The 71,459-nt window shown below is 38.2% G+C and overlaps 6 protein-coding genes, 1 non-coding gene and 2 pseudogenes across 8 annotated transcripts in view; 6 read left to right on the top strand and 3 right to left on the bottom strand.

The window, feature by feature from the left end:
• Positions 1-3,526: 3,526 nt before the first annotated feature.
• Positions 3,527-6,955, top strand: LOC143851228 (exocyst complex component EXO70A1-like). The gene has a single exon (XM_077360578.1). It carries the CDS (start codon positions 4,380-4,382, stop codon positions 6,399-6,401), a length of 2,022 nt encoding a protein of 673 aa, XP_077216693.1. The 5' UTR covers positions 3,527-4,379; the 3' UTR covers positions 6,402-6,955.
• Positions 6,956-14,868: 7,913 nt separating this feature from the next.
• Positions 14,869-16,203, top strand: LOC143851458 (uncharacterized). The gene is made up of 2 exons (XM_077360908.1): positions 14,869-15,487; positions 15,744-16,203. Exons 1-2 carry the CDS (start codon positions 15,120-15,122, stop codon positions 16,087-16,089), a joined length of 714 nt encoding a protein of 237 aa, XP_077217023.1. The 5' UTR covers positions 14,869-15,119; the 3' UTR covers positions 16,090-16,203.
• A 5,726-nt stretch (positions 16,204-21,929) lies between these two features.
• TRNAL-AAG (transfer RNA leucine (anticodon AAG)) lies at positions 21,930-22,010 on the top strand. The gene has a single exon. It is a non-coding gene; the product is annotated as a tRNA-Leu (tRNA).
• A 124-nt stretch (positions 22,011-22,134) lies between these two features.
• On the top strand, positions 22,135-28,764 carry LOC143849569 (prefoldin subunit 1-like; annotated as a pseudogene). Its single transcript, XR_013235720.1, has 6 exons — positions 22,135-22,302; positions 26,345-26,451; positions 27,589-27,647; positions 27,834-27,853; positions 27,977-28,061; positions 28,424-28,764. The product of XR_013235720.1 is annotated as a prefoldin subunit 1-like (transcript).
• Positions 28,765-29,961: 1,197 nt separating this feature from the next.
• On the top strand, positions 29,962-33,930 carry EIR1 (Auxin efflux carrier family protein). Its single transcript, XM_077360431.1, has 6 exons — positions 29,962-31,186; positions 32,055-32,358; positions 32,675-32,760; positions 32,988-33,145; positions 33,506-33,582; positions 33,666-33,930. Exons 1-6 carry the CDS (start codon positions 29,962-29,964, stop codon positions 33,730-33,732), a joined length of 1,917 nt encoding a protein of 638 aa, XP_077216546.1. The 3' UTR covers positions 33,733-33,930.
• Positions 33,931-42,218: 8,288 nt separating this feature from the next.
• On the bottom strand, positions 42,219-50,538 carry LOC143849571 (nucleotide-sugar uncharacterized transporter 2-like; annotated as a pseudogene).
• Positions 50,539-52,726: 2,188 nt separating this feature from the next.
• On the top strand, positions 52,727-53,608 carry LOC143849874 (uncharacterized). The gene has a single exon (XM_077359152.1). The coding sequence runs from the start codon at positions 52,815-52,817 to the stop codon at positions 53,340-53,342; it is 528 nt and encodes a 175-aa protein (XP_077215267.1). The 5' UTR covers positions 52,727-52,814; the 3' UTR covers positions 53,343-53,608.
• An 8,522-nt stretch (positions 53,609-62,130) lies between these two features.
• LOC143849873 (plant intracellular Ras-group-related LRR protein 6-like) lies at positions 62,131-65,347 on the bottom strand. The gene is made up of 3 exons (XM_077359151.1): positions 65,126-65,347; positions 64,311-64,480; positions 62,131-62,982 (listed from the first exon to the last, which is right to left on the bottom strand). The coding sequence occupies exons 1-3, from the start codon at positions 65,285-65,287 to the stop codon at positions 62,307-62,309; spliced, it is 1,008 nt and encodes a 335-aa protein (XP_077215266.1). The 5' UTR covers positions 65,288-65,347; the 3' UTR covers positions 62,131-62,306.
• Positions 65,348-67,916: 2,569 nt separating this feature from the next.
• LOC143851706 (uncharacterized) overlaps positions 67,917-71,459 on the bottom strand; it is a 7,605-nt gene continuing 4,062 nt past the window's right edge. The window contains exons 3-5 of the mRNA XM_077361191.1: positions 70,730-70,999; positions 69,040-69,195; positions 67,917-68,427 (exon numbers count right to left, since the gene is read on the bottom strand). Coding sequence (XP_077217306.1) covers positions 68,308-68,427; positions 69,040-69,195; positions 70,730-70,999 — 546 coding nt within the window. The 3' untranslated portion in view covers positions 67,917-68,307. The remainder of the gene's footprint in view (positions 68,428-69,039; positions 69,196-70,729; positions 71,000-71,459) is intronic.

Genomic DNA, 71,459 nt, shown 5'->3' on the forward strand with positions numbered 1-71,459 from the left:
CATGTGTTTTGGGAGCTCAAGGTCACCATAAGGATGGTGCGCTCAAGCTCACCATCCTTTTCCTCATATATTATTTCTTTATAGCTATGAAAGGATCTTATAGATGAAAGTTTCTCTATAGCGATTGAATACCTTATAAATATAATCTTTTATATGTAAATATTCTACACCGACATCAAAATATCCTAAAAGTAAGAAAACTTAGCTATATAAAAAAAGAGAAATGATTTCAACACAAACATGTTTTGATACATGTCGCTCATGTTTCTTGTCTTTTATATTTAAAGAGCTGTAAAAGGGTTTTTACGGTCCCCAAAAAGCACTAATGTGACAGTTAAATGCTAAAAGACAAGATACATGAGGGCATGTATCGAAACATAGTTGTGCTGAAATCATTTCCCTAAAATAAATGAAAAACTAACTATTTCTTGGCCAAACACATGCAAAAAAATAACGAGACAAATAACTCTAACCGCTATGCATGTCACATGTACATAAAACAAACTTGTGGGCAACCACATGTCTAGCCCCTTGTAGTTAGTGAGACCATATTGGATGATTCTAGAACCCCGATGAAGTAAGGTGTCTTTAGATTCACATCTTAACAATGTCGCACCCAAGGTTGATTATTTAGATCTTATTTTAAAAATGATCATATGGATGGCAAGCTCATAAATTTGGCCTTTAATTTGAAGCTACGTAATTGATCCTTATTACATCTAAGATTCTTATACTTTAACCATATTTGTAAATGGGGCATTAACACCTTTCGGGAAGCAGTTAATTATATTATTTATTATGGCCAATATTTGTAAGAGGATAGAGTTGCTGCGCTCAAGCTTAGCTGCGCTCGAGCACAGAAACAGGGTGGGGCCACATTTTGGGTGGGATCCAAAGTATTCATTTGATGGGCCCTTTCATGGGTAGGGTGTCCACTAAGAATCAGCTCCAATGGATCACCTTAGGGTGTCCATTTGTGAGGCAAAAAATGGACAGATACCACAAATCTGTCCATTTTTTGCTCCACAAATGGACATACATTGATGATCCAATGGAGCTGATTTTTGGTAGGCCTCCCATCCATGATGGGGCCTTCCAAATGAATGGTTAGGATCAGCCCCCAATGTCCCCACCCCATGTTTCTGCGCTTGAGCGCAGCAAATCTTTTCTCTATTTGTAAATAATGACATTTAACTTCCAAACTATTTTCATGTAAGATTATATGCAAATAATTTTTAGAGGTATCCAAAGAGGCCCTTAAGCTATTGATTCGCACAGTCTCTATTTTTACACTTAGTCATTAAGATGAATTTGTTGGCATTTTTAGTGTGGCCCACATTGGTGGGACCCACTTTAAGTGAAAAACGTTGGCTTTTCTATTCTACGTTGTGTTCCATTCGCAAAGGGAGTTTTAGTGATAAATCCCGAGTGTTTTGAAACTCTAAAACACATGAGTGTTATAGGTGTGGAAGGACACAAACTCTTGTGATCCAAAATTTACATATATGTGTTGCGTTTGATGGGAACAATACACATACGTATAGCTAAAGTTCCATTTAAAGAAAGGTTCATAATCTGAGAGGAAAGTGTGCCTGCGATTCCATCGATCGAGCCTTAAGGTTTTCTTAAGATTAGAAAATCTCTCTTCTCTTGTTCGTGCGCAGCGGAGATCGTGTTCGTGTTAGAGGTTTGCCAAAGGGATTTGTGATCCTCGATTCTAATCGCCATGGCAGAAGGTATGTTCCGCATTAACTTCAAATTTAATTAAGGTTACATAATTATGTCCATGAATGAAATTTGATTTTTTTTTTCTATTAATAACGAGTGTGAACTTTACATTTTCTTGTACGCTTTCTCTAGTCGATCATTCTATTTAGATGCCGATTGATGGAAATCAATTCAAAAAATTGTGGACTACATTGGGCTTAAATATTTTAAGTTAAAAGTGACAATTCTGCCAAATTTTAGATAAAAATCGAAATTAATAGGTATATATAAAAAAAAAAAAAAACACTGATTAAAATACTTCATTTAACTCTAAATGCTAAAAGAATACTATGCTAGAAAAGAATGATCCGAAAATCCTCTAAATCTGTTGAGAATAGAATTTACCAAAAATAGAAAAATAAAGTAGAAAATGAGATACTTATGAGGCTTTTCTGTGATGATTTGGCTGTTGATCTAACATAGCTGTGAAACAACCAGTTACTCCAAAATCTTAAGCTGTTGGAGAAGGCGTTATTTAATCTTTTACACTTTAACACCACTCCTCACGTGTGGCCCCTCTTTCTAGGGTTTGGCCTACATGTGGCCCCTCTTTTGGGTTTGCCCATTGCATGTGGATTTTTGCCATCCGGGAGGTTTGAACCAAGGCATTTGCTTTTGATACCATGTGAAACAACCAGTTACTCCAAAAGCTTAAGCTGTTGGAGAAGGCATTATTTAATCTTTTATACTCAGACAATAGCAAATCGAAATGATGTGAAATTACCCGAGCCGATTCTAACTGTATATCATAAGTTCCTCCCATTCTAACGGTCGGATCAAAAGCTATGCTCTTCTTCTTCTAAACTTCTTGTTTTTAGGCTCATAAGCTAAAATCTTCTCGTAGAATGGCACATACTGCCCTATTTATTTTTAAAGTGAGAGACATTCATGTTTTCCTCACAACTTTCTTATGTTCAAATATTCTTGTTCGCATCTGTGCCTGTGTTTAATTTGTTAAAACCAAGAGGCCGGTGAGTCAAATGACCATGTTGCCCGTTGTGATATTAGAGTCAGACGTGGATGGGTCAACCCCACTCCTCAAAGATGTAGGCAACAAGTTCTTCTGACTAAGACTCTGTTTGTTTTGGATTTTTAGAATTAATTTCGAATCAATTCTCAAAATTCAATATGAATAAAGTTTTACCCAAGCAAGACCTTTAATTTATGATTAATATCCCTCTATATTAACTATGATCACATCATTTCCATCTAAATTAGAGAAAGAAAACCTTATCTAAGAAAAGAATTTCCATGGGAAATGTTTTTCTTGCAATCCAAATAGGGGGTTCGATGGATCTGGGACTTAGCACTTGTCAACAGCATTTGGCCAAATTAATGGTTGTTGTTTGAATTTAAAGATCTGAACGGTAAACAAGCCTGAAGTAGGCCCCAGTAAGTATCTTTTAGGAATGAGAATAAAAGTGACTTTCTTTTTTACCATATGCCCATGATCAGTATGAACCAACGGTCTAATGGTCTTGTGTCAAAATAAAAAGGGTGCTGATAAATTCGCACCCCTTTAAACATCAAAACTCAAAAAGCGTTAAAATCTGCCACATAAATCACCTTGCAGGGAGTGCGAATTATCCTATAGCGGTGCGAATTTATCATGGAAATTATAATAAAAATTCCATCTTCCTACCACGTGAATCCTTAAGACTTAAGAAGGGCATCGTCGTTAATAAAACGAAAAGCAAGGCCATTTAGCAGACTCTGTCATTCAATTCCATTTTCCTCCCATTCCATGCCCTCTTTTTATATTGCAGTAAGAAGATGGTATCTGAATCAAGATTCAGAAAAACCCTTTAAGATATTGTTTTATCAAGTGATACGAAAACCCAACATGGGAAGAAAAATAAGAAAAAATAGATCTCTAAACTAAGTGGGTATACAAGTAATAGATTTCAAATAGATTTTTCATTACCTTTTTGCACTCTTTTCTTAGAGAGAGACGCGTTTACTGTCACGCACTTTGTAAAACTCGTCGGAAAAAGAACCGAGTTGGAAAGGCGGTTTTTGAGTTTCATTTTTTTAGGGTTTTGTTTTTTTCTTTATCTTTTCCCAAAACCCTCTTAAAAGCAAGCAAAAAATAAAAGGACCAAGAAGCGATTCAGATCCACAGTCGATTCAAACCCCCACATTTTTCTAAGTGAGTTAAGTTACTCATCTTTTTCCCCTTCTTCTTTTATTCCTTTTCTTGAATTTTAGTTGCTGGTGGTTGTAGATTTCTAGATTTTCCTTTCTGCTGTTGGTTGAAATCTATTGAATTTCTTCTCTGATTTGGTGGAGTTTGGTTGAGAAAATGCAAACCCATATCTCAATTAGTCCTGGATAAAAACATTTTTGCTGAACTCATGAGAAAGGGTTTAGAAGAACCAGTCATGAAAATCGCCATCTTGAATTCTTAGTTTCTTGTAGGTTTCAGTATTTTAAGAGCAAAAAGGCTGAATTTGTGTTCCTAGTTTCTTGGGTTAGGGTTAGGGTTTCTTTCTGGGTCTAGGGTTAGGGTAGTTTCTCAGGGGTTTCTGTATTTTAAGTGCTTAAAGACTGAATTTGTGTTCATAGTTTCTTGGGTTAGGGTTTATTTCTGGAGCTAGGGTTTGGGTTTTGGGATGGCAGGCATTGAAAACCTTGTAGCTGCTAGGAAGTCACTGAAAGTAAGCTTAGACAAATCTAGGGCTCTCACTTTCGCATTAGAGAAAGCCGGCCCTAGGTTAGAAGAGATTCACCAGAGGTTACCATATTTGGAAGCTGCAGTTCGTCCCATTCGGGCCCAAAAAGAGGCTCTGGTGGCGGTCGGCGGCCACATTGACCGAGCCGTCGGCCCCGCCGCTGCCGTCCTTAAGGTCTTCGATGCTGTCCACGGCCTTGAAAAATCTCTTCTCTCTGACCCACGGACCGACCTCGGGAGTTACCTAAAAGTCCTCAAGCAACTCGAAGAGGCGTTGAGATTTCTATCGGATAATTGCGGGCTTGCGATTCAGTGGTTGGAGGATATTGTCGAGTACTTGGAAGAGAATTCTGTTGCTGATGATAGGTACCTTTCGAATTTGAAGAAATCGCTTAAGAGTCTTAGGGAATTGCAGTTGGATGAGGAACGAGCCCGTCTAGATGGTGGGCTGCTTGAGGTTGCATTAGATAAATTAGAAGGGGAGTTACGTCGGCTTTTGACAGAGAACAGTGTTCCTCTACCCATGTCCTCATCAACCCTCGAAGAACAGCCCTGCATTGCCCCATCGCCATTGCCGGTATCTGTCATACAGAAAATTCACTTGATTCTCGAGAGATTAACAGCCAATGACCGCCTTGAGAGGTGCATCTCGATCTATGTTGAGGCCCGTAGCTCCAATGTTAAGGCCAGCTTGTTGGGGCTAGAGCTGGACTACCTTGAGATCTCAATTTCGGAATTCAATGATGTGCAGAGCATTGAGGGGCATATAGGACAGTGGGGTAAGCACTTAGAATTTGCGGTGAAGCATCTGTTTGAAGCAGAGTACAAGCTCTGCAGCGATGTCTTTGAGAAAATTGGGCCTGATGTCTCGATGGGTTGCTTTGCAAAGTTAGCTTCCCAAGCCGGGATTATCACTTTCCTTCAGTTCGGAATGATGGTTACAGAGAGTAAGAAGGACCCTATCAAACTTTTGAAATTATTGGATATTTTTGCTTCTTTGAACAAGCTAAGGTTAGACTTCAACCGCCTCTTTGGTGGGAGTGCCTGCCTTGAAATCCAAAACATGACAAGGGATCTCATTAAGGCTGTTATTGAAGGTTCTTGTGAGATATTTTGGGAGCTTTTGGTGCAAGTCGAATTACAGAGGCAGATGCCACCTCCTACCAATGGCAGTGTCCCAAGACTGGTAAGTTTTATTACTGACTACTGTAATCGATTGCTTGGGGATGATTATAGGCCAATCCTGACACAGGTTCTGGTCATCCATCGGAGCTGGAGGCAAGAGAAATTCCAAGAAAGGCTCCTTACTGATGCAATTTTGAATATAGTTAAGGCCCTCGAATTGAATTTAGAGACATGGTCCAAGACATATGAAGACACCACCCTGTCCTACATCTTTATGATGAACAACCACTGGCATTTTTATAAGCACTTGAAAGGAACAAAGCTCGGTGATCTTTTGGGTGATGCTTGGTTGCGAGAACACGAACAGTACAAGGAATATTATGCTACTATCTACTTGAGAGAGACTTGGGGGAAGCTTCCTACTCTGCTGAGCAGGGAAGGTCTTATTCTGTTCTCAGGTGGGAGAGCCACCGCTCGTGATTTGGTCAAGAAAAGGCTAAAAGCCTTCAATGAGGCATTTGATGACATGTTCAAAAAGCAGTCTAACTGGGTTGTGTCAGATAAAGACTTGAGGGAAAAGACATGCCAGCTGGCAGTGCAAGCGATCGTTCCGGTTTACAGGAGTTATATGCAGAATTATGGGCCGTTGGTGGAACAAGACGCGAGTGCCAGCAAATATGCAAAGTACACAGCACAGACCTTGGAGAAGATGCTCACCTCTTTGTTTCAGCAGAAGCTTGTGAAATATGCTAGCGCCAAAGCCAGACACTCGAATGGGAAACTCAACAGTGTAGATGTTGCAACCAACCAATTTTGCTCTGCACCAACTGTTATGTGATTTTTATGTATCAAAACAAAGTCTTTCCTGGTGAACTTGAAGGGGAATCAAGCATACATTCTGGTCTTTTTCTACATACACATGGGGTTGTAGTTGTTAGAATGAAATCAATCTGGAATGTTTGGATCCGCGTTCTTGGGCGCCTGGATTGCATGTATATATTGATACTTCTAAGAAGCTGGGCTGTTTGGTTTGTCTTGAAGTTAACTTGGGACTAACGAACAAGAGATAAAAGTATTCTGTGCATTATCCTCTTTGCTGTGAGGTGGGTTTCTTGACAATTGTAGTTTCTCAAAGAGTACTAAATGTGACACCAAAGTTGATATAGGTGTTGATTGGGACGGATCCTTGGCACACATTTCTGGTAGAATCTGTATTTCCCTTCTTTGATGCCATGTCTCAACTGTTATCCTATTTTCTTCATTTCTTACTTTCTACTCATTCATTTTAGGTGTTTAGGATGGTAGCAGTTAAAATTTATGTAAGATCTTTTAAGCATATGTAAAATTCGTTGTTTTCATCAGTATCAGTAGCTTCAACATCGATTTTTGTTATATTGTTCCTACTATCATTGAATATTTTAGAGCTGGTTTTGATGCATGTTTTGAACATACAGGATGACTTTCAGACTTTTGAATGCTCAATAGCCAACAAGTAGTATGATTAATGTTCATGAAATCTTTCCAATAGCCAACAAAATATTTCTATGTAGTATGATTAATTCAAGAAATCTTGTTATTAAATAATATCCTCATTTTTTACACAAGGAGTACCTCACTTCATGCTTTCAATTTGCTCCTATTTTGAGTTGTATATTCCCATTGTATTCAATTTTGCAAAACTGGCTTTTCTATGGTTGTGCTGTTTTAACTGAAGCATCCACAATCTTGACATTTATCATCTTTCTCTAAGGGGATGTTTGGATACACGGCTTTTTGAATCTTGGATTTCACAATGGATGCAGTGTAAAATTCTGGATTTTACAATGGAAGTAGGAGGCAGATGTGGGGGAAATAGGTTGCAGATGGTAGGAGATCGCCCCTGTTTCCAGGTTTTAGAAATCTCAGGAAGGGGAGAGATTTCTAAAACCTGGATTTCTTACTTAAACCCTACATCTGCAACCTACTTCCCCCACATCTGCACCCTACTTACCATTGTAAAATCCAGAATTTACACTGCTTCCATTGTGAAATCCAAGATTCTAAAATCCGCGTATCCAAACGGATCCAAGATTCTAAGGGGCCGTTTGGATACGCGGATTTTAGAATCCAGGTTTTAGTTTGAAAACAGTGTAAATTAGGGCTCATGATCAAGCTGCTGTATGCTGTTCTGACAGCGTTTCTTGGATTTTAAGTGAGAGATCCTTGTTTTAGAAATCTCCCCTGCATCCTAAGATTTCTAAAACCTGGAAACATGGGAGGATCTGCTACTCTCCTGCTGTCGGAAAGAAGGGTGAGAAGTCAAAAACGACGGCTGGTCCGCTTCTTCTCTTGTCTCTTAGCTACAATTTTGAAGAAATCCCAGATTCTAAAATCCGCGTATCCAAACGGCCCCTAAATTCCTTGTAGCTCTAGCAAGCCTTGTGAATGGGGTATGGGTAGAAACTTTGTCCTTTTACCTTTTATTTCTCCTTGGTGAAATTGTTTCTCTACAGTCATTGCTCTTTTGCCACTTTATCATTCAAAATTGATACTCATGTCTTATATGGTTCCTGGTTGCAACTGCACTTTTGTGGAACCTCATGCTTAGGGCATGTTCGTCTTAAGTTTCTTTCTGTGTCATAATTTTCTCATAAGTTGGCAAGTGGGCTCCATAAGCCTGCCTTTCTTTCTTAGAGATTGTTATGTTAGCATGAGGTGAACTAAAATTCCTTTGCTGTAGTAATATGCTTCTCCAGTTCTGTAAGCAAGATAATTCACAGCCTATTATTGCATTTTTTTTCTCTCGTGGAATTGGTTACTAGTAAAATTATCGACTCATTGCCTGTCAACTACTGTCAACTCTCCCCTGTATCAGTGAAGACCTATGCCTTTCTGTCTGGCACAGATATGCTCAAATGTTTTACCTTGTAGGAATTGAGAATCTGAAAAATGATGCAGATGTGTTCTTATGATTGTTTCTCTAGGTCACAATTTCTCACCTTCTTACCCATCCCTTGCTAAGGTATGTTCTCAAAAGTCAAGACACCTACATTTGTTGAATCTAAATGCTAGTCCTTGGCCTTATCACTGATTCGGGCCACTTTTATCTCCTGTTTGATCTGGTATGTAGGTTTACTCTTATGAAAATTTGAACCAATTATATCTTCACAAGTTATCCAAGACTGGCTTTTTTTACAATAAACCAAAACTGTGGTTAGAAAGAACTGGTGCTTTCATTGTGATGATGTGCAACAATGATTACATTGTGAATTGTTAGTTCCTGTCATTGTTACTCTAAAGAAAGGTTTAAAAACTCGGCACTGGATATTAAGTTGGTTCAACCAAAAACTGAGTTGACTCATCATGTCTAGGATGACTACAAGTCGTAATCATTTTAGAAAAAAATACGGTAACTGGTATTGTAACTCATAAAATTAGGCACATCTGTTCATCTTTTAAGAGAGAAAAAAAATGCACGCATATTTGTAAGTGAGAACAAAAAACAGATGATAAAACAAGAATTTAACCCCCCAAAATTCAAACCAACACAAATGTAAGGAATTGTTACCATAAAACCCTCGACACATGCAGACATATATAGGAAACGGAGAAACAATTGCGAAGGTCCAACAGAAGAGAAAGTAGTGTTTCAAAATGCGGATGTGGGTCAAAATGCTGCCAACACAAATCATAATTGACTCAGCATGACGCGATCGAGTACTCGGTTGATGTGGTCATAACTCAGGGGAGTCAAAGGAGTTTTGATTGAAAACACGGAGTGGGCTAAGAATGTGCTCAAGGTTAAAGGTAGCCGACTCGGGGGAGTTCATGATGATGTGGGAAGTTTTGAAACTATGAGAGAAAATACAATTTTTTTTTTGAACGGTATCAGAAATTTATTAATTGGAATAATTGTGACGGAGGAAAAATACAATAATTTACTATAAATCCAAATTAGCCTCTTACATGCTTACTAATTGCATAAAAAGACACATTCAGTGGCATATTTATTTGAATGAGAAACAAATTGGCGAGGAAAGGGCTGACAACATGCTTCTCAACTCAACTCAACTTAACAAAGCCTTTGTCTAACATGCTTCTAAAGTAAAAATGAATGTCCCAAATCATTTGGTCTAGCTTTTGATTTGTTGAACGAGGTGCTTGTGCTTGTCTCTTGTCACCTCATCTTCATCTGGAATGCTAAAAATTTTAAATCCCTTTTCCGAACTTGAAATTGGTGCTGTTTGTGGAATGCTTGTTGGATTCCTTGTGATTTCAGCCAAAACTTGACCTCTGTCCCTCCACTTGGATTCTCATGAAATCTGTCACATTGAGGCACCATTTTGTGCAAGACTCCACCCATACCGCCAATAGGAGATGAATTCTCTAAAGGTGCTTGCTACGCACATGCTTGAGACAAGCTACAAGTAAAAGATGAATGCCTTAATTTATGTGAGGTTTTATTGACTTACTCTTTGCCATTTGAGATGCATGTCATGATCAAACTATATACTTCCCAAAGTTCAGGTTTGCCTTTTGACACAGTGAAAACTTTGTGTATAAATGGTGAGGTATAATGTCAATCTTCCACTCTGGTTAAATAAGTTTGGGTTCTTATTGGAAAAGAGATTTTAGATTGTGAGCCCTCGTTATGCAACGTAGCATTGATTTTCTGGCAGAGATGAACCATAGTCATCTTCTTTGTTTCGACCCAATAAGGCATTGCAGCTAAACAGTAATGCGGACTATTCGTAGAATGCCTGTAAACTCATATGCTGCACTTTTGTTAAATTTTTATGCTTGTGGGTAGCTTCCTGTACCACAGGGGTTGTGATTTTTCTTTCCTTTGGGACTTCTGTTATACTTTTGGCAATTGTATGATAATTTTTTACTTGACTATTTTGGTTTAGTACCATGCGATCTTGGCGGACGTTCATGATATTAGCATGATCTGAACCGTCCCTTTTGTAGTTCCTAGGAGGGAAGAAGCTTGGGATGTAAGATCGCCATCAAAAAGAAAAATGGGAAAGTAAAATTTTTTTTGTTGCTTTGAAAAGGTTTTTAAATCTTGCAAAAAAATCGTAGATAAGCCGTGCCCTGAAAATCTTATCCGTAGGATGATAAAAATCTATTGATTTCTGTAAGTTTTTATTTGATGCCGTCTATTTTTAACCACCACAAAATGGAGGGTCGGGTTCATTCTATGGAGAAGATACTAAAGGCACGGTCTATTTACGTCGTGGCCTAACAAATGAATGGTTTAGATCGCTTAATAATGTGGACCCCGGTTTATTATTTTTGCTACATCCATATAAAAACTCTTTATTTGGATAAGGTCTATATGAAGTTGGTGTATTTTTACGAGCCATTGATTGTATTTTTGTTTTGGCCCTCAAGTGGAGCAAAAATGCTATTCAGAACACCTTGATTTGATGATCTTAGTACCATGATCCTAAGAGATGATGCGAAGTGATCCAAAAAGTAAGGAAAAATAAAACTCAAGATTCTAATGAAGTGATGGGAGAAGAGAGAAGAAGAATGAAGTGATGGGAGAAGAGAGAAGAATGAGACCAACTGTCCGTTTTCTGATTTCTCGTCCTTTTTTTTGTCAGCAAGAGAGGAGGAGATCATCCCATGTTTTCAGGTTTTAGAAATCTCATGATTTGGGAGAGATTTCTAAAACCTGAATTTCTTATTAAAAATCCAAGATTCTAATGAAGTGTAGGCTTCCTTCTTCTCTCGTCTCCTAACTACGATTTTGAGGAAATCCAAGACTCTAAAATCCTCGTATCTAAACGGTGTCTTTAGGTTCTACCTACGAAAGGTAAACCAATAATTTGTGTGATAATTTAACTTAGCACATGGGATGTCCGTTTAGTATGGGACCAAGACAACATAGGGTCACCACATGGGGTTCTATAGGTTCAACGGCCTCAATTGCACACATGTCATATTGGGTTCTTCGAATTAATTGATTACAACAGCATTGCCTCTCTCCCTCTCTCTCGGTACATAAATTAGCTTGGGTTTGGCGGACCCCTACCAATTCCTTAACAAAGAATAACAATTAGAATCTGAAATAGCATGACTCTCTACTATCCAATTGTACACTATTGAGAGGAGAGATAATATGAAGGGGGATATCCCCTCGACAAGGACAATCAACATTTGACGAATAGTGTGTAGCCCTCATCGTGACAGGAAAGTAGAAAGCCTCACATGAGCTTTTAATGCTCTTCCCTCTACTTCTAGGTCAAGGCCTTCCTTGCCATCACAAAACTCATTGGGGCACTCTACACAGTTGACACTTGACAATGTGAACGCAGCTAGGGCCAAAAACGGCTGGCACAGTTCAACTCTCTCTCTCTCTCTCTCTCTCTCTCTCTCTCTCTCTCTACACGTTTGTGGCTGTAATCGTTAGAAAATATTCAATGCCGTACACATTACAGCGAAGAGGATTAGAGGAACCTTCTTGTGTTCCTTCGTTCACGCAAGGTGGCTTTATTATATAAAAACATTATTTATAGTTTCGTACAATTCCCACCTTATCTCTTTTCCTATAAAAATGGTGGATATAGATAATCATACATCAAACCGAACCCATTTCTTACTTATCTCATTTTCTCAGCGGCAGGACCCAACATCCCCCCTCCCTCTACTACCAGAAGCTTCAACCACTTTATTTCTTCAGTATATAATATTATGGATAAAAATATCGAAAATTACTTTTCCCAGGGATGCACCGTGCATAATAAAAAGGGAAGTAATATATTCTCCCCCTTTTCTTCCACAGGCCACCCCCTTTACTGTACTTATGACAAATGGTTTTTAATTTCGGCCGAAATCCGAAATTTCGGTCCAAACCGAAACCGAAATCCACTATACCCGAAACGTTAAGGTAGGGGTGCAACTCGGGTTGAGCTTTTACCTTGAAATCGGGCCGGGTCGGGTTGATTCATATTCATTTTTAGCAAAAGCTCAACCCGACCCGATCCAAGTTGCACCCATAGTTACAGAATTTCACTGAAATTTCAGTAATTTCGCCCAAAATTTTGGATTTTGGCCTAAATGGGCGAAATCTCAATTTTTTTTAACTCAAAAATCTAAATGTTTAGCTCAAAAATCTAAATGTTTAACTAATATGAATTATTAGTATGAACTTTCGGCAGAAATTTGGTAATAAATAATAAATTGTTTTTTAATGTGAGAGGAATTCAGCTGAAATTTTGGTTTCGGCGAGGGCCAAAATGCATACCGAAACCGAAATTTAAAACTATGCTTATGACTACTTTTTTACACAAGTCGGGGGTATCCCAGGGAAGAAAAAGGGGCGATTATATCATTTCTCTAATTAAAGTTAGAGTAGACATTATTATAATACAACATTCACATTACTAAAGTGTTGATTGTACGAAGAGATAAGGTTTTGAGCAAAAGCAAAATTATTCAGCTGAGGGAGGGGTGTAATTGGTGATCGGACCTTGACCTATTTGAATAAATTTAAAAGTCGGGTAGAATATCTGTCTGCCAATAACGTAAAGTCTACGAGAAATAAGTACACATTATATATGTAACACACCTTCCTTCTTAATCAAGCAATTTGATGTTGGTACTATCGTCGTGACTTTCCGAAACATTCAGATAAATCCACCCACTGCAAGAAACACTACACCATCATCTGAAACTTTTAGGGTTTAGGGTATAAGGAGACCATGTCAAGGAGAGAGAAGAGTGAGCCAATAATTAATGGGGTATTTTCGATAAAAGGGAAACTTTAATATGCTTCACGGTAGAAATGAGGGAATGTTTACAAGAGAATTTATATGATGGGTGACCGTGAAAACATGTGAAGTCTAAGAAAGTAGGTACGGCCACTTTTTTCGATGGTCCAAACCGTTCATCCGTTTGGGCACAGCATCAATAGGTCGTGCCCCAAAAATCATTTCCACAGGATGATCATAACCCTCTGATATGACCTGATATGAATATGAAGATTTCCAAAAATCATTTATGGAATCCTCTACAGATCGGAGGGTTAGGATCATCCTATGAAAATGATTTTTGGGGCACAACCTATTTACGTTGTGCCCAAACAGATGAACAGTTTGGATCATAAAAAAAAGTGGGCCGTAGCTACTTTTTTAGACTTCACGTGTTTTCATAGCCACCCATCCTATAAATTCTCATGTTTACAATACCTGGACTTCGTTAGGTACAATTTGAGGTATTTATTATTTATTTATTTATGATTTACTATTTACCGTCCTTAGTCTTCCAAGAAAGTGACATGATTCGAAATACCGAAAAAAAAAAAAAAAAAAAACAGAAAGAGTATGCACTAGTTATCATGTAACGACTCAAAAGCGTTCTCATTTCAACTCTTACCAAACCCATTGTTAGGATTTTCTTGGTAGAAAACATTCTGCATAATGATGAATTCAAGTAGAGAGATAGGAATTCCACATTATAGATGAACTATTTGTTGTTTGTTTCAAACTAAGTAAACTCACTCGGACACGGTTGATAGACGAAAGACCCAATAACTATTTATTGTTTGTTTCGAACTAAACTCACCGGGACATGGATGATAACTATTTATGGTTTTCCATTGCTAGGCGTCGATCAGGGATTGTTGGGTCCCCAGCTCGGCCCTCTAAGTGTGTGTATCTCTAACTGCTCTTTTTTCTGGTACAAAGGGGGTGGCCCAGGAAAAAGAGGTGTGAATATATTATTTCCTATAAAATAATAGGCAGCATTTGGGTCCCACAAGAGGCCATCAATGTGAAACCAACGTCCTGATTTTGTAGAACATTCGATCCGCATGTACATGGTCTTTCCCTCCATGGACATCCCAATCCCATGCTTGTAAGATAAAGGAAGGACTATAAAAATCTAACCGTTTATATTTTCATCGCAAAACTCTAAATGGGGTTTGATGATGGATCAAAGACCTAGGATCTTGCGTTCAGATCAACGGATGTCATCATGTACCAGAAACATAAGTGGGACCGAAGAAGTTTCTTTTAGGAAGGAGCCTAACAGCTCAATCTTTTAAGCCCTTTTTTCCTAACACGTCGAATTTTTTACAATGCGTCCAAAACAGACGGCCCGGTAAGAGAAATATTCCAACAAAACCATATAGTTACGGTTACATATTACTCCTCTAACGAGGGTAATCCCGTCAATTCACTAAATCCAATCCAATTTTAGGGGAGTGTATCACTGCCCCAATTTTACCGTGGGTATTTCAGTTATCAATAGGGCACGCTGCCACGTAAGACAAAGTAAAAAGACACGTGTCAAATCGTGTCTTCCTTTTCTACAGAGCACGTTGCCGCCGGGGAGTTATTTTTCCCTACACCCAAAAGTCACTCATATCCCAGCCCCGATATGGCCTTCCTCGTTCTCTCATAAATCTCCTAAATCTTCACCGTCGCCCTCTTTCTTATCCTACACCCCTCTCTACTATTTTTTCTTGTCTCTTTCTCCGTTTGATGAAAGCAACCAAAACGAAGACCAGGAGAAGTATCACAAAAAGAAGAGGTGATGGTAGAGAGAGAGAGAGAGAGAACAAAAAATGCCTCTGGTTTTTGGTAGCAGGGAGGTTACGGTGGGGCCCACGGTAGCGTACCAAGGGGATGATACGGGTGCTCCCGCGTACGTTAGAGAGGGCCAGCAGGAGAAAGAGGGTGTTGTTATCAAAGGGCTGTCGTGTATTTCTGCCTACTTGGCGCAAGGGAAGGAACGGGAAGGAGAATTGATGGAGAGGGGTGGATTGTGTTTGGACGGCTCTGATTCGGCGGAGAGCTCGTCGATCGGCGGCGGAGGAGAGAGCTCTTGTGAATCAACGGTGGATGATGATCGTGAAGTGGAACATGAAGTGCAGAGCAAATTCAAGGGTGGCTTGGTTTCTATGGAGTCTTTGGAAGAATCTCTGCCCATCAAGTTCGTTCTTTTATTTTCTTGGGAAAAAAAAAAAAATTTATAAAAAAAAAAAATGAATTTGCAAAAAAAAATAAAAAAATAAAAAAATCAGAATATTTTGATTTTCGTGAAGTTTAGGTATGTGTCTATATATTTAAATGGGTTGCATTCTATTAATTTTTTGCTAGTTGAAGTTTTTTATTGGGTATAAATTTTCAATCTCCATTATTTTGTTTAATAAAATGATAATTGAACTAGACTTTTATTTATTTTTCAGAAGAGGTTTATCGAATTTCTTCTCAGGGAAGTCCAAATCTTTTGCTAGCCTGTCTGACGTAGCATCTGTGAAAGATCTTGCAAAGCCGGACAATCCCTTCAACAAACGCAGAAGAACTCTTGTGGCTTCTAAGTCCGCTTGGTCTTCAAGAAGAACTTTTTGCAGTCCTCTCAATACTTCTATGCCTCTATTGTGCCCTGAATTCTCTTTGGAGGAAGAAGAAGAAGAAGAAGAAGAAAAAGAGCATGAAGACTCTTCATTGCCACCTTTGCCTCTCCAAGGAAGGAAATTCAAGACCTTCAAATCACCAAGGTCTTTCTCTCTCACTGATCTCACAGATGCTTGATTATCCTGATACTAAAAATAATATAAAATTTCCTCTTCTTTTTTTTTTCCTGTTATTGTGCCTTCTAAGTTCTAACATATTATAACTGACCCAATATCAGTTTTTTCTCACCTATATTTCTTTCTTGAGCTAAAATGTGATTACTTATTCTTTTTTATTTTTTCCCATTTTTTTGTAGTAGATAAGATCCTTACCCTTATCCTTTCTCCTTTTTCTTGTTGAATATTTCTCTATTTAATAAGCAATTGATTGCCTTCCAATCTTCCATGCGTTACGCTCAAATTTAACCATTTGAGCACGAAATCAACTAAAAATTAGACAATGAAACTGTGAAGGGATTTTGCAGATCTCAATTCCCTTGGGAGATAAGCATAGAATAAATGAAAAGTGGATCTTATCTGAAATACCTAGAAAATCCCAACCTATAAATATATAAACACTGGCAGCTCCTTATCTATAATGCCAGTGGGAAAGATAAGTCATAAGGAAGGGCCCATTCAATGCCTGGCATTTTGTCTCCCACTTACGTTGCCAAAATAGGTATCTTACCTTTTGTAGCACCTGCATGTCACGTGCGCTTATTACACAAGAATGAACCTAGACAGTCCGACAGTCCGATGGATAGTCCGATTCTAAGCCTTAATAGATAGGATCTAGGCACATTAGAAGGATCCATGGACATATTTTGGATCCTCTTTGTAAGATCAGAAAATTTTGATCAAGACATGGCAAAAAAAAATCTGATGTATAGTCACGATCCGAAGTCCTTTTACTAAAATATCCTCAAAATATTTCTAATATTAAGTCTTAAAGGAGGGGCATTTTCATAAAAATGAAGTAAATATTGCTTAGATTACGACTTTCCACTTTCCCCCTTTTTCTAAACATATTTTTCCCTAGTTTTTATGTGGTGTAAGGCGTTACAACTATACGGTAGGGGTGCCACCATGATATTTGATCCAACAGCAGCTCACTTTTTGAAAAGATGTTGTTGGGTCAAATATCAAGTATTTTACCCCCACTATACAAATGCCTTATTGTTGTAAGGCCTTACACTATATAATTTCTCCTTTTTTATCTTCCTTACCACAATTGATTTTTCTTCCCATAAACTTTGGCACTTACCCTCAACAATGATTAGTTACCAGAAAGTTTTATCGTCAAGCACCTTCGAACATTAGAGTTCGTTTCAACAATAAAATCAATCATCGGCTGTTATTAGATATGGTGACATTTCAAATAAAGAAAGCTGAGATTTTTTGATGTTTTGTAAGTATGACCTATTAGGACACTCTGATGGACGGTCCAATTTGAAATGGATCGTGACTGGTACACAAGAAGTAAGTTCCGAAGAACCCTCCGAAACTGATCCGACCAAATCTGATCCGACCGATAAAGGATCTGAATGGATTGTGACTAAGACATAGTTGGAACCGATCCTTGACACCCCGAATCAAGGTGAGTATAGGATGGGTTCCCTGAGAAATTAGATCCAACTGAAGAGTTTTTTTGTCCAGTTAGGAGTGAATTTTAGTGACATCGTGGGCATTGGATCAGTGGTCTTATTTAGGGAGCCTCCTTCAAGGTCGTATCACGGCCCTTATTGGTAACCTCCCTTCCAATGCTCCCGTCGTGTATTTCACTGTAAATATCTCATCAATATTTTATATGATACGTGAGCGTATGATATATGGGTGTGTATTTTAGGGGAACATAAAAAAAAGAAAAAAGAAAAGAAAAAGAAATTGAGCTTTATTTATTTGAGGGATTTGCAGGGGACATTTTGCAATAGGGGAGTGATAAATCGACTCCCCATGTGTCTTTCTCTCTCCTCTAGGTTAGAGAAAGAAAGAGGAGAGAGATAGAAACATGGGGAGTCGATTCATCCATTTAGGAAGTCGATTTATCACTGCCCTTTGCAAAAAGGCATCTCACAGCTGGCTGTTGCTCGAGAGAGCACACAGTTTCACTTTTCAGCAGATTTTGTCTTATTCATTTAATTCATCCGAGGTCAGTGCAAAATGCCTTTGTGCAAAAGTCCCTAGCAAATCCCCTATTTTGTTGATCAAATCCTTTCATTCTGTTTTTGGCCCCCACTGGTGATAGACTCTGCCCCAAAAATCTATTCTTCGTCTATTTTAGGAGGTCATCTATTTTACCTATCTCATGTTTGTTTCGGATTTTGAGAACCGATTGTGTGTCCAAAACTGATTATTGGATTCAATTTTACATTTAAATTTAAGTACAACAATGAGATTTGGACACACAATCAGTTCTCAAAATCCAAAACAAGAAGAGCGTAAGTGAAGGTTATGATCACCTTATAAGTAAAAGGACCCTATCCGTTTAACAGGTTTGTGGCCTGTTAAAATGCTAATGGTAGCCTGTTGAACTCCGATTGATGGATGATCTCTATCACCGATTGTTAGCCGATTGTGACACAAGATGAACCTGGATTTGGTGAATTGAAGTTGGTCTTGGGTGTAAAAGGACTCCCATTTATTGAGCAAGCATATGATGAGAACTGAGAATATACTGAGATGCTCAAGTTGTTGGGGTCGGGCCTGAAGCCGGCCTGTGCCGGGCCTCAATTTAGAAATGAAGGGAGAGATGGTTTATTGGTGCCTAAATTGGTGTTTTTATTTTATGGCTCTAGTACGACATTTATCATGTTACTGATCTGATATGATATATGTCATTTTATAGGACTCTTTATCATATGACTTCTATATTATGAAAGAGTAAGTTATATGATGCCTGACCGTAAGTTATAAAGGGCGGAGAGAGAAAACCATCTCTCCCTTCATTTTTAATCCAAGACCCTTTTTCTGACTTTTCCTGCACCAAGTTTTGTCTCTACCTGCCCTTTACATTCTGACGGTCGGGCATCGTATAATTTCTCTTATGACAGATATTTTTAAGTCGGTTTATTTAGATGTATTATTAATTTCATGTGAATTTGGATTTTACATTATATCACTGTATTTGTTTTTTGTTAAATGATAACCCCTTTGCAGTTAGTTATAGATACACTGTAGCTGGTTGTCCCAGGTGATGAAAAGGGGCGCATTTATCATTTCCCTTGTTTTTCTCTGGGGTTTCTAGAAAGAAGTCCTCGTAATCCTTCTGTATTATACTAAGAATGAGCGATGCTTGGTCGAACACAGCCTCATTCTAATATAATGAGGCACGCCCAGTACAACATAGAGGGCCCCACTGTGAATGATCTGAATTGTCCATTTGATGGGCCTTGCTTTCGATTTCCTATAGCCCTAAAGGCACGCCAGTCACGCCAATCATTGAATTCTAATAAATTTCTTTGTTTTCAAGGGCATGTTTGGCAAACAGTAAAAAAAAAATCATGAAATCCCTGATTACCTAGTGTGGTAATGGAGCAAAAGGGTGGGATTTCGAGAGATTTGAGGCGTGGTGTGAGAGTAAAGCACGATAAGGTACTAGAAGATAGGGAAGAAGAAATATCTATTCTGAACAGTTTTTTTTCTCCGTTTTCTAACCCCATCTCATACTATCTTCACTCAGTTCCGTCTCAAATCTCACTCTCACCAGCCCTCTATGCTCATCTCTTAAGCTGTTTTAACAGGGATTCCATGAGAATTTGTTTTCATGGTTGCCAAGCATGCCCTGAATGTGTTGCCTAGAACTAGATTTTGATTATTCATGTTCAAATAGGAAGCAATAGAGCGATTTGACACAAATTTTTTTTGCCATAGGAGTGTAAACGGTATTCAATAAACATACATTTAGAATAAACCATGATCACACAGTCAAAATGATCTAATCAAAATCAATATTATAGATAGATTTAATTGTGCAAATAAACCACAAAGGAAAGATTGAGAGCTTTTCTCGATTGGGCGAGGGAGTGATCGGTCGGGTTGGATCTTCTACTGCCTCTGTGGTTTGCCTGATGGGGGAGATCTCCTTTCGTCATTGTAGATGATAGCAAAGACCACCCCTTATTTATAGAAAAATACCTCTTTGACTTGCACCCACAATAGGACGCTTATTGACTTAATACATTAAACCAACTACATTATCTAGACCTATTTGGTGTAGTTGATTGGGCTACACTAATCATTCATGTCACAATAGGTATGAGTTGTGTTAATTAGCATCATACCCTTTGCTAATCACTTTGGTCGATGGATAACTAGTAATTTCAATCTTAATATCATTCTTGAATCTAGATTGTCGAGATCAATAATTGCCCACATAAAATCTTACAAGGGAATCCAAATCAAGACATCAGATGGTCGAAAAGGTCACACCCCCTCCCCCCACGCCACCCCGTGTGGTTCGTGCCTTAATCTATTTTAGTAAGGTTGCCCCCAACCAAAGCACTTTTCTATAACAACGTTCTCTCTTATATAGAAATTGCAACTACGCCACTATTGTTTACATAATTCTCAATATAAACACCTATCTAAGGAGGCATAATCTTTAGAATAGGGTTCCATCTGGTTATATTTCAGGGAAGAAAAATGTAATTAAGCCTCTACTTTTCACATATTCTCAATAAACCAAGTAACATTGGGGTGGATGTTTGGAACAATGCTCAAACAAGCACAACCTTCTCAAAAAAAAAGCTCAAACAAGCACTTCTTTGTACCATTTCTTCGATAGATATTTATGACATGTTTAGCTGCATTGAAAAAAATTCCTGAATTAAAAATTTTCCATTTCTCTTGACCCATTCTTTAGGTAAGCCACACTATAACTACGAATTTTTTCTAGGAAAAATTTCAAAAGGAATTTTTTTTTTCCGCAGAGTAAAACATTTCGTGAGTCATACTTTGTAAAAGGTTTTTTGTATCACCATGCCTGATTACCTAGACAAGAACCCAAATAATCATCGTTAAGATTTGATAATAATGATCAACCTTGGGTCCTACATCGTATATATTTGTGGTCAGAAGCATTGATTTAGTGAATCTCTACGTAACCCAACCCTGCTCTGATGCTTACATGCACGCCCCATTTGTAAGATTCGCACCTACAAAAATCAACAATTTTGCTTCCTTTTGCAAGAGTACAGGGTTAGCAGAGCGGCATTTCAGGTTAACAAAAAGAGTTGCTGGCGTGCGTTAGGCGCTTTCACCTAATGCACCTTAAGACTCCTTATTTAATCCATGTTTTAGAGTATCCAATTATAGCAGGACCAGCTAAAATGTGTCAAGACTTATGGTTTCATACAAGTTCAATGAATTTGATTATGTACATATGGCATGCATTAGGCCTAGAGTGACCTTTCTTTTTTTACTTTTTTTTATTCTTTTCCTTGTTTTTGTTTGTGTAAAAAAAAAAAAAAAAAATCATTGGATTTAGACAATACTATAGTTGGGTTTATTAAATTTTCTTTTTAAGAAAATCCTACACAGAAAAGCTTGCTTTAGGGCTGTGCCCCAAACAACCCTCCTAATATTTCCATGTGTACCAAAAGTACAAGTTTGCTTTAAGAGATTTTAAAGGTTTTCCTACACTTAAACTGCTAACAACATTATAATATGACATGTAATGATATATTGGTTGCTAAAATATAGTTGTTTATTATGTAAGGTATTTAAATGGATTTGCTAGCCAATTTCGCGAGCTTCTGCATGTGAGAACAACCACATCGGTTGATTTTTTTGGCCGATTTTGTCTTATTCATTTAATTCATATGAGGTGGCTGTTCTCATATGAGAAATCCAACTGCCAACTGCGAAGCAATTCCCAAATTTAAATTTATAAGCTTTCTGATTACATTATGAAATTTTATGATAGTGAATATAAGTTACTACAAGAAATTTAATTTATTTGAGGTAAAATCATTACAAAAAGTTGAGATGGCCGAGTTGGTCTAAGGCGCCAGATTAAGGTTCTGGTCCGAAAGGGCGTGGGTTCAAATCCCACTCTCAACATTTTTGTATTCTTTTTCGCTTTTCCCCTCTGTTTTTTATGATCCTCTGTAGATTTATTTTATGCTATATGTGACTGTTGCCTCCATGTTTCCACTGCAACCATCATTTGAAATTTGAAAATATCTTCTCTACTAGAAAATGCCCCTCATTTATTCTCTTATTGCTTTCTTTATCTCCATGTCCTTCTGAGTTTCCTTTTTTTTTTTCCCTCGAAATGCAGGCATTTCTTGAGCTTCAGGGTTGCATGATAGAGATCACTTGCATGATAGAGATCACTGGAAAATTGAAGCAGGTTTGCACCTTATTCATTGAACAGACTGTATAGGGTTAATCTGTGGTGATTATGTTTGCAATTCATTGCAAGCTTTCCATAATTCTTCATATATGAAAATAAAAATAGTTCTTTGGAGAACTTGTGCTTATTAAGCTTGTGTCATATTTTTCTTCTGTTATACAATTATGGTTTTGATTTCTATATACCTGATTTTACTGGCCTGTTTTTGTTTCCCGTGCTGCTGTTATCGGCTTGAACATAATTTATATCATCTGAAGTAGAAACTTCCCCAAATCAAGGCTAATGCTTCTGGATCCATGATTTATTGAGGCACCACTTTCTTGAAATAGGGATCTTAGTAGTTACAAGCATGGTTTAAAATTTCGGTTTCAGTACCGGTTTCGGACCCTGGAATTTCGAAATTTCGACCGAAATCCGGTACCATAAACAAAATGGTATTTCATTCAATATTAAATTTCGGTAAAATATTAAAATAATAATAAAAAAAGGTTTTTTTGGTTTAAATTTTGGGCAAAATCGAAATTTCGACCGAAATTCCAGATTTCGGTCAAAAATTTCGGTCGAAATTTAAAACCATGGTTACAAGTATTAAATGGACATGAACTCACTTTTGACTTCAAATGACTTCCATGCCTCCAAACCTCTTCCTTTTCGTACATCTCTTACATCCCATCAGCCCATTTCTCCTCATATTTACTGCTAATTACTATCTCTTCATATTTCCCTAAAAGCTCTTCCCTTCCTCATTACCTTCCCACAGAAACTCTATTTTAAATTATCTCTAATACCCTACTCTTTGGAATTCCAAAGAGAAACATATGATTCTTGGTTACTTGTGTAAACCCAATGTACCATGTCCTACACACAACGAATATAGACAAAAAAAAGGGCCGCCCAGTGCATGAGGACGTGAGTCTTATAGATATTGTTATAAATTTCCTATTATTCTCATCTGCTAAGTTAAATCTAGTTAAGTGTCATGGAGTTTTTATATGGTGTAAGGCCTTACAACAATACAGTAGGGGTACCACCCTTGATATTTGATCCAACAGCAGCTCATCATTTTCTCTCTCTAGCATTAGTTGTGAATCTATTGGATTCTTTGTGTGATCATTCAATTCTCTTGCAATTTTTCTTTTTTTTTTTGTGTGTGTGGATTTCTAGTAGTTCACTTGCATCGAGAATTGGTATTTGAGCAAGTTCTATTTGTGAAATTGTTCGAGGATTCATGATCGTAGAGAAGAAGTCTATTGATCTGCATGAAAGGATTGATCAATTGGAGCAAGCTCATGGGTGTTTTAGAGGCTAGATTGACGCATGTCGGTTGTTGATTCTTCGCGTGGATAGAAATTCTAGATTAACGATGGTGTTGACGAGGAAGCAATGAGAAGTACAAGGTGGCTACCGATCAACACAGAAGAGATCACTAAATCTATAATGGTTGTAGGTTTTCAACCCTCTTTGTTTTTTACCAAGGCCTTTTTTGCCTTCTTTTCTTTTTTTAACCAGCTCTTTGAATTTAGGGAGACTCACATGGCATTTTGTGGGATCTATTTCTTAATTTTCATTTAATTTTTTTCTTTATTTTTTACACATGTATTTGAACCTTTAAAGAGGCGTATACCTTTAAAGTTCTTAATTTTGAATTAGGACTTTTTATGATAAAGTCATGTAAAATCTATACTTTTAAGGTCTTTTAAATCTCAAATCCATCTTTTAATTTCAAGAGACATAGGTTCTCTTAAATCTCTTAATCTATAATGGGTTAAAGCAAGCTCTTAGACCATGGTCTGACAAGATTCATCGAGCTCTTAGAAACAATGGATATAGGAGATGCAAATCAGATTACTCGTCAGTTATCATTCATCAAGCACACACTGTCGGGCATGGTCTTGATCCTATCATATGTAGATGATCTCTCATTACAGGGAGTGACAATGTCAATATCTAAAATCTCAAAAACAGTAAGAAGAAAACTTTTGATATGGACTACTTGTGAAAGTTGAGTTACTTTATTGAAGTTAGAGTTACTCTGTGAAACTTGAGTTACTTTATTGAAGTTGATGTTGAATACTTGAATGGTCAACGAATAATTGGCGACTATCTCAAAGAAATTACGCCTTAGATATGCTTAATCGGTTCAGCATGATGAGCTTCAAACCTGATGATATTACTCTTGTTTACAATAAGAAGTTCAGTGGAAGAGTGTAACAAAATCAAGGACCCGCACATCTATGGAAGCATGGTAGGAGCTCTGCAATATTTTATCCTGATTGGACCATATTAACAAATGACAGTGAACTGAGTCGGCTAATATCTACATGACCCTAGAAAGAACATCTACAAGTTGTAAAATGCATCGTAAGATGCATCAAGGGAACTATGGACCATGGTCTATTTTGCAAATTTTCTCATAGAAGTCAATTAAGGCTTATGACTATTCTAACTCAGACTGGGCTGGAAATCCTGACACTTGCAGATCGGTTATAGGATACTGCATAATAATGATTGATTGTCTGATCTCATAATGCAATATGAAACAGAGGAAGTTTGCGAGATCTAGTTGTTGAAGCCGAGTATAGAGCCATGACCTCAACTACATCAAACTTAATTGGCTCAGGCATCTTCTCCAGGAGCTTCACTTGAGATCAAGCACTCATTTCGTCTATTGTGATAATCCAAGCATCATCAAGATGTATCGAAATATGGTTTTCCATGCAATGGCCAAATACATTTAGATCAACTATCACTTCATCAGAGGAGATTAATGATAATAGGTTAGTCGAACAGATTAATGATTTCTTCACTAAAGGACACTGCTGATTATCATCACTACTTGAGAAAATCTTAGCATATTTCTTAGTACAAGTTATGTGGAGGAGAAGTGTTAGGACTTAGGAGTAGTGATTTAGTTATTGGGGTATTCTGGTCATCTTGACCAAACCCCCATACATTGCAAATTGTAATGAATTTCATTTATGGTGAATGAATTGGATTTTTGTGCTCCATAAGTTTCACTCCTCTGCATCTCTTTATACTCTCGACTCGTTAAATCTTTCAATTACTTATAAAGCATTCACAGCAAAAAACCTGCTTACTGAATCTTACACCAATTGGTATAAGAATTTGCCCCCACTTGTTTTGACTTTTTAGGAGGTGGTGGGGCTAAGTCCTGATAAGAGTGATAAACTTTGGTGAGTGCTAAGATTTGTCACATGGATTCCATTCCTGATCATTTCTGTTCTAGCATGTACTTGTTTTGCTAATTCTTTGGAATTATACTTCGAAGTATCATTTCAATACTTTTGTTGTTGCTTCTCTTCTGGAAACTAATATAATAACTCTTATAATAAATGTAAGATCCCACATCAGAAAGGGAGATGGTTGTGGTGAGCATGGGTATGTCCTAGGAAGGGTAGGTAGAGTGTTCAATAGTAAAGCAGTTGTTGGTTTTGACTATATGTCTATATACATAGCATTTATATAATTAAACATGTATGTGGTATCTAAGAGTAGTATTTTGTATAAAAGCTATGTTGTACTTATGTAATTGGTTATGTAAGGAGATTTCCTGAATTTTTTTTACACTCTTTTATTGTGTTTGTTTTGCATGCCATAATAGTCTTGTAGCCTTGTTATCTGTAAAACTGTTAGCTTAAGGGAATTTGGGGAGACCTAAAAAGGGTCGAGCGCAGAGAGTTTGGTTTGGCCACGTGGCCTTGTCGGGCAAACTGCCTTATTTTACTTTTGATTATGTTATCTTTCTTGTTAAGCTCTCTCTCTAAATTGATGTTGGAGTTCAAATTTTAAAAGAATGGATTTGATTAAAATTAATATTATTGGAGCCTTAAAAATATCTTTTGAGTTTTATCTTGTTCCTTTTTGTGTTAGCGATTCGGATTTTGAAAAAAAATCCAGGTCATTACAATAAATGATGTTTTGAATGCCTTTCATCAAAGTGATAATATGCTGGATTCAAGTTGACAACTCTTCATTGTATCAATTGTGAAGAGTTGGCTGACCCTTACTTCTGCTTCAGGTTCAGAATCAGATGGGTAATAAAGAAGGGGAAAAGATACGTGCTTTCCCTAACGCTGGAGGAACTACAACAGTTAACAGATGACACAAACACGAATAAATCAATTGGTATGGATGTAGACAAAAATTTATTTCAATAAAATTTTTTGTTTCTTCACCATTTTGCTCGTTCTGTATTAGAATGACCATTTTACTCATACTGCATTAAAATGACCTTTTTTTTTGTTCATTTTGCATTATAATGACCATTATAATTCTGCATTAGAATGACCATTTTGGGCACATTATGGATGGCCCTAATGGTATGGATCTAAGAAAATAAATAAAGCAAAGTGGGTCATGTGGTTGGAATCTGATTCTCATGAATTCCATTCTCCTCTTTCCTTCATTTTTCTTCTTATTCTCTCCTCTTCTCTTCTTCCTCACAAATTGGGTGATCCTGGTTTTTCCTTTTCCTTTTTACTTTAACAGAGACAATATTATTCTAAAACTTGTGTAAATATAAAATATAAAAGAAAAAAAAAAAAAAAAACTTCTAACAAGCTTGCCCGATTTTAAGGTCTATTCTGATTTTCGCCGTTGTCCCCTTTCTGTGAATCACCCCAAGTTTCTGTTCTCAAACAAGCTTGTTGACAACCTTTTTCATTATCAAGAACATCATCTGAGTGCATTTCTGCGAGAAAATATGTAGGTAAAAGGGAGGAGGAAGGGATTGGGAAAGCCATCCTTGTTATCCACCGGGGTCCGATATGAGACCATGCACCCATGCTGTGTAAATCCTATAGTAATAGTAGAGTGAGCCTAGATTTCATGGCACACTACATGTCATGAACCAAGTTCCACGGCCATTGTTATGGCAATACAAGCTAGAGGTTTTGACATGTCCTGTGGGGTTTGAGTTGCCTTTGGTAGACTATGTATATGATAAGAAATAATTGGTTCATGGAAATAATGAGGGAACATGTAAGAGATGAAAATTAAAACAGAAAAAAATAGAAACTAAAAAAAGAACAAATAGAAATCCAGCTTAGCATATTTGCGAAAGAGGGAGATTCTTATTATTGATTACTGTGCTCTCTGCATATGGTGACAGAGTAGTGTTAATGAATTCAAACATGGATTATAAGTTTTCATGATTTCGGTCAGATCAACTAATTGTTCTTAGCGATAACTTATATTAGTGAACAAATTATAATCTAAACCTTGTGGGTCCTAACTGATACAAGAAGCTTTGTGCTTCTGCAGTTGAACATGTGCAAAAACTTTTGCCTATTATAAGGATTACATTGATTCGTGAACAGAAGGTGATTGACCATCCATGTTAGATTGTACAGATGTCTCATTCAAATGTATGCACTGGTGTATATGGGTTACAAAAATCATGTCAATTGTTGTATGATCTGTAGAATTGATGCATTTTCTTATTGCATTTGCATTCACTATTCTACATGGACAAGATAATTCCTAGCAATATCGTTATATTGACATAGGATGCATCTTTCCCTTTGTTGTATGATCTCCATTGCTGGAACCAGAATTTTCTGCTCAAAGAAATCTAAAACCAATTTATAGTGCAACTCAGAAATTGCTTCAATATTCATAAGTTAAATGTGTTTCTTTTCTTGATGGCCAGGTTTGTTTTGGAGCCGAAATCTGTCCTAGTGAGAGAGCAGGAACAGAAGCTCAAGGATAGTGAGACTGCTCTAGCTTCATTGCAGGTCTCCTTTGTTTCTTTCTTGTTTTACCTTTCAGTTTCCATTCACCATTCAATTCTAAGATTGTGCTGTGATTCTGTCACAAATATCTCCCAAATATCTCCGACATTTTGATAAAACCACAAAATCCTGAAATAATACCGAAAATTTAAAAATATATTGCGATATTTTCATTTACCACAATAATATTGCTATAATATCACTGTATTTTTACAATATCTTTTTCTTAATTTGTATTTATTTTTATCATTTTTTCGATATAAACCCTAAAAAAATCAATATATCTCGAGATTTTCCCTTGCCGAGAAATTCCTGAGAACAATATTTATGACTTAGCAGTGTGCTTTTACTTGCTTTCACCGCAGACCTCCAAGGAATATTTAGAGAAGCAGTTGGCCGAGGTTGAGAACAATCTGAGAGAGTTATTACAGCAAGATCCGGGTATAGCCCGTCAGATCATATCGATGACCGTGATGTAGATTATCCTTCATTTCCAAAGATTACTGGTTTTCTATTAATAGAATTGGAATTTTCCTAGTCATATTATTATCGCGAAACAAACAGTTTTTCGTATCATTTCTTCCTGTTATCAAAATTCAGTGCTCTTGTGATTATTATATTTTTTTGGTTATGGAACTTGGCAATTGCGGATTTTTAATGTTACAAAAATATTCCTCATGAATATACATAAATGAATGAAATTTTAAAGGGGAATTTCTGTATATTGGCCCCTTCATTTGTATCTAAAACGCTCGGTCGGCTTTTGTGGCGACGTCTGGGTCACGATCCAAAATAATTTGGACGTTAGGATATGGATCCAATGGACACGATTTGGATCCAGCTGTGGTGGCCAAATCCTCTCCCTTGATAAATGTTTGGATCCTTTGGATGGTCCATTGACACCCCTACTCTTATTATCAGCTCAGGAAATCTTCCACAATATCTGCGGTGGATCATTTGGTAATTTGATCCACCGCTGAGGCATGCCCGTGATATTGCAATAAATGAGCAGATACGCCCGTATATATTACAGTACATAAAAACTTCTTGCGAATATTGCCGCAATACTCCAATATCACGCTTATATAGACAGATATTGCATATCAGCCGTAGAGATTTTTCTCCAGATTCTCTAGATTTTGGGCGATTTTAGTCATATTTTTTTCCCACTGGAAGATTTTCTTTGTTCTCTTCATATGTCTCCCCTGATATCTTTGAATTGGTTTGAAGGGAAAATGCTATAGTCAAATACGAAAAGAAAGAATGAGAAAAGGACTCATGATTGGTCCCACTAAGCTGGGTCACTTTACTGATTTTTAGCCATACATATGATCTGGGGCCGATTTATAATCTCGTGTCCCATCAGGATCTATGGTAATCAATGGCCACTTGATTCAAATGGGGATTTTACCAATGAACGCTGAGTGTCCTCATTTGCCGTTGAATCTGTGCGAAGCTCCTTAGCATTGTGACATTTTAGACTTATATTATAGGTCAACGGTCAACTCTGGCTTTTGTGTTGGAATTCCAGAGAGAGAGAGAGATTTAGTATTTTTTTTCTTCTTAGCAGACACCCATGCATCTTGTTTTCTGTGCTAAGAGATTAAAGGGTCTAATCTTAAACTATATTATAGTAATTTCGTCGACATTTAACCCTCCATCCCCTCCCCCTCACATGCACAAAAACACAAAAAACGCGTCTTGTATCTTCTCTACTCATTTTTATACAATTCCTCCCCTCTTGGTTCTCTCTTCCTTAGTCCTTATCTAGCAATCCCCATCTGGGTCTCTCTCCCTCTCTCAAAAGACAAAGAGTTTATATAGAAAGAATACAGATAGAAGAAGAATAGTACTCCATTTTTTCCATAAACTTCATCAGTTCCTCATTCTCTCAACAACAAAAATGATCAGAGGCAAGGACTTCTATGACGTTCTCGCGGCCATTGTTCCCCTCTACGTGGCCATGATCCTTGCCTACGGCTCCGTCCGGTGGTGGAAGATCTTCACCCCCGACCAGTGCTCCGGCATCAACCGCTTTGTCGCAGTCTTCGCCGTCCCCCTCCTATCTTTCCACTTCATCTCCTCCAATAACCCCTATGCCATGAACTTTCGCTTCATCGCCGCGGACTCCCTCCAAAAGGTTGTCATCCTCTCTGCCCTATTCCTATGGCAAACCTTCTCAAAAAAAGGCAACTTAGATTGGGTTATCACTTTATTTTCGCTCTCTACACTTCCAAACACTCTTGTCATGGGAATTCCACTCCTCAAGGCCATGTATGGTGACTTTTCGGGGACTCTCATGGTCCAAATTGTTGTGTTACAAAGTGTAATTTGGTACACCCTCATGCTATTCATGTTTGAATACCGCGGGGCAAAGGCCTTAATCACCGAGCAATTCCCCGACACCGCTGGTTCCATCACTTCCTTCAGGGTGGAGTCCGATGTATTGTCACTCAACGGTCTAGAGCCACTAGAAACCGATACGGAGATTGGCGATGATGGGAAGCTCCATGTGATTGTTAGAAAGTCTAGTTCTTCAAGGTCCATTATATCTTCCTACAACAAATCCCATGGACTTAATTCTATAACTTCCATGACACCAAGAGCATCGAATCTCACCGGGGTGGAAATTTACTCCTTGCAATCTTCGAGAGAGCCAACGCCAAGGGCCTCAAGCTTCAATCAGACGGACTTTTATGCAATGTTTGCGAGTAAAATGCCGAGTCCTCGACATGGGTACGGAGGCAATGCCTCTTCGGGTGGTGGGGACGTGTACTCGATGCATTCTTCAAAGGGGGTGACGCCGAGAACTTCGAATTTTGAAGAGGAAATGGCGAGGTTTGGGAAGCAGAAGGGAGGGAGGAGTATGAGTACTGACTTCATGAATGGATCTTCGTACCCGCCTTTGAATCGTATGTTGTCATGTACAGCGAGTAGTAATGGTAGTAAGAAAAAGGAAGGAGGGAATGGTACTAACAAGGAACTCCACATGTTTGTATGGAGTTCCAGTGCGTCTCCAGTATCTGAAAGGAACCCGAGGCAAGCGGTTAATAGAGCTGCTTCTACTGATTTTGCGACCTTGGAAGCTTCTAAGGCTGTCCTCCAACAAGAGATTACTTCTTCAAAAGGTATAAGATTATCGTCTCCCTTGTTTTAGTCTCTCTCTCTCTCTCTCTCTCTCTCTCTCTCATATTATTTAATAGGGATCTTTACCTATTAATTGCTACTATGTAAAATACATACGGTTTAGTCATCAAGATCATGATTTTTTTTGAAATGGTAAAAATGTATTAAAAGAGGGAAAAACCACGACCAAGGTCGATAGTACAAAAGAAGAGAGAAAGTAAAGGGAAAAATTATACAAAGGTATATCACGGGGTAAGAAATTAAGTCAAAAGATCTCCAAGGATGCTCTGCTAACATGATCCCGCCCTAATCGGTCAGCCTCGCTATTCATCCATCGACGGACTTGCTGAAAATGGATAGGGTGACCTTCAACATGGTCTCGAATTTCATCGAACAAATCTACGAATTGCCGCAGATGCGGTCATCAAGATCATGATTCACCAATAAATTTTTAACTTCTTGAAAAATATATCCAATAAGTCCCTAATAGCTACCTATGTTTACATTAGATACTAAACTTTTTCTTCAGCAAAATATTCTAGTAAGTCTATTTTATTTTATTTTTTTGTATCAATCGGCAATTATTTTTAATATGAAAAAATGCCAAGGAAAACTATTTTGGGAAAAAAATATATGATTTTAAAAGTGATAATGTTGGTTTTTTTTTTTTTTTTTTTTCTGAACAGTATGTTGGGTGATGTATTTATGGAACTTTTGATTTTTTTTTCTTCAAAAAGTTAACTTTCTAGCCATTTCATAACCTTCAATGACTAATTGGGCCTAATCCTAATTTTCATGCAACCATATGTGCTTTTCCAAATGGCCTTTCTTCTTGTTGTTTGTTAAATAGCATTGATCTTTCAGGTGCAGGTTTTCATCAATCCAGTACAAATGCTAGTCCTGTTACGAAAAATGTAGAAGATAATGACCATGAAATAGAGGAAGGCTGCCGGAGCCCTAGAAAATTTCCGGCTGCAACAGGATCGCCTTTCTTGGTTCAGAAGAAGGCCGACGTGCTAGGTGGAGGAGAGAGGATGCTCGGTGGCACACATCAGATGCCCCCCACAAGTGTCATGACAAGGCTTATACTGATCATGGTTTGGAGGAAGCTCATTCGAAATCCTAATACCTATTCCAGTCTCATCGGACTTGTATGGTCGCTCATATCTTACAGGTATCCAACCCTAAAATCACACTGTAATTAGGGTTTCGCTGACCTTCACCATGGGTCCCTCCCCACCTAGTTGGGCTCTAGTTTGAAACACAAAGCAATTGATTTAAGAGAATCAACAATGCAAAGAAGGGAAATGATCCTACCTTTTTTTTTTACAAATAGACTGTATTTCTATAGTAATTAAAGTAAGAGGTTTCTAGCCCAAGTTGCATATTTTTAAGCAGCCCCCATAATTTCACTATAAATTTCTTTTTTCTTATTTCATAACTAACTCATCTGATTAACCAATGATAACTCCATCTTCATTAATTTCCAGGTGGAATATCAACATGCCGACGATAGTGCAAGGATCGATATCAATTCTATCGGATGCCGGGTTGGGGATGGCTATGTTCAGTCTAGGTATTTATCAACACATGATGGGATACTTGGCAAACATTTAGGCCCTATTTGTTTTGGATTTTTAGAATAGATTTTGAGTCCAAAACTGATTATTCGACTCAAAATTGCATTTAATTTGAGTCCAATATTCAGTTTTTGACTCAAAATCCAAAACAAATGAGGCCTAAATGAATTAAACTTGTTAATCAATAGAAGATAGTGTTTAATGTACATCTTATAATCAACAGGTCTGTTCATGGCTCTTCAACCAAAACTCATAGCATGTGGAAAATCCGTGGCAGCATTTTCAATGGCAGTTAGGTTTCTAACGGGTCCGGCTGTAATAGCGGCAACTTCCATTGCCATCGGTATTCGCGGAGTGCTTTTGCACGTTGCGATTGTTCAGGTGCATCATAATTCACTGTGGACCTTAAGTTCTTCATAAACAAAACCCTTAAACTTATAAGTCCTTTGTCTGAGGAGAACTTTAACACATTGATATTGTTCCAAGTGCATCATAACTCTAGCTATAAACCCTAAATCCCAAATCCTAATCTCATTATAAACCCTAAACCCTAAATCCTAATCTTATTATAAACAGACCATAAACCTTAATTATTACAAATAAAACCCTAAACCCTAACCCTAATCTCATTATAAACAAAACCCTTAAATCTAAGTATTACAAATAGAACCCTAAACTCCAAACCCTAACCTCATTATTAACAATACCATTAAACGTAATTATTTGATTTGTTGTTGGCAGGCAGCTCTTCCTCAAGGGATTGTCCCCTTTGTATTTGCAAAGGAGTATAATCTTCATGCAGACATACTTAGTACAGCGTAAGTTAAAAATCAAAACCCTTTCTCGTGAATTTTTCATCTGTAGAAAAAATAACTCACGAACAAAATGTTGTGTTTTGCAGGGTTATTTTTGGTATGCTTATTGCCCTACCGATAACGATAATCTACTACATTCTTCTTGGACTTTAGCTAGTTTGAGAGGAGGAGAATACAAGAAGGGAAAACATATACAATATTGAAGAGAAGGTGAGTACATGAGAAGTAACATGATCTAAAATGCAAGAATGCCATGGGATTCAGTGTACAACACATAGGAGTTATCTTCTTCTGCATGTGAAGGTTGGGGTATGAAAATGCCAATGCTTCAAATTTTTATATGTTTTTTTTTTTTTTAATTTTTTATCTGAGGCAGAATGCATGTGTTCACATTTTAGTAAAGGGTTGTACTTCAAAGTAAAATTCAAACCAAAGGAGAAATGAAAAGTTGAAATTTATTGGGTTATATTGATGCCTCGGCGCAATGGTCAGGTTGTTCGATTGTGACCTGATGGTCATGGGTTCGAGACACGGAAACAACCTCTCTGCAAAGCAGGGGTAAGACTACGTACATCTAGCTAGCCCTCCCCAGACCCACAATGGCGGAAGCCTCGGGCACTGAGCCTCCCTTTTTTTTATATTTATGTCTTCCTGTCACCCCCACACCCTATAGCACAGTTTTAAAACTCCCTCGCTTTATTGTTGACCCACCTGATTCGACTCCCTTTACCCAGCCCAAGTTCATATCCAAGTCCATGGTTTGCCTTAGAAAATCAACTGAAATTCCTTAAACACTCCCTATTTAAGATCATATCAATATGAGTACTTAGCCGTATCAATTGAGTAATTGATTTTGCCGCACCAAGTCGACTGGAATTTGCCTTAGCAATCTGGCTTGCATTCGCATAGTGAAATACGTACTACCAGAAAAATGAATAAGGAAATGCTCTTTCTCCAATGTTGAAATTTCAATTATTTTTTGATTGGGCTTGCATGAGATGTTTTGGGTGAAGGAAGGTTATTATTCAAAGTTGAAATGATGGGGGTGAAATGGGTTCTTTTTTTCCTCATCTTTTCCTTCCTATAGCAAAATGTGATGTAATTTTTTATTGATTGTGCTTGTGATTGGTTGTGTAAGAAAGGGTTGAGTGTAGAAGTAACTTCTAAGCTTCCTAATGCTTATGATAATGGGTGATAGAATTAAAAAACAAAATTAGATTTGTTTAAATAATAAGATTAATTAGAACTAAAATAGTAAAATGGCATGTGTCATGCACATGAAAGACAGGGTATGAATGGGGCTGCAAATTTGAAATTTAAGAGATATATGCATTAGGAAGTAAACTCCATTAATTTAATGGGTGGCTGCATTTGGGAATAAGCAATATGAATACGATAAATGCCTCTTGTTCTTGTTGGTAAGAAGCATCCCTCTATTGACAGGATGCAGTCTCATTGTTGTCAACTTTCAATCTGCCTACACGAATTATATATGTAACTCCTTTGAAAAAGGGAATTGTGTCGCACTCCCTTCTTTTTATAAGGGCACTTAATAGCCATTTATGGGCAGTTACCATTCCCAAAAGCCCATCACTAGCCATAAATAATTGTTTAGGAAATGATACGAAGGCACGAACGTGTTCGGGACTGTCCTGAACAAGCCCTCGTAAAGTTGTCATGTTTTCTGAAGTAGGGGAATTTAGTCATTTTAGAAGAAGATAAGGGTGTTCTTATCAAAATGGTTGGTGGCTTTTTTTATACAAAAGGTGTAAGTCCACAGCAGAAGGTGTTTCTGCGGATGGTCTGTTGCATGTGAGAGCAGCCACCTCGGGAATGAAGACAAAATCTGTTGAAAAGTGAGCCTGTGTGGCTGCTCCCACATGCAACATATATACCATCTGCGAAATGCCTTTTGTGATGGAGCTAGCAAACCCCCTAATAATAATATAGGAGATATTTACCCCCGCTTAGTTTGATAGATGCACCCTTATCTTTATTTACTTTTTTTGGTTGGGTGCTGTAATTCCCAAAAGGAAGATAAAGGTGAAATGATATAGTACTAGGATAAGCACTTACATAAGTTAGATGAGATTTGACGAGACACAATCTGATTAGGCCAATCACGCCATATTAAGTTGAACCTAATTCTTCATCCAAAGGCTTGGATTGACATATCCTATATAGATCACACTCACCTTACGGTCCTGACCATCCGATCAAAGAACTTAAGTGTGGGCCATTGCTCAACTGTGATTTAATCATCTACTCGATCAGAAGCCACCTATCAAATGGTAAGGATCATCCAATTCTGCTGCTGCTTTTTTCCTTTTATCCATAGCATCTCCATGGTGGGGCCCATTGATAAATAGTCAAAAAAACATTGTAATGCCCAATCAGGAGGTCTCATTGGATTCAAGAAGTACTCCAATGAGGCATAGGTTAGAATGATTCTCCATGGCATTAGAATAATTAAGGATAGAGATTTGGACAGGCTAATAGTGGAGGGTGAGTCCTTAGTGGGGTGTGTATCCCAACTAAGAGTGTCTCATCTTAGCTCAATCTGACATTATCATCCAAACAGTGGAGATAAAAATAAAATAGATTCCATCGTGGGGAGGCCAAATCCAAAAGAGCTTCCCTTGGAGTTGCACATGTAAAACCTCATTCACCTCTGCAAAACTCCATTTAAGAAAACGAGTTTGAAGAATTTCTGTAAGGGAAAAAGCCGACATCATGGGAGGAGATAAACGAATCCAAGAGACATCAAAAGCTAGCGAATCTGAACAAAACCCTTTAATTATCATACACTCAATCTATCTCCTTTGTTTTATATCTAAATTAATTTCCCCTCGTCCTTTCTGATGCTCTTATACATATTTTATGGGTGTATGCATTTATGTTTTGTCTTTTGGCTTGAGTTCCTAGGTTCTGACTTTCAAGTGTTTTAATATTATCTTCTTAAAAATACCATTACATCAATCTTAAAAGGGTTTTTTTTTTAGTCAAAAGATTCCTTGTGTATTTCTTGTAAACCAGTTGAGTTGAATTTCATCCACATTCAGGAACTTGCCTGCATGGATCTTTCCAGGCCATATGTTGATGCATCCACACCAACTTTCTAGCGTTTGTGGATGTAATTAACATCCGCTATGCACTAAGGTTACATTGTTAGAATACATTAGATGTGTAGATGCCCAACATTGTTAGAATATTTTAGATTTGTGAGATTAGATTTGATGAGATATGATTAGGGTGCTAGGTTATGCGGCAAAACTAATTAAATGCACTATTTGGATTATATTTGTATTTCTATCCTTAATCACCTCTTATCATTAAACCATTCTCTTTCTATGTTTATCTCATCTCTTTCTATGTTTATCTCATTAATTGAGTGTTCTATATAAACACTCATTAGGGTTAAATGTAAATCATTGTGGAAATCAAAACTTTCACAAAGGTATCATGTCAAACCGACATGCGATGTGAACTAGGGCTACCCTTCGCATAGGGGAGCTATTAGGTTATTTATACAGGGCATGTTTGGCAACCATGGAAAAAATTTCATGGAATATCTGTTTACCTAGTGTAAGCGAGGTGCAAAGATCTGGGAGAGAAAAGGACAATTGAGGGGTGGTGAGTGAGGAGAGCATGAGATTGCATTGGAAAACAGGAAAAACTAAAATCCTATTGTAAACACAGAATTTTTTTTCTTTGTTTTCCAACCTCATCACACCCTCTCCTTACTCTCACTGCCTTCTGTAATCTCTTTTCCCAAAGCCCTCTTTACCCTCCTCTCACCTTGGGGTAAATAAATATTCCATGAATTTTTTTCATAGTTGCAAAAATTGCCCGTGAGTTATGAAATGATTTTTACCTAGAAAAGGCACTACCAAACTTTTCAAAAAATAATTAATGAAATTTTTTCAAGGTTTCCAAACATGCCCTTTAGCTACTGATGACGTCCAAAATTTGACTGCACGTGCTAGCCTGATAGAACTTGCGCTCATAGAAAAAGTGTCAGCGAGCCCGAAGTTGTGGCTCCAGACGGCCACTTCGACACTCAAGTCAGAGATTGATAGTCACAGGCAAATGGACGATGGAATAGGGGGGGGGGGGGGGGGGGGGGGGGGCAAGACGAGTTACCAGACCAAAGGAGGAGAAGGGGAATTGATTTCCAATTGCCTTTGCTTGAGTGCGTAGACGCTTATTTATAGGGGAGGAGGCCCACGATCTTGAAGATATCAATTAGGCCTTTGATTTAGCCCACGTGGGGCGTGATGGATGGAGGATGAGATCGTGGAAATCTGATTTCCTGTAATTCCGAGCGGAGATCTTCAGCGATGGCCTCGGCGGGATGTTTTGAATTTGAATATAGCGTTATATCTGTAATTAGAGCGGAGAACTCGCGTGATGGCTTCGGCGGGACGTTTTAAATTTAAATAAGGTGTCATTCGTATAACAGTAGTCCGGATTGGTCGTATAATGGCGAGATTCCCGCGATCGTGTTTGGCTCCCTTTGGGGTTCACTACCGTACGAAGGAGAAATGTTGAGGGCGTGATTCGTTAACGAGTGTTGTTTCTAGCGGTTGATTTGACGTGGTCGAGTAGTGGAGAATGACTTGTGATGGTCGGTACCGTGTATACCGATTTTACTCCTAACAGCTACCAATGTGCACATGCATGCCTGTCTTTTTCGTAATAATTAAGCTCATATTCGGGAATAATTCAGGGAGGCCAAATGTACGAAAAATCCAGAACTCGCGTATTTTAGAAGTACACAAACGCTTTGCTAACTCTTTGATTTTTTTTGGGTACGTAAAAGTTATTTGGTAAAACTTTCTAGGTTATTTTGACAGAAAGCTTTGCTTGAAATAATTTTTGTCTAAAAAGACATGCAGTACTGAAGTACTAAACCCTGGAAAAGTCCTTCAAAAGGAAATTTTTTCAGGAAAGTTTTTTCACTGTTGCCGAACATGGCCAGTGCATTTATATCTTCTCCGTAGTAACTACCTTCAATTAGGGAATAATTCGGCAAGGCAAATGTTTTAAAAATGTATCATATCTTATATGAGAAAACGGTTCCTACACATATGTGTAGAGAGTTATCTACACACTAGCTTAAAATACAGTGGGGGCTCACATTGTTTGGGTGATCCAAGCCATCCATTTTAAAGGCCCTCACATAGATAGGGTGTCTACAAAAAATCAGATCCATAGGATCATCCCAACCCTACGATTTGTGGAGTTAAAATGGATGTCTTTAAACCTTCACAAATTAGTCCATTTTTTGCCTCCACATTTCGAAGAGTTAGGATGATCCTACGGATCTGATTTTTTATGAACGCCCTATCTATGTGAGGGCCTTAAAAATGAATGGTTTGGATCACCCAAATAATGTGGCCCCCACTGTATTTTAAGCTAGTGTGTAGATAACTTATCTACACATATGTGTAGGAACCGTTTTCTCATCTTATATATAGATTAACTCAAGTTATTTTCTGGTCTATTACTAAGTGATGTAGGGCATGCAAAGGGTAATAACTAAAAACATTAAATATACGTGTCTATGTCCAATCCCAACCTGGTTCAGCGCGCGATCTGATGAACAATTCAAATCATGTTGAGATCATACAAGTAAAAACAACATTTGCATTATCTCAATGCATAAAATCCATCATTCTATGGATAAGAAACTTATGAGTTTCATTTCTGAGACCCACCTAAGGCCTCTGCAAGAGGAAAATGTTAAAGTATGCTTACATATCGATTGGGATGTCAATAAATCCAATTTGAAACCCTATGTTCTGATTACGATTTAGTTCGAATGGGACCATCCGTTTGAGTGTCCTAGGTCCTATTCTACATGTAAGACAACAACCGATAAAGGGGGCCATAAAACTTGTGTTTATCTTCACTTGGGACACTTCGGTGAACCTACAACTTGTGCCTATATTGTCAAGAGCAGAAAGGGCTATATGGTGGCATATGACTCGACTTCTGGTCTAAAGCTAACCACCGAAAGCATTATGCATCATTCATCTAAAGAACCAAGGAAAATGATATATCTGCCCCCATTTTTCCCAGGCCACTCCTTTGTAGTGTAAAACGAGGGGTCATACTCATAAATACGCTAGAGGGGTGTCCTTGTGAAGAAAAGGTGATGAATATATCACTTCCGAACAACTTTCTTTGATCTTTTGGACTACCACCAAGAGATCGATCTATTGCCTTCGTTCCAGCGTACTTGAATCCTGATAAGTCATTGATCAGATTGTGAAACAACCAATATTTGATTGTTTGATTGTTTCACACAGATCATCCAATTAAGAAGACAACGGGTCAGATCAATGGTAGCCCTCAAATAAAAAGAAATGATGATTTTGTTCTCCCAACAACCATCCTAGAGACTAGAATTAAGCCCACCTACGATTGTCAAACTGTTTTTGATCATTCATGTTATTTTCGAATACTTGCTCATGCACCATGATCAAACGTTTCCTGGATCAATCAAACTGTCAAAAGGGGTTTTTTGTAATTAGTTCTCAATTTTCCTCTTCGTACTATAGAAATTTATCTTCAGTATTTTGCACATAACTCAATTTCTTGAGCAAAATTCATAGCTTAACAAGCATAATGTGACCTATCATAAGTAAATGCATTCAACACACACACACAACAAATTCCTACTCTCAAGAGTGCTGCCATATGGGACCTGTCCTCCAATACCAATAGATCAGACGACGTATCAAGAATATGCAAACATATTCCAAAATGTTTCCGATATATCGTACATATCATATGGGTGCCAATGCCAAGTCTGTTGATCCACCATTTACTACAAGTCTGGCCCACTTCTGTTGACACGCCAATGCCTACGAAGTCTTGACTGTTCGCTATCTAGACATGAATGTACAAATGTGATACTCACAATTTGATCGTCTGCATCGATCATGATAGTGACTGTCCACGAACAAGTAGTCTTGTTGCAAGGGGAGCATCCAAACACTGATGATAATAGATCCCTAAGGCCCTGTTCATTTGAGATTATGTCACCGATTGTGAGTCCAAAACTAATTATTGGACTCAAATTTACATTTAATTTTGAGTCCAATAATTGGTTTTGGACACACAATCGGTTGGCATAATCTCAAACGAACAAGGCCTGTTGTAACGACTCTAAATCAGCTGACTTGGGTGGCAAGATTAAATCACTTTGAAAACTCTTTATATCAATCATCGACTTGCCTGAATGGAGTCCCTTATACCTAGGCCAAGTCCTCATCTGAGTCAAAATTTTGCCCTACTAAGTCAATCAAAACACCTTTGATCTACTCCCTTTTACGTTCGCCAGGTTCTCATCCAGAGTCTTTAATTTTGGAAACACTAAAATGATCAGGGCCACTGATCCAATGACCCATCACCAGGCAATATAACGGGTCTTGTTCCAATTCAGAACAGAGGTCTCGTCCAGTAAATCAAGGCCTGTAAACAATGAATAATTAGACTTCTATAATTATTACAAAGAACATGCTTGAGATGGAATGCGAGATGAAATTTACAATTCTTGCACAGTATAAAGTTGAAATGCATCATCAAGGAAACATGTCGAATGCTCATGACGAGGAGGTTGGCGTGATCGCCAGAGGAGTAGGAAACAAAAGATTATTATAGTAGGCCCTGGATAAGGACTGAGAGAACCTTTAATTAAAGATGATAGTTAGACATGATTAAAAAAGAAAAGGAAATTATGAAAGCTAACTAGATATTGTATTATCAAAAGCTAAATGGAAACAGGATCGTATTCTCACGATCTTAAACTTGATCCGAAAGATAAACCACAGAGACTATAATTTAATTTCACAAAATGGACAGTATTTACAAGCAAAGATGGTAACTGAATACACAGATTACTTGAAACTGAGCTTCAAAGAGGAGCTAAATAACACTCAGGAAATGAAATATATTACAAATAATATACCTTATTTATTTTGAATGATTACACATGATATACCTTAACTACAAGAGCATCTTTTGACAGCATTTTCAAATTGAAGGTTTGTAAAAAAAATTAATGGGTTAGTAACTACTGGACTTTAACCAAACTTGGGTATTCAAAGATCTAATATTCAAAACTGACCTTTTTGTCAGAGCCAGATTGACATTCCTTAGACGGATTCCCCGGCACAAATTCCATCGCGGGTGTCGCTGTTTTCTTTGCTCAACTTAGATTTTGTTAAAGAGAAAGATGCTTGCAGCAGAGAAATTCTAGTTTGCAGGTGGGAATTGAGAAAGTTAAGATAAGGGCCCTTTTGGATACCTCAGATTTTGTATTTGGATTTAGAGTTGAGTTTTCAGTACAAAATGAATAGATCTGCCAGCTCATGTTGAGGGAGACAGAGACGGAATGGGGTAATTCCTGCTGCTGGGGAGAGGTTGAGGAGCCAAGAGGGTGAAGGAAACTGCCAAATCTGTGGATTTCCAAATTCTTATTTCCACAGCTTATTTGAAAATCTGATTTTTTTCACTTTCAGTCGTTGAATTGGAAATTCAAGGATTTTATCGGGATCAAAATGTCAACGCAAAAAGGGCTGCAAATGTGAGAATTCCAAATCAAAATCTTTTCGGCATCCAAACGGGCCCTAAGTGTATACAGACATACCAGCAAGGGCAGTGATAGCACCACATATACTCAGCATGCCTGGATTGGAATGGGAAAGAATAATCCTCCGAAAGTATGATACATATTTTGAACTGCCCAAGAACGACATGAGTGGTTGCAGAGGTCGCCCTGACATAAATTTAAATAAGGTATCTTCAGCCCAGGGAAATATGAGAAAACATAAGGCCAAAAAAATAATAAAAATTGACATAAACACTAGTCAGAACCTAATAGCAATGATTTAACTCTAATACCCAGAACATCATAAACAGATGAACTTACCCAAGTGCCAAACCACCGGACCACTGAAGGATAAAGCCGAGGGCAGCCGGCATGAGAATAGCTGATGTACTAGGAACTTAGGAAGGCTCCAATCAAAAGACAAAATGCCTGCGGTGGATCGAGCCAAGGCATCAAAGCCACCAAAAATAACACAGTGATTGGTGTTGTCTTCCACATTAACCTGTTTAATGGTTAAAAATTTTAGAAATGAAAAAAAAAAAAAAAAAAAAAAAAGTTATTCGTTGTAGCCAAGAATCAATGTCCAAGAAATTAGAATGTTTGGAAGAAATGACAACATATGCTAAGGCAGTCCAATTATCCTGCTGCTGTAGATTGGACCAGAGTATCTTATTGACTGCACAAGGTGTTATCCATGCCAATTCTATACAGGCACCGAAGAGTGGAATTGGAGATCGGTAACCATTGCAACGGCAACACCTATAGATACTATGGTAAGGGCTAATACCTGTAAAGATCGAGTCAAGGCTAATTAATGTCTGCGAAGAGGCAACATCTAACCCTTGTATTACTAAAACGGAACAAAATGAACTTTAAAATAAAAACAAATTCCGCAAGAACAATAGTTGGAGTTACAACAATCTTAGCCATCTGATAGAAACCCACACTGAAAATAAAAAGTTTAGGACGACTAAAATGCTATACAGTAATTATTATGTGGTATCAAACATATTTCACCTATTATATTTCAAGCTGACATTTGCAAGGCCATTAGAGAGAGACACGACAGTGCCAAGAGCTAATAGAGAAGAAAACAGGGTTAACTTTGAAGGAGGAGCAGCTGGAAGGAGCCAAAACATTCAGAACAGCCATTAGGAACCAGCTCACAATGTAGTTAATGAATGTGAGAAAGATGGGGTAATTGAATCCAATTTTGCCAAGCACCTAAAATGATAAGAAATTCCCATTAAAATCTACTAAATGCAGTGCTTATGAAAGCGAAGAGCATTAGTGAATATGATGAAAAGGGGAAGCGGAGATAAGTGCACCAATTTGTTCATCATAATAATACCGATGGAGACCAAGAAATTGAAAGACAGAGCTACTGATGGGCCACATATGCGTTGCTGCTGACGATTTGCTCCATCTGATGTGCTCAGTTCATTAAACAGAGAAGCCCGCAGGTCTTCTAGTGCTCTACCTGTTTGAAGAGGAAAACAAAACGGTAAAAATCAAACGTAATAAAAATAACATCAAACAAAGGAAGAGTATTTCAGCCTCTTACTTTTATTTTTTATTTTTTATTTTTTTTTTTTGATGGGTAATTTGGGGTTAGGCGGACCCCAACCAGATATATTGATAGAAAAGAGTGATACAATTAAGCTGCAAAATACATGCCCAAACCCGGGCTAACTAAGAAGAGATAACAAACACACTCACATAAACAACGATCGTGGTCACAGATGGCACAAAAGCATAAGCATCAAACAAAAAGAGGGCGCGGGTCTCTTCTTTTTTTTTTTGTTTTTGACTTTTTGCCAAGCTTCACCATCTGGTTCTGAACTATGGTTTCTAGCAGCTCCCAAGGAGGAGGAAGGGTGTTCCTTTGGATCTCCCAAGCCGGGGAGCTCTCCATTGAGAATGTTAAGAGCCTCAAAGCTGTTTCTATGAGAATTAACAATAGGCACCCCTCTAGCAGAGGAATGGGCTTCAGAGTGAAGGGAGGCTACTGGAATTTCAACAAGTTCAGAGTCTATAGAGCTGGGCTTAGAGGGAATGATCTCTTTAGACAAGATAGGAACTATTGATTTTTGAACTGGTCTCCACACATTTCTTGGTTGCTCGGCCGGCTTCTGAGGGAGAGGGGAACAATTCTCAGAGAGGTGGCTGAAATCTTTACAGTGAGTGCAGAATTTTGGTTTCCAATCATATATTATATTCTGCAGAATACTGGCAGAAGAGGTGCGAAGGGTTATAGCTTCGGGAAGAGGATCACCGGCCTTGACTTGGATGCACATTCGGGCATAATTCAAACGGGTTGCTTCAGCAGTATGAGTATCCATATAGAGAGGTTTGCCTATCATGCTCGCAATCCTGCTGAGGCAATGAGAACTCCAGAATTTTAGATGTAATCCAGGAAGGCGGATCCAAATCGGGATTTCTGGAAGGCTTTTCTTCTCCATGGAAGAATCTGGATCCCATCTCTGAAGAAGTAAAGGACGACCACCAAAATTATGAGATGTGTCTTCAAGAACTCTAGTACAATCCTCAGAAGATGAGAATTTGAATAGAAAAAAGCCATTTTCTAAAGTATAGAGCTGAAGGGATCCTTGAAGATGCCACTTGCGGCTGAGAGTTTCTCTAAGAGAGATGAAATATGGTCTCTTTCCAATGAAATAACCCACCAGACAGTTCACCCACTTGTTCTCCGAATCCACTGTTTCTTCATCCTTGAAGAGCAGCTCTAAGCTATCTATCTCTTCAGACTTGGGGGGGATAAGATTAAGCTTGGTGGGTACAGGAGGGGGTTGCTGAAATAGAGATTTCCAAGGGATGGAGGGATTCCCATCTCCTTGCTTATCCTTCAGGGAATTGATGGATCTGATACAAGCTGGCTGAAGGCCCAAGGGAGAGATTTGGTCTCTAAGAGGAGAACTGCTCAAGCTGGCATTGGATACAGGGACATTTGCACATGTATTTTTTAGAGTTGAAGGGCAAGAATGATCTATGGGGCTGAGAGAAGCTTTCTCATAAAGACAAGGCACAACAGTGTTTCCTTTATTTCCGTCTGGGCTGATTGGGATAGGACAGGCCCGCTCTAAAGATGGAGGGCAGGAAGGAATTTTTTCCTTGGGAGACGAGGACACAGGAGTAACCAATTGAAAAGAAGCAGAAACATCAGGTGAGAATTCATACCTACTCAAATCCAACGCGTTTTTACTGCCAAGGGCAGCAACATTGGGACCAACATTTCTGCTTGCTGATAGGTCCATTGGATCCCTGACCTGCATCTCTCCCAATGCACTTGAATTGATCAAAGCATTTAATGAAAGGGAGGAGTCCTTTTCAAAGGGAATGACAGACTCGGATTCAGCATGGCCTTTTTCAGAGGGAACTGACAGTGAAGGGACAGCTGAAACCAGAGCAGGTTTGACCAAGGAAGTTTTGGCCAAAACCAGGCCATGGTTTGCAGAAACCGGGGAAGAGGTGGTTTCTAAGTGCAGGGAAGCGGTGTTGGATATCCTCCATTGGATTTCACCCCCATTACCAGCGAGATCTTGCACAGGAGAGGGATCAGATGGTTCTATGTCCTGAGAGCTTAGAATATCGAGATCATCTTCAGAAGCCGCTAGAGCGGAAGATAATAGGCTTTCTTCCTCATCAATCTGATTTTGAAGAGAAACCTTTGATTTCTTCCAATTTCTCTTCTTCTTTTTTGAGTGCGAGCTGCTTTCATTTAAGGGAGATCGAGCATGGGAAGGAGGACGATCCTGAGAGAATAAGATTTCTTTTTCAATCTCCTTTAAGAGCTTCATCTTCTCATGCACCGAAGGATTGAGATTATCAAACTCTCCCTTAACAATGGAAGACCTGACCCTTTGAAGATAACTGGAAGGGCTGGGGGCGGAATCAATTTTGAGTTCAGCCTCTTACTTGATAGAAGTTTGCCCAAGCCTTAATTTAAGCAACGTCAATACCATCTGAACTCTGAAGCAGAACAAAATATTTTTTCACCAAGACCCCTAAATATGCTAAAAATAATAATAGCTACTCTAAACTTGGATATGTTAAAAGGACAAACTCAGTTATCCTTACTGTTCTCTCTGCTGGGAACCTCTCCCACTACTCTAGCTATATCCTATGGCAGCTCCAACTCGCACCAACATGAACCTATCTAGTAATTGAAGAACTTGATCAGGTATGAGTAAAAACAACTCTAGTCGAACTAGAGCATAGGGTTTTAAACTAGACAAAGGCACGAAGCACCCAACCAAGTTTACAGAGTTGAGTCACATCCGCAACCTCATTGAGTCAAGTCTAGTTTTGAGTTTCCAAATATTGGGAGGTGGGGCGTTGTCTACGGTTGAATGTTTCAACCATAGAGAAACTTATTTACCAAAAAGTGCAAATTTTTTTCTTGATGTAATGTAGAATTTCGATATAATAAAGTTGTCCAACCATCTTTCATACGTGACATTTGACAGATTTCAAATGTTTCTAGTGATTTATACACAAATTGAAATTCCAGTGACAGTTAAGACAAAAAGAAAGAGAAAAATAGACTTGCTTTCACCTACAATTACCTCAGTTAGGAAGAGACGAGAAAGAAAAAAAAAATTAGGCAACCTTAGACCTGCCCATGTTTTACAATATTTGCTTTCTTTTCTTCTTCCTTCCAAAAAACTGCCAAAGGGTCATATGTATCTCTGACACATTCAAAACTTCATAACAATTTCATGCATAGTAACAGTCCAATTTATTATCACATTCTCAAAAATTTCGAAGGAAAAAGAATTCCTTTGAATGCCTCCTAGTAGCAGACGTTGAATGAGACTACTCAATACCAGGAAAGAAATAATAACGACATTTTTCACTGATATATCAATAACAATTGACAAAACAAAATCACTACCAATAAACAAGAAAGGGGAAATGATTTCTGCGCTCGAGTGTTTTGATAAACATGCGCTCCACTCGTCTGTAGTGTAGTATGTAAAGAGATGTTACTGTTCTCAAAAGGCTCTTAAAGCCCTTTAAATGCTATACGACAAACAAGTGACCGCATGTTTATCAAAACGTTGGAGCGCCGAAATCATTTCCCAAAAAAAAATATAAATAAACATGGGGTTTTGCTAAGCTACATCGCAAAATGCTTTTCGTGGCTGGTCTGTTGTACGTCAGACCAGCCACCTCGTGAATGGACACGAGGTGGCTGGTCTGACGTACAACAGACCAGCCACGAAAAGCATTTTGCGATGGACGTTAGCAATTCCCATAAACATGGCCTAAAACAAATCCACGTTGCTCGCTCCAAAACCCAGTAATCAAAAGTCCAGACCAATATAAAAAATTCGATAAACTGCATTCCAACCCATATCCGAAATTGACCAATTAACGAAAACAGAAAATCCATATTAGCAAGGAAGTTGAAAAGTAAAAGAAGAGAAAGACAACTAACCTCTTTATCCGGCATCACTGTCCTTGCGCTCGAGCTAGTATCTTCCTCATATAAAAAAAGTTAAGCATCTTCCTACTACAGAGTGAGAGATATCAGTGAACGGTTTGGATCAAACAAAGGTGAGACCCTCTATGCTGTCATGGGAGCGCCACGTTGTAATTTACAATGAGGTCCATTTTCCCCTCCACTTTGGAGTTGTGAGGATGATCTTGTGGACCTAATTTTTGGTAAACACTCTATCTATGTAAAGTCCTTCCAAATGAATGCTTTGGATCACCCCAAAAAATGTGGAACCCATGTTTTTGTAGCACTCTAGCTCATATAAGCTATATGAGCTCTTTTTCCGAACTTTCTTTGTACTTTAACCGTGGTGATCCAGACCGTTCATTTGTCGCAACAAGGGCATTTTGAAGATTGGAAAGACAGATGTTTGTCAAAGAAGTTGGATCGTTGAAATTTTATGGCCTGGATCATGAAGAAGGATCTCCACCGTTACCACTTGTGGAATGGGATGGCTAAAATATATATTCAACGAGCCAGAAGTTCATGTTTGGATGGCCCTCTTGATGTGATTCTTGGGTCATCCACCGGTGTGCACCCACTGAGATACTCGGTCCATTTCTATATGTAGGGTTGAGAAGCCCTTATATATTGAAAAAGTTCCCCGCTTGGACTCTTACAAAAGTGAAGTGTGGCGTGAATTTTTTTTTATTTTTTTATGACATAGGGTATCCTCACCCTATTCAGCGTGGGGCTAACCCCTACAGATGCACGCAATCAACCGTAAACCACGTGCATCGGGTAAGCCCAGGGGGTTCGAACCCACGTCTAAATGGGGAGCAATCACCCGTAAACCACACCCATCGCGAGGATTCGAGCCCACGTCTAAATGGGGAGCAATTCCTGTACGGGTCAAGTGTGCGGTGAATTTAAGGAGATAGTATCTGAACACGTATGCTAATGCCACTATTGACAACCATTTTTGTTGGCTACTGACGGGTATAAATTTATAACAGCTTTTTAATGCTAATTAAATAGATCGGTGACATTCGTGGAGTTTAAGAAAGCCGTGATATTTGTGGAGTTTAAGAAAGCTAGTCTCCTAAACAGTGAGTTTTTCTTTTGGAAAAAATATCTGAAATAGATAACATCAGGAGTCTAGGGAGAGAATCTCTCCAACAAATTGAAAACACAACAAAGGTCAACAGACCACTTTGCTAGCTAACTTGTAAAAATAGCAACAGAAGCTAAAAAACTTGGATAGACTCCAGCTTTATTGTTGATAAGATCGTTTAGGCCAAAAGACTGTGGCTTGGATGGGTGAGAGACGTGGCTTGCAGGGTAACCGGCCGTCATCCACATATCAAGACTCTACCAACACCTAATATATGACGGTGGCCTGGTTTAGTAAGGCCTATCCCCGAGATAGTTCCCCGGCCGATAATGTTCACAAGTGATGAAACTATCACCACTATCGCAAATAATCTTCGCACAACCCACACACTCCGTCGTGCGCCATACGATCTAGGTATAGTGGGTGCAATCTTTTCCAGAGCATGTGTTAGTGTTGTAGTTGTACCATTGCTTCTCGGCCACCCAAGCAATGAAGCGGAATTAAGGTCTTTTTTTCTCTCTCTCAGTTGCTTTGTAGCTAAGATTAGGATAATGGTTTTGTTAGGAATTATTATCTTGGTTCTTGGAAGTTGTGTAAGGTGCAAAACAGGTGGCTTTCTCATTTCATCTCTAAAGCATATTCTTATGCAATCAATCTGGTGTATGACGGCTACAGTATCTTGTCCGAGTCCATTTTTCTGGCTTGAGCATTCGTCAATCCCGGCCGCCCGTTCCGAGTCTTGCTCCCCAACATGCATCTTTCATACAAAGGAACAAAGACCAGCAACCCCCGAAATATATTGACTAATATGCCTTTACACCCAGTAGGTATTTACTTATGTTCTTTTTACATGCCGTAATTTTAAAAAGGAACACTCCATTGAAGATGCCTTAGTCTAACTTCCTTGATTTGAAATTCATAAATGGAGATGATATCTGCACTCCCATGTTTTGATAATGGCTTTCTCAATTTTGTGAAAAAATTTCTAGTTGATAGCTTGTTAGGCAGTGAGAGTTTTTATTTGTCATGTAGCGCTGCACATATTTTTATAAAAATACAGTTAGGCCAACACTGTTCAAGAGATCCAGACCATCCATATGTGGGGCCGCAACATAAATATAGGCAGTGCCCTAAAAATCATCTCCATCTGATGATCCTAAGCCTCTGATCAATAAGGTTTGATATGGTGTCGTCCCTCTATACATAGGATGGTTAGGATCATGCTATAGAGATGAATTTTTGGACACAACCTATTTATGCTGGGCCCAACAAATGAATGGTTTCGATCTTTCAACAAGACGAGACTTACTTTCATGGGTACTATCGACAATATAGGGCCTCTTTGTCAAAGCTAAGAAATGACGGCTGTTTTTTGTATTCAAATCCCGGAAAAAATGGATTTTTTCTGCAATATAATCTTGCGCCACCTTGTTTGCACCTCAAACAATCAGAATTCAAAGCCCTCCACCGAAAAATTAAATATAAAATACAAAACATAGACTTGAATCAAGGCCAGAAGCCACCTTTGCAAGCGTAAAACCGAAGGGAAGAGAAAGAAAAACGCCTCCTATCCTCCTCAAAACGCTTATATAAAACAAACCCAACAATGAGGAAAAACACACAACTCAATCTCTCTTCAATGGCTTCCTCATCCTCCTCCCTTTGTCTACTCACCTTCTCATGCTGTTTATCCCTCTCTTTCCTCCTTCCCTTGATCTCCACTGTTGATGCCGGCGCTAATCGAACGGAGATCATCATGGAATTCATGGAGGGACACAATAGAGCCAGGCAAGCGGTCGGGGTCCCACCACTCGTGTGGGAGCCACTACTATCAGAATATGCACGGGTCTACTCGAACGAGAGGCGCCACGATTGTGCATTGGTGCACTCACCGGGGTACGTATTTGGAGAGAACATTTTCTGGGGGGAAGGCCGTCGGTGGACTGCGACGGAGGCAGTGGCCGCCTGGGTAGCCGAGAAGCAAATGTACAATTACGAGAGCAATACATGCTCCGGCAAGGATTGCTCCCACTACACTCAAATTGTTTGGCGCACCACCATGTATGTTGGTTGTGCCATAATCATCTGTGATAGTGGTGACACCTTCATCACCTGCGAGTACTATCCTCCGGGGAATTATATCGGAGATAGGCCGTATTAATTAGTAAAATAGTGTTTCTCAAAACATAAATGTCTTTATTTCACATATTTTATTGTCTATTATTGTAAATTTTCAGTTCACATTGTCACTAAATAAAATCAGGTAAAGTAAGCTCGTTCTATTTTGTTTGGTTAGAGGATTGACGCCGTGCACATGGTACTCGACTCGAATCCTTAACGAGCCGAGCCGAGCCGAGCCGGCTTGCTAGGCTCGTTAAGCTTAACGGCCCAAGTCCTTTCACACCATAGCCAAGCTCATTAAGGCTCGTTAAGGATTTAATATACTTAAATATATATATATATATATATATATATATATATATATATATATATATTATATATTAATATATACACTAAAAGGCTTGTCTGTGATGTGAAAGGGGGAGGCAAAATATGTCACTTCTTTTTTGGAACCCCATTTGTTACTTGGACCACCCCCGTGGTGTAAAAGAGTAGTCAAAGACTCAAATTACACTAGATAGGGCTGTCCAGGGAAGATGAGGGGTGTGAATATATCATTGCCCTTAATATAAGCCAAGCTTGGTAAGGCTCGCCGAGCCTGGTTCGAGCCCGAGCCCGAGCCGAGCTAGGCCAAGCTCGGCTCGTTTACACCCCTAATTGAAACCATATGGATGTGGTGGGCCCACTCATGAACAAAAATACATTGATATGACGTGATTCCATCCACCCAATCGAATAGACTTTTGCCCAATTGAGTGTGGAGCTTTGGTCAAATTTTCAAAAAAATAAAATAAAATAAAATAAAATAAAAATACATAGGTATGATGATTCCAACCATCCGATCAAGAGCACGGGAGAATCACATTTTCATCCGTTTTATCAAAGCTGGGCAGCAATTCTGATTCTTCTGTTTTCTCCTGTAAATTTTATTCCGTGGGAATTAGAATTATGGCTGAACACACCCTGACTGATTATTGGAGTCAAAATTAAATGCAAAATTGAGCCCAATAATCGGTTTTGGACTCAAAATCCCAAGGCCTTGTTTGTTTTCGATTTTGAGAACCAATTGTGAGGCCAAAAAATCACTTTTAAATTGAAAACACAAAATAGAGAACTGTTGGAGAGCTGTTACCATTACGTGGAGCTTGAGCTTTTCATAGTCGTTTGGTAGAGAGCTGTTAGAAAGATGCGTGTAAGGGGTACTGCAAAAAGGGGTGCAACTCAGGTTTGGTTGTATCTCAACCCTAATCCAACCCGAGATAGCATTCCCTCAACCCCCAACCCAACCCAGCCCGAGCTTTAGGTTGAGATGGTCAACCCAAACCCAACCCGCTTCTAAATCTCTCAACCCTTACTCAATCCATCTAACCCGAGATCGGGTCGGATTGGTTGAGGTATACCTTGGGCCAATCAGAAAAATACAATAACCCAAAGGAAATCAAGATAAAATTAGAGGACATAGGTCGGGTTATCAAGGCTCAACCCTAACCCAACTCGAAAATAAATCGGGTTGGCTTGTCCCAACCCAACCCGAGCCAAATTTGGGTTGAACGTGATGGGTTCGTGTTGAGCCAGACCCAAGTTACACCCTAGCCTTATATAGGACTCCAAATTACGTTTAATTCCGAGTCCAATTCTCAATTTTGGACTGATTATGGGACTAAAAACTAAATTCTCCAAATCCAAACACAGAGCTTGCCTTATATAACCGGAGCCAATTAAACACACCACTAATAAACCGGGTTCATAAAAAGTTCCAGACCACAAACACAACCCAAGCAAACCAATAAAACCTCAAGACAAAGATAAAAACACAGGGCCATTTTGGTCATTTTACCCACTATCGCATTCCATTACTCCCTCACGCCTCTCCGCTTCTCTCCAACCCGACGCAGGAAAAACCCTTCCCAAAAGACCAAACAATGCCTCCAAAAACCGAAACCCTTTCGAGCATCAACACCAGTCACTCTCCACCGTCCGATCAAACCTCCATGGATCCATTCCTCCACATCCTAACAATCCTACCCTACAGCTTCCTCCGGGTCCCACGCATGCGCCTCAAACTCCCATCCTTCTCACTCCCTTCCTCCATGACCGTATTTTCCCTCGTTCTCTTAACCTACTTCATGGTCATCTCCGGCATAGTCTATGACGTCATCGTCGAACCTCCCGGCATCGGCAGCACCCAAGACCGAGCCACCGGTGCCGTCCGGCCGGTCGTTTTCCTTTCCGGCCGTGTCAACGGTCAATACATCATCGAGGGTTTATCTTCTGGTTTTATGTTTGTTTTAGGGGGTGTCGGTATCATTCTCATGGATCTTGCCCTAGATCGGAATCGCGCTCGGAGCGTTCGTGTATCTTTCGCATCTGCTGGAATCTCGTCTGTTGTGATTGGGTATATTATGAGTATGCTCTTTATTCGTATTAAGATTCCAGGTTATCTTAGGTGATTATGGTAATGATGTTGTTTTGATGGATCGCGATCTAGGGTTTTTGTTTTGAACTTTTGGGAGTTTTTCGAGGGACTTCGTACGGATGCTTTGCTTATTGTATTGGTGTTTTAGGTTAGGGTTTTGGTTTATCTGGTTGTGATGTTGGGTAAATTTTATATATGATAATAAATTGATAATTAGTGGAAAGTCTGGGGATTAAATTGCGATTATCGGATTGCTGAGTACAAAACTAATGAAACAATTTCTGCTTGCATCTTCTTTAATTCGTGGACTGAAATCTTGTTCTGACCTTGTTTTATTTGTTTAAATTTGAGTTGTTTTGTTGTTTCTGTAGAAATTGTTTGTTTTGTGTATGCTTAGTGCGGCTCTACATGAGAGAAATAAGCTAGAGCTCCGTTCTTTTAGATTTGGAGATCGGTTGCGTGCTGTTGGTTTATTTTTATTTTTATTTTATGATTGAAATGAAATTTGATGGTATGCCCAAGAATTGCATAAACATTGTGAATTGTGGGATGGGCTTTTAACTTGGTTAGTTTGGTACTTGGTAGACTGCTATTTCTATATGAAGGATCCGGGTTCATGACGGTGCTATGTGATCTGTGATGAACTTGGTTAAAATGGTAAAAATATCTGAGTGCTGTTTTTGGTTTTGTATGCAATTCCTCGTTTGTAATGTATGTGAAGCTCCATGACTTTTATAGCTCTACAGTGTTACAAGATATTTTGGGAAGTATGAGAAACTAAACTTCCTTGCACTGAATGAAAGGCTTAAGGATTTTTTCTTTATTTTTTCGTATGAGAGTATTTGTTGGGTATTCGCAAATGTCAATATGTATTCTTCATGCTGCATTATTGAGATTGTTTATGATTGTCTAATAAAATGCTTGAGACACCTTGCTATATTTTTTTGTTAGAAGCTTGAGAACTGCCTTATATGGTTTCTCAAGCAATGATTGCTTGAGGATTTAGTTAGCTCAGAGCGAGGAAAAACTTGGGATGTGCTTTTGTGTTTGCATCATGATGTGGTGGAGCTATATCAATAGAATTTTCCTCAGAGTAGCAACTGGTTTATTCGGCAATCAACCTACTGGCCTACTATGCAAGAACCGATTGGAGCGTGAGTTGCTAACGCTTCATTAGTTGTTTTAGAAGAAAATATGTTATGCTATATGACTTTCTTTCACGTACCAGTTCAGTGAAATCCTGAAAAGTTCCTTGTCTAGAGGTTCTCATGCTTATCTTGTGGTCAAATTTTTTTCATTGAGTGCATATCGTAGGTTTTTGGAAGGCATCACTGACTAATTTGCTTTTTTAATTTTCTTTAATATTTATTGGTGATGTTTGTTGTTTTACTTCGTCTATAAAAAATTGTATCCGGCGGCATTGAAGTCATTTACCTGGTCTCTCTTTGAATGTTTTCTACTACGCCATCTCTCCCTTATGCTTTCTGTTATTTCTATTTTTTTTTGTTTCCTCAAGACATATTTTCAGCTTTCTCATACTAAGTCATCATTAGAGCAAGTGGTGAAATGATAACACTACAAGATAATAGGTGGGTACTAGGAAGAGTGTTGGATATTATGTACCAAATGCTTGAAGATGCTTCTCATTGGGTTATTATATGTATCAACTAGGTGTCATGTCTTCTTCATATGTACAATCTAGTAATGGTAATGTAGGAATACTATGGGAAGAAAAATAGTTCATATAACCAACTCATGTAGGACAGACTATGAGGACGTAACTCGCAGGAAAGTTTTTAGAAATCTACAGAACTGGACCTAAGGAAAGGACTAGTTGTGAATAAAGAATTGGGTTAGTGTTGACCCGGAATTTTAAAAGGGGTTTAACAAATCTAGTAGATTATAACAGTCAATTTTAACTGGCCTGGAGTAATAAAAATAAATAAATTAACTGGCCTGGAATCAATCACTTTCAAACAGTATAAGATGGGAAATTCACAGGCTTAAACATGATAGGGAAAACATAAATTTTAGAAAAACTTGGGTCTGAAGTTTGGCTCTTTGGCTGATGGATTCGTGCCTCAGAGATGAATGCAGTTCCCTAAATTAATGTTGACCTCCGTCCTCACTAACTTCTGCTCGACTTACCCTTAGTCAAGCAGGTTGTGTGGAGGTCGAAACATCCTAATTTCATTATAAAATCATCTTTCACTCTATCTTTCAAAAGAATAAAAAATTAGAAAAAAGAAGAAAACTTCTAAACGAAGATGATGTTGAAAGATAAACAATAGTGATAAGGAAGATTAGTGCAAACCTAGGGTTCACAGATAATTCTCTAGGAACTTAGGAGCAATTAAAGGTTTACAATTCAGTTTAATACCAACATTCATTCCCACAATGAAATAAATAGCACATAATTATCAATTAGCAACTAGAATTTTTGTAAAAATCCAGATCTTTTAAAAATAGCCATCAATAAAGATCAGTGCATCCAAGTAAGGTGCCAACAATTGCGTCTGATCAAAGGAAAAATCCTTTAATCAATCAAAGAAATAAGAGCTCAATGTATGCCTATCAAACAATTCTGATCTATTAAAATAACTATAACCCAAAATATATCTAGCATGATATAGGAATAATGGGGCTGATAGGTTGACTATGATGCAAGGAGAAATGGGATGAGAAAGATCAGGGTTAAGGTTGAGGAGAAAGATTCAAAAGGGGAATATGGGTAGGCTAATGGAAAAACGATGCATCCGTACTTGTGATATCAGATTGGGCCTCAGGCATGGTCCTGTTGCAGATGGTCTGTAAGAGGGGGAAGAGAGATAACTAGAATAGAGATGAAAATGGGTTAATCTCAGCCAAGGTATGGAGAGACAAAGGAAGAAAGAATCAAGATCAAGACCAAGAAAATAAGAAATCACGATCACGAAAGAGAAAAGATAGAGGGAAAGGGGGAAGCGATTTATAAACCCAATTGGGAAGGATGAAGAGGGAATGGGAGAAAAAAGAGGGGGAGCGAAATGGTACTACAAAGAATGAGACAGAAGAATGGGAGTAGGAGGGAAGAATGCAAGAAGGGAGGAAGATGGCCAGATGGATTCCTGGAAGGTGAGGGGAGAAAGGGAGAAAGTGGAAAGGTGTAGTGAGGAGGAGAGGAGAGGAGAGGAGAGGAGAGAAGGGAAGGGAGAGATTGAACGGGGTGAGAGAGAGAGAGATGATGATGAAAGACGGAAGGAAGGGAGATGTAGACCAAAGGAAGGGGATTAAGAGAGGGGACAAAGGGAATGTTAACCAACCTGCGCAAGGGAGGGTGGGGGGGCGCTCCTTTTCCCAATTTTAAAAAATTAGCCATTTGATGAAGTTAAAAGGAGTATTTATATGGTTGGGTGGGTTTAAGCTTGGAAAGGTAAGTGGGCCTTAAGGGTTATAAGAGGTGGTAAAGGGTTATAAAAAAGTGTTCTTAAGTGGGTCATGGCTTGAAAAAGATTATAAGAGGTCTAAAAGAGATTGGTAAGCTATGAGAAAAGGGTTAATATCAAGATCCAACGGTTCGATTAGGTTGATTTCAGCTTGGTTTGATATGATTAGCCCTAATTGTGAAGTTTGAGACATGGAAGACCTAGGTCTGGGCTATATTTAGAAAGTCACATAAATCCTAATTTGACCATATTTTGGTGGATATTTTAAGTCAGGGTGTCATTAAGGTAGGGTTTTTGGAATTTTCTAGAATTCCTTTGCTTCTCTATATATGTAGTCCGTCAGGCAATCCCTTTTATACATGCTACGTATACAAACAGCAGCTTTTGCTTTTGTAGAATTTTTCTTGTCTTCTTGATGTTGATGTGATGCCTTGAGCACATACTAGCGTGGGGCCTTTGGTTCTGAGATGTGAGGACCTAGGATTATCATTCTTCTATTCTTCACCGTCTTACAATAATATCTCTACCACCCCTTTTCTTTTTGTTCAATATTTTGATCTCCCCAATACTTGTGAATTTCAAAGATTGAGTGCCAATATTATTCAATGGTTTTACTAAGTACATTGAAGGAACATTCTGGACGGATCTGATCTAAAATCTGATGGCTGGATTGAGCCCAACGGTTAAATTTTGAAATTAGGTTAATATCAAGATCCAACGGTTCGATTAGGTTGATTTCAGCTTGGTTTGATATGATTAGCCCTAATTGTGAAGTTTGAGACATGGAAGAGCTAGGTCTGGGCTATATTTAGAAAGTCACATAAATCCTAATTTGACCATATTTTGGTGGATATTTTAAGTCAGGATTAATTTGGGCTTTCTCTATTAGTTCTACATCATATTTGGTATCAAAGCCTAAGTTTCAATAGCTGCTAGTCGTGATGGGTTTAACTCTTTTAGAGGATCGATTGAATTTAAACCCTAATCAAGATGGAAATGATGTGGTGAACACTGGGATTTCTGCTAACCAAGGAGATCACAAAGTTAAATCGAATACTCAAAGGTGTAGAAGAAAATCACACAGTTATCTGTATACCTAAAACTGATCTAGAATCATCCAACACCCAAAATTTTGCTATATGTACTCGTATTAATGTTTGAGCATGTGAAATTCTTGAGTGAAATAGGCATGAACCTACAAACTACTTAGGGGACATCGCAAAAATGGATAGGATAGACATACTTGACTTTATTTGCACTTTTGATACACAAGTATTCCTTGATTGGCTAATCCCCACGGAAGAATACTTTGAATGGTATGACATGACCGGTGGCCGATGGATAATGCAAAGATGAAATTGGTGGGCCATGTTATGATTTCCAAGAGGGATGTCGAATTTGATATTGAGTCAGAACACCTCTACTTATCTAATGTGATGAGATGAAGACTAGATTGAGAACCAAGTACCTTCCTTGGGATTTCCGAGATAGACTATTGGACCAAATATCACTTTTAAACCTGAAAGTCTAATGGTAATGGAACATGAAAAAAATAATGTGGTACTACGAAGATTCCAACTCAAACCCTTTCCAGATTCAAGATTGGTCTTTGATTTGATATTTGTTGCAAGATGGCTAACTTAAGGGTCAATGATATAGATTATGCCTTTCACATGGCAAGAAAAGTGCATGAAAACTTGAAACTAACAGCTTTGTGGATTTGGTGAGAATACACCCCAAAGAGACAAAAACTAGTCAAACTATCAGGGCAACACCTGATTCTAATTCTAATGCAAAAACCAATGTCCCTAGGACAGCGCCTTCAAAATATCGAAGGCAATGGAATTGCAGCTGACTCTACACCATCCAATAGCAAGGAGACGAGATGCTTTCGTTGTTCAAAAATAGGACATTTTGCTTACCATTGTCCCAATAGGAACCTATTTATAAGAGTTGAAGCCGAGATGGATGAATCTCGTGAGGAATATGCATGTGACCATGTTCCATGAACATCACAAACATACTACTTGTCCCGCCTTGGATGTATGATCAAAACGTGCTTCATAATGGTCAGGCAAATACCTACCATTCCCAACACAATGGTAAGCGTATCCTCTTGAATCCTATGACTGTCAGAGGTTAAGTAAAATGTTAAAGAGGTTCTTAAGTCTACAAAAATACCAAATCCTCTACATCTTTTGAACAAGAAGAAATTTGAGAGCGAAACTAAGGAGAAAGGAGTGACATTCGCCTTAATAGCTAAAGAATTTACTACATTAGAGGAGAAACCAATGGAGATACCTCCTAAGTTCTAGGAAATCTTGTCGGACCTTTTTTAATGTGTACCTAGGGAGTTACTGAATGAGTAACCTTGTATGAGAGATGTGCATCATGCCATTGATCTAGTTCGTGGATCATCATTTCCTAACGTATCAGAGCATATCACATGAACTCCGGGAAACATATTGAATTGAAGGGACAAATTTACGAACTTCTTCAAAAGGGTTTCATTTGAGAAAGTCTCAGTTTGTGTGCAATTTTTGCATTACCGATACCTGATAAAGATGGATTGTTGTGAATGTGTGTGGGTAATCGAGCTAGTAACAAGATCACTGTTCAATACTGTTTTCCATCCCACTACTAGATGCCATACTAGACATGATGCCAGGCTCTTCTATCTTACAAAGACTGATTTGTAAACCCCTTACCATCAGATTCGCGTGAGATTATGATGAATGGGAGACTGTCTTCAAGACGGTGGATATAATTTATGTGTGATTAGGGATACCTTCTTGGCCTCACCGATGCTCCCAACGCATCTATCCGACTGCTGACACAAGTCTTTCATTCTTTCATAGGCCACATATTTTTATATTGAAAATACTTCATAACGGAACTCCATTTGGAAAATAAGGATGAAACCGACGATGTGGTCATTTTAACAGTGAATTTGGTGTTTCATGGGGATTCGAGCTCTCTTGTCTTCTTCTACAAGTGTCATGATAGTCGGCCTCATATCTTTTTACAAAATGGATTTCCGTTTTGCTAGAAGTCCTATATATAGCAAGACCGAAGAACACTTGTCTCACATACAACAAGAGATGAGAGTACTCTGTGGAGAGACTTTATGTGAACTTGAAGAAGTGATTATGAGGCCCAACAGTATTTTTTGGCCTGCAAGTTTGAGTAAGGTTTTGCTAGTACTCTGTCGATGCACCCTTGCCTAGGTTGTGGCCTTCCCCTAGTCCTCTAGGTTATCGCTTTGTTGTTGGTTCGCGGCCTTCCCCTAGTCCTCAAGTTTCTTGCTTTCTTTTTGTTCTGCAAGTTTGAATAAGATTTTGATACTCGATCTCCCCATTCATTGACTTTGGCTTCCCATTATATTTACTATAAGCTTCTTCTTAGAAGAATATGTGGCCATTTGTTCATTCGATACCTGATTGCTTACACAATATGTTCCTTTACTTTTGTCAGTTTGGGATCCAATAAGTTATGCCAACTTCTATTTTGACATTAGGAGAATCATGCTCCTTTTTCTCTTCCTGCTATAGGTGGGGCTAACTATGTTGTGGTCTCAAAAGGTTAAAGGCGCATTTTTTATATTGCTAGGGGAACAAAGTTTTGGTTTATTATTTTGGGGCTGCAGGACAAGGCTTTCTGTAATATGATTTTTGCAAAATGGAGGTGATGCTGGGAGAAAGATCTTCAGTTCGTTGGAAAAGAAAATGAACTTCTATTGCAAGATAGAATCCTCCTAAAAAAACTCTTCAAATTCTAGAGAGGTAATGATTCTTGCCATGAGACAACATATGAGACTTCTTGGAGATCATTTTTGGGGACTTTTTTTCCTCATTGAGGGAACTAGTGCGATTACATGGATTAAGCAATGGAAGAGCCCTCTTGGGGATTGGTGGATTACATAGATATATTGATATTGCCTTGTTTGTTTACACTTCATTTTCGTTTAATATCTTGGATCAAAACTTGATTCTAATCCTCCGCCTGGGGAGGGGTTGGGTGGAGTGAAAGTTGATTGTGGATGATTTTCCCCCCTTTTGAATTCTTTTGCAAAAAGTCATTGTGGCTTACTTTTCCAATGAAATAATGATCAGGAATTTGAAACTTAGAATCAACTCAATACACAGCCAAACACATACATCAGGAAAAGATAACAGAGAGCAAGATATGGTGTTTACTCTGCCCCTGTTTGGATTGCAAGAAAATCATTTCTAACTTCTTTTTTTCTTGTGAGATGTAGGCCTATCTAAATAAAAAAATGAATGGGGTTGGTTCATTTATCTTTTTCATGTGGTAAAAAAGTAGGAAACTTTAGAAGACTGCTGGCTGCCTGACCGGGAGTAGAACCGAACAAATACCTAAGCGCTACATGGCATAGGGAGGGTTAATTTTGCCATTTAAAAACTCTAGCATAAAGCCAACCAAGTAGTTGCAAACGTGTGAAGAAGCTATTTGCTTGTTCCATAAATATGTTCCTAACTCAGTTACCATATCATTATTCATTCTAGAAATATTTTTCCTCACTTTTCCAAAAAAATCCTGCAATCCAAATGGGGCTTATGAGAAAACTGGAGAAAAGAGCAAAACTACTGGCACATATTTCTTCAGTTTTGTAATTAATCATGAACTCCAAAATATCCCCCCCCCCCCCCCCAACGTATGCGCGCCCCCCCCTGTTAACTGAATTGTGACCTGACTTGAGGCTTTTTTACGTCAAAAGAGGGGCGCATAATCCTACAGCGGGAGTGAAAAAATCATCTCCCTCTTTTTTTTATTGGCAAATGCACATACATTTTAACTCTAAAACACTTTCAAAACAATCCTAATCTCTAAGTTATTGCTTTAAGAACACAACGAACCCAAATCTCTCTCTCCTCTATGAACAATTATTGTCTAATTTTTTATCTGATAGACTTGTCATCCTCTGTTCACATCAACCTATATTCTGGCAAAAAATGATTTCAAAAGAAAATTGGTGAGCGACAAGATAATTTCAAGATAAACTTATCCAAAAAGGATAGCCAATCCTAGGAATACCTTATCCGATGGAGTTATATCCTTACGATGAACAACCCTGCGCTGTGGAGATACTTTTATCGTAGTACTTGTTCAACCAAAACTATATTCTATGCTTAATAGCTTGTAAAATATGTAGAAAATTTCTTGTCAGGTAACTTTAGTCAATGGGTTTTTTTGGTAATTTTCCTTTAAAAAAACCCGAGACTTTAGAGTGGGATTTGGCAGTGACTTGCAATGAATTCAGGAAGAGAAGAGTTGCCCCCAGGCGATTTTCTCCTGGCCATTTCCTCTGGTCTAAAAAGATCGAGAATGAGAAGCGTAGAGGAACAGTTAGCTGCTATTTTCTTCCCAAACTGAGACTAAACAAGTATCTCATTTAACTATAACATCATCTCTATCATATATGATTACAATCATTCATAACATTGTACCCTCAGCCTAAATAAATATAGATGCAATACATGAAAACAGTAAAATGCTAGCGCGAGCTCGACCCCACCGCAATGTGCCCAATCCAAATTGGCCACGTAAACTGATCAATCTCTTGTGAAGTAAGTTCGCGGCGAAAACAACCGGCGAGGAGAAAGCATTCCTACGTACCTCGGCGAAGCGAGACCGTCAATTGACCGATAATCCGACATCAAAAACCCACCTTGATCTCTCATTCCATTACCCGTCGAGCCATTAAACGTTTTGTACTTTGCCAACTTCCCAAACCATGATTTCTTCGTAGGGCTCTGATTGTTTCCATTCATTTTCTCTCTGAGATACTCTATAATCACCTCCAATCTCTGCTCAACAATATCTGCGGGCGGCAAGATAAGTGGGTTACCTTGGAGGTCGAGTTTTTGGAGATTTTTGAGGCAGCCAATGGAGGGAGGAAGGAAAGAGATTTTGTTATAACTGACATCTAATTCGGTGAGGGAGTGTAGGAGGCCAATGGAGTAAGGGAGGGTTTGGAGGTATTGGAAGTTTTGGCTGACGTTGAGGATTTCGAGTTTGAGGAGGTTTTCGAGGCCGTCGGGGAGAGCGCGGAGGCAGTTGAGGCGGGCATCTAGAACGCGGAGATTGGTCATGTGGGAGGTTGAGAGAGGGAGGAAGGCTAGCTTGTTTGAGTTTACCGAGAGTTTTTTTAGGTTTATTAGATCGAATCCTATGGTGTCGGGTAGTTTTGTTAGCTTGTTGAAGTTGGCGATCAGTTCTTCTAGAGCCCTGTAAAACAAACAAAAACTTTGATCTTAGGGTGGAAATATCACTAGGGATGACATAATTTCTTTTTTCATTAAAGGGTTTTTTTTTTCAAAAATCAAAAGTTTCCCTGTTTAGGCGAAAAATATATCAAGATTTAAAAAGAAGTTAAATGGTAGTTTTGTATTCATTCACGAGGTGGCTGTTGTCAGATGCAACAGACCATCTGCGAAAATGCTAGCAAATCCCATTAAAGTATACTTTCTATTTGGATCATTTTCTCTTAAAATTTAAAAACTCATCTTAAGTTTTAAATAAAATTTATGTGATTTTTTTTCCAAAAAGTGAATTTTTAATTTGCATGAATTATAAAATGTAAAATTTTAAATCTATAAAACATATTATTTTAGGGAAATGATTTCTGCGCTCTAGTGTTTTGATAAACATGCACCCCACTTGTTTCTCCTACGTACTATTTTTTTACAGGAAATGTTATCAGCACAACCTGATTTTGTTATGTGCACAAACTAGCTGTCTTTTATTCTTTAACTGGCTCATGAGAGCTTTTTGGGAAATGTAATAACCTTTTGACAGCTCTTTAAATACTAAAAGACAACATGGTTTGTGAAAATATCAAAATATAATTGTGCTGATATCATTTCCCTTTTTTTAACTTGGAATTTATCTGGGAACCTTGGGTGGAAATGAAAAATATTACGATATACTTATCTGAAACGAGTCTTATTACATACTTTATGTTAAGTTTTGAGTCTTATTACATACTTTATGTTAAGTTTCGATGAATCTTTACTTTCTTTGGAGATTTTGGCTTATTGCAATTTTATTAGACCACACTTTTTGCTTCCATTTTTCATATCGTTTCTCGCACTCGCTTTCCACCTTGATAACTATGATACTACGGAATTTTTAGAAATATTTTTCAGATAGTAAAGCTTTTTGGAAATTTCATAAGTTTTCTGTGACTGATTGCTATTTGCATAATAAATTCATTTTGAGAAATGGAAATGAAAAATACCTTATAAAAAAAAGCTACTAAATAGATCCAGGTTGATGGGCCGGCACATGGTACCCTAACATGCCATATCACAGTTTCAAAAAGCAAATCCTAGTCGACACGGTTGAGTACTCAGTTGATGCGGTCATGACTCGGGAGAGAAGTTTTGATTGACTTTGTAGGGCAAAATGCGGACTTGAACAATAACACGGGCAAGGTAAAAGGGAGCCCACAATGATACGGTGATATGTGCCAGATGTTACACCCATCTCTCTCTCTTGATTTTAATAATTATTAGTAAAATAAATGGGAGCATTTGCTTAGAAGGAGAAGTTACCTGCAATTCTCTAGAGTTTTAGGGAAAGAGTAGAGAAGGTTCCCGGAGACATTCAACACCTTGAGCTTGGATAGGCAGCCTATTGAATTTGGCAGCGATTTTATCTGGTTCGAATGCACATCAAACACCACTACGTTTAGCAACCTTGCCGTTAGAGATTCCGGAATACTCTGCCAAAACCATATAAAAAATGATAAGATAAATAATTCTCAGTCATTTAATATATCATAATAGGAAGATGATATTTAATTCTCCACTCCCTTTCCAGCATTTCGACCACCCATTTGTTTGTATTTTCCTTAAAAATCCATGCATTTAAACCCTCTTCCTTGTGCCTAGAATTGAAGTCATTCTCAAGAAAGTATACATGGTTGGAAAGGAGCTGCCAATATCCTAAGACATAAATGTGAAGCAAAAAATAAGTAGAAAATCACCATCATTTAATATTTGGCTTCCTTCAAAGGTTGAGAGAGAAAGAGTTCATATTTTTCTGTAGCTTCCTTTCCCACTATAAATTTAGTTAAATCAGGTATTGAAACCAATAAAAAAATATATAAATAAATAAAATAATCAGGTATTGAAACAAGCAAAAATGAAAACTGAGAAAGGACTGCTTATCAGCTTATCATCGATGATCTAATATTCAAAACCTTTATCACATTAAAAAAAAACATAGACCTTCGAAGAAAATCCCAAAACCCAAGAAAAAAAAAGGCAAACAACAAGCCTTTTCCTCCAAAATGCCAAATAAACAAAAACAGAAGAAACCCAGAATTTTGTTCACAAGAAGATGGATTTTTAGTAAAGAAACATACCTGTAGATTGTTATTTGAGAGATCTAACTTGGATATGTACCCTATATTTATAGAAGGGTTTGGGAGAATATCCAAGGACAATCCACTTAAATCCACCTTCTCCATCTTCTCTTCTTCTATAGGTATCCTCCTCTCTTTTGCTCTCTTCACCCCCATTGCCATTTTCTTCAATTACCCACAAAGCCACAACACAAAATTATCAGAAATAAAGAAAAAAGATAAGAGAGAGATAGAGAGGGGGGGGGGGATTATCTTTTTATTGTGAAGGCAGCGACTCTTTAAAAACCCACCTTCCATCTTTGGAAAGGTATGGACGTACGGACGTATCGTTTCAATTGCCACGTGCTGATGACGTCATCGAAGTACGACCCGTAGTCCTTGGATATCGCTTCCACGTAAGAGTCAATGGCTTCTCCGGGCAGCATGGGAAAAGGCTGCCCGCGAATAACGGGCAGCTATATTTTGAACAGGGTAAATCCACTATTACATTTACGATATTATCCTCGATTTGAATTTTAATTGGTTACTATCTCAGAGGGAGTAACTTGTCATTATGTATTATGAGGGCGTTTATGGTCATTTTATCTGCGGTCTGAATTTCAGGGAGCCAACTGTACGACTTAAGGTCCTGAAAGCGAGTGCTAGGCTGCTAGCGTAACTCGTTCGTCATTTTCTGACTCCGTACACATTCCAAAAGAGGACAATAAAAAGAGGGATTTGCTGGGGAATTTCGCGGAAAAGTATTTCGCGTCTGACTTTTGCATTTGAAAACAGCCACATAGGCTCACATTCAGTATATTTTGTCTTATTCATTTAATCCGTCAATGTGGGCTGTTGACTTCTGCAACTCTCCATTTTAACCCCCACAAATGAAAGGATTAGGATGATCCTGTGGATCTGATTTTTTGTACACACCCTGTCTATCTTTCGGCCTTTCAAATGAATACTCTGGATCATCCAAATCATGTGAGCCCACATGATTTTTTAATGGGGCAACGCAGATAAGATGTCTGGGCTTCGGCACAGAAATAGTTTTACCCGCAAAATTCTCTAGGATTAAAAGCTAAGATTATTTGAAGGCTAGCCACTCTCGCAGAACACCCTAGCAGAGTTTGCCTTACTCATTTAAATCATCTGACATGGCTCTTATCACATGCAAAAGCCGGGCGCAAAAATGGCTTTTCACAAAAGTGGCTAGAACCCACTAATTAGTGAGCTAAAAACTATTTAAGACTAGGGATTTGCTAGGGACCATAGCAGAAGGCATTTCACGGAACCTATTGCATGAGTGCAGCCATATAGGCTCACTTGAAAAAACATATTTTGTCTTATTCATTTAATTCATTGATGTAGATGCACTCTCATACAACAGCCATTCCGGGAAATGCATTCTGCGCTGGTCCCTAGCAGATCCCTTAAGACCATTGATAGAAGGGAATTTTAGGCATCGCCGATCCAAGGTGGGCCCTAACTTTGAACAATTTCGATCACTAGTAGGGTAACCCCACCACCTGCTCACATTTCTCAAATTACAACCAGAAAAGAAAGAAGTTATAGTGGCTTTTTTTCCTGCTATTTTCTCATTTTTCTGACTCTCCAACTGCTATCAGCATGTATCTGGGATGAATTCTCGGATCGACTTCTCGTTTTTCTGATTCTCCTGCTGCTATTGGCATGCATCTGGGTCGGATCGAAGCGGACGTTCAAAGTGATTATGGTCTGCCCTTTCACCCACTCAAATGAAACAAAATTAAGGCCCTCTTCGTTTGAGATTGTGGCAACCAATTATCACATCCGATTATTGGATCCAAAATTAATGTAATTTTGGATCCAATAATCAGATTAGGGGGTGGCCGATTGCTAGGGACCATCGCAGAAGGGATTTCGCAGACTGCTGTTGCATGAGAGAGCAGACACATAGGCTCAGATTTTGTCTTATTCATTTAATTCGTCTGAGGTGGCTGCTCTCTCATGCAACAGTCCGCCTGTGAAATGCCTTCTGCATGGTCCCTAGCAAATCCCATTTCAAAAATATCAAGTTGAAGCAAAAATGAGTACATTTGAGGAATTTTTCCAACCTTCCAGATTTAATAATTTAACTTAGTATGAAGGCAATGGGTGTCTTGTTATATTAGCAGACATCGATTGCCCATCCAGGATCACATCACACTAGAGTATTGGGTCTAAAAATCAAAGTCCATGCCGGTATTGGGTCTAAAAATCACACTAGAGTACCCACCAAGTTATTTTGATTTTTTGTCAAAGACAAAAGAAAAATGTTCTAACAGATGAAAATTTACAGCAAGGGCAGAGATTGCGCCAATTTATACCACTGTTTCTAATCTATTGGCTAATATCATTAGCCTTAACAGAAAGATCCAAAGAAATACGTGTTAGTTTCATCAATAATATAAGCTGTTCTTTAAGGACACAAATCGTGAATGGATGCCCACTTATTGCATCAGAAGAAATGAAGAATAGCCATCCACCGAATGTTTCCCCTCACCTCCTTAACAAAGATACCAACACCTTTGAGAAGTGCATTTGTTCTAATTCATTAGAAATTCTTAACACCAATTAGTCTGAAAAAAGCTTTCAAAATCTTCTCTTTCTCATTTCAAAAGACACAGCCTACTTCCTCCAGATGTCCCTAAGAATTTAGATCAAGGTTGAATTTGGTAACATTTGCTGGAGGAGAAATCCATTTAGCACTTCATTTGAGCTGTGCTCAGATGACTTTTTATGATGGATTTCCAACCCATACAGATGTAATGAGATGAATCATACTTGATGGATAGAAGCACCGTAGAACTATATATATTGTCTATAGGTAACCATAAATCTCAAAAGAAAGAAACATATGTGAATTAAGATTTTCTTCCTCATAGCTGTGTCTGAGGGTTTTAGCAGTCTATTTTCTTCTCTTTGTTGCTCCCTTTTAGCTGCTGTCACTAGTTCAGTTCTGAATCTCAAGTGAATTGTACTGATCATAAATGAATAAATAAACAAATAATACAAGAGGGCATAAACTTTCCTACAGAAAATTTACACCAAACCAAACAATGTAGTAATTAGTTGCAGAGAAGCTACGACTTGAAGAAAATATGAAGGGAAAAAAAAACTATATATAAGATTTCAGACTGTCAAAATTGTTTGGGAAGAGCAATGGATGAGAGCACCTTTTATGGGGCCATGAGTCCTTCAATTGTGTAAGCAAGAGACTGCGCCCAGTCAGCTTTGAATAACAATGTCTGTAGCGTCTGCATCACATTGTAATCTGGATCAAGCTTGCGTTGCCAGCCCTAAAAAAGACACAAGTCAGAAGCTCTGAATAGAATAAGATTCTAGATGCACATTTCTCTGGACAAATAATCTACAGCAAGAAAGAAAAAACATCTCATCTACCAGTGATACTATATGCCATAGATACATGTTCGGTGAATATATCACAGTCATGCGTTGGTGAATATGGCCAAACATATGCACCCGTTTCATAGAAACTTGTTTTTTATTTTGTTCGATTAAACCTTTAGGCCCATTTTACAAATAAGTTATAGGATGGCTGCAAATGACAAGAATTTCAATAAACAATTGCTAATTAGTTATAAGACGGCTGCAAGTGAATTTCAATAAACAAAAACTACCATGTTGTCTTTTCCGTTTTTCCTATTTGATTCTTTCAAAACGAACACTTTATGATCATCACTTGGTGCCATAAAAGACGGAGAAAACTAATAAGATTTCGAGACAAATCACATTCATGTCATATATAACATGACATGTAACATAGAAAGGTTAATCGAAACAATGATGATGGAAAAAAAGGGAATGCAACATGCAAGAGAAAATCCAAATATACACAAACTAACATATGTCTATATAAAGATGTATATCAAAATGAACTATGAGATTACCTCAAGAACCAAAGTGGTTACCATCACAGTGCAAACATTGCCATCAATATTGACTTTATGGCGACGAACTTTCTCAAGCACTTGATGCATACACTCAGCGGGATGGATGATGTCACCTTCTGGGGTACCCCAAAAATCGAATGAAGTTTTTACTTCCTATTGTCAGCAGAAGATAGAGTCAGATGCTAGAGTTCCAGTTATTTAAAAAAATGGTGAGAGCTATTGGAAACTGTGATTGCTATAAAGTAATGGACATTAGATATATTACATAAAAATGAAAACAAGAAGAGAGCAGGCTACTAGAAGCTGAGAATCTGTGCAACTACTGAAAGCCAGATTATAATTTATATACCATGAAATTACATTCTCAATTTTACTAAATTAGGTGCATAATAATGTTATATCGCAAAAAAATAGTACCACATATCCAAATGATGTAATAGGTCAATTCTGAAACAGTTCTTACTTATATCCATGATGTCAATTAACCAATTTTATTTCGATAAAAAAATTAAACACGAGATGTATAGACAGTAAAATTAACTGATTTGCAGTGAAAAGTCAGAACCAGATGCATCTTTGATTTCACAGCCATTACAAGAAACAGCTGGAGAATTTGATATGACTCCCTGGAATCATCTACCCAACACAGACATTAGCAACCATTGGGGCAAGGAAATGGTGACAGGATAGAATATCATAAAAATTAATGCATGTGATCAAAAGAGATTTTCAGACATGAAGCACAGATAGTTGTATCAGAGTCAGGCGCAGACATAAGGGGGTTAAATCGAAAAAATGTCTGTTCACTATTTTTTAATGATAAAAACAGAATTATTATAAAAAATATAGAATATATGTCTTGGTTACCATGCCAATGCTTGTGTCTGACAACAAGTCTTTATTGTATGTACGGGAATACATGTTTTCCAAGAAGAATTGTGCTAAATATGTTTTTTTCTTTAAAATACACCTAGAAGTGTTACTGTAAAATTCCAAAAAAAAATAATAATAAACAAAGAGATCCACGCAATTTTCATCTCATGGCTTCTTCTAAAGCGAAACCGTCACATGCTTTCATACAAAACCACCTCAGTACAATGACCAACAATTTAAGAAAAAAAAATAAACCAATATTACATTAATAATCTACATTATACATTCAACTTGAGGAAATGTTGCAATAAGAAAATTAACAAAAGAAAACCAAAGATTTATACATTGAAAAGAACATGTAACAGAAACCCCCAAAATACATTTTAATCACACGACAATGAACTGATGCAAATACTGCATTTAAAAATATAATACATCTACTGGGCAATATCCTTTTTTTCTCTATTACTATTATCTTCTCTGTATCACCAGCTCACAGCACCCAACTGAAATGCTGTTTCCAAAAATAAAAAACACTGTATCTAATGAACTTATTTAAACACTGTATCTGAAAATATAACATCTGTTGGGAAATACACCTATTTGGTGCCGGATGCTACTAAAAACATTGAAGATAATAAGAACCCAAACCCTGGATACAATAAATTTCCAGGAAGATTTTCTCAAAATCCAAGCTCACAGAGAGGAAAAATTCGTCAACTAACAGCAAAAAAAGGTGGTGAAAATCATGACTAGTACAATGTTTCAGATTTGACTCCCTACACCCATAAGGTTATTAAAACCGACATAGTACCTCAATAAAGGCCTTGGGATCTGGGCAGTTTTGTTGTTTTGACAAGCGCAGAGTGCACTCTGCGGCAGTACGGCCATCTCTGAGAGCAACAGCCTTAAAGAACTCCAGCAAATTGACACGATCACTCTTAGAAAGCTCGGCAGTCATGCCTACATCAAGGAAAATGACATGAGGCCTGGATTTAAATAGCCGTTTTCGTGCGGGCTTGGTCTGAGATACTCGAACAAGGATATTCCCCGGATGCATGTCCGCATGGATAAAATTGTCAACCTGAAAATAAATCACATCTCAGAATATACTTATGCAAGTATGATAGTTCGAAGAAATTCTTTCAATTTCTTGTATATAAAGAGCTAAAAGAAGTTGACATGTTAAAGCTATTAACATATTATCGCAATTGCAATACAGAATACAAAGAAAAGGGCCCAACACCATAGCTTGCAATAATAGGGCGTCAGTCTGTGCCCAGCCTATACAACTCTAGAAGAAAAGAAAAACTGCAAGAAAGAATAACAAAAATTTCAATTGTAAGAAGCAACCTACAGAAAACATTGAGGAATTAATTAATAACAACTTTAAATTTATGACTGAAACATTTTAAGCCTAACACTTATTTAGGCCTTCCTATAGGGGAAGGGTGGACCCAAGAAGACGGCCTGTGATCCGATGGTGAAAATGGTGGAAAGAAGAATAGCAATATGGAAGCGGAACTTAGTTTCTTTAGGAGGCA

Source organism: Tasmannia lanceolata, unplaced genomic scaffold (genome assembly GCF_043159265.1).
Source record: "Tasmannia lanceolata isolate RefF3 unplaced genomic scaffold, GAP_Taslan_0.1 ptg000018l, whole genome shotgun sequence".
Classification (NCBI taxonomy): domain Eukaryota; kingdom Viridiplantae; phylum Streptophyta; class Magnoliopsida; order Canellales; family Winteraceae; genus Tasmannia; species Tasmannia lanceolata.

Excerpts from the sequence above, each read along its gene's own strand:
- LOC143851458 (XM_077360908.1), top strand. The coding sequence starts at position 15,120 with ATGCCTCTGGTTTTTGGTAGCAGGGAGGTTACGGTGGGGCCCACGGTA. Across the intron at positions 15,488-15,743 it reads GAAGAATCTCTGCCCATCAA|AAGAGGTTTATCGAATTTCT; the intron begins GTTCGTTCTTTT and ends TTTATTTTTCAG.
- LOC143851228 (XM_077360578.1), top strand. The coding sequence starts at position 4,380 with ATGGCAGGCATTGAAAACCTTGTAGCTGCTAGGAAGTCACTGAAAGTA.
- LOC143849873 (XM_077359151.1), bottom strand. The coding sequence starts at position 65,287 with ATGGCAATGGGGGTGAAGAGAGCAAAAGAGAGGAGGATACCTATAGAA. Across the intron at positions 64,481-65,125 it reads TCTCAAATAACAATCTACAG|AGTATTCCGGAATCTCTAAC; the intron begins GTATGTTTCTTT and ends TGGTTTTGGCAG. Across the intron at positions 62,983-64,310 it reads AAAACTCTAGAGAATTGCAG|GGCTCTAGAAGAACTGATCG; the intron begins GTAACTTCTCCT and ends TTTGTTTTACAG.
- EIR1 (XM_077360431.1), top strand. The coding sequence starts at position 29,962 with ATGATCAGAGGCAAGGACTTCTATGACGTTCTCGCGGCCATTGTTCCC. Across the intron at positions 32,359-32,674 it reads TGGTCGCTCATATCTTACAG|GTGGAATATCAACATGCCGA; the intron begins GTATCCAACCCT and ends ATTAATTTCCAG. Across the intron at positions 32,761-32,987 it reads GATGGCTATGTTCAGTCTAG|GTCTGTTCATGGCTCTTCAA; the intron begins GTATTTATCAAC and ends TATAATCAACAG.
- LOC143849874 (XM_077359152.1), top strand. The coding sequence starts at position 52,815 with ATGCCTCCAAAAACCGAAACCCTTTCGAGCATCAACACCAGTCACTCT.